This window comes from Hordeum vulgare, chromosome 3H, assembly GCF_904849725.1.
Source record: "Hordeum vulgare subsp. vulgare chromosome 3H, MorexV3_pseudomolecules_assembly, whole genome shotgun sequence".
NCBI classification, from domain to species: Eukaryota; Viridiplantae; Streptophyta; class Magnoliopsida; order Poales; family Poaceae; genus Hordeum; species Hordeum vulgare.
The window spans coordinates 118,650,998-118,723,086 of NC_058520.1; the positions used below are offsets into that span (position 1 = coordinate 118,650,998).

Sequence of the window (72,089 nt, forward strand, 5' to 3'; positions counted from 1 at the left end):
AATATGTTTATGTATTTTCAAAAAGTTCACAGAATTCGGAAAATAAATATTGATTTTCAAAAAAAGTTCATTAGTTTTTAAAAACAGTTTACTGATTTTGACAAAAGTTGAATAATTTTAAATTATGTTTTCCGAACTTTAAAAAAGTTCATCGGTTTCCAAAACAAATCATCGATTTTCAAAAAAATCGCCGATTTGGAAAAAGGTTCACGGGCTAAACCACAGATATAATCTCTAAATGGGCCGGCCCATGCGTAGCGCTGCAGGCGCCAATTAGCGAAATTTCCCTCTAACCAGCGCCTGTGGCGCTGAATAGGTTTTCCCCGACTAACCGCAAGCACTACGAGCGAGTTGCTTACAACCACCCCATTACTGAGTAGCTTTTTCTCTACAGTTTACATGCATGTTCTAACGTTTTTTTCTGGTTTCTGCGAGTAGGTGATCTTCTATTCGCCAGCATGGACCGCACAAATCATTGTTTCCTTTTGTTTCTCGGCTTATCTAAAAATATTATTTCTCACATTGTTACATATATCTTTCTTTTTTCCATTTCTGTTATGTTTTGTTTTTTTTATTGCTTACTATTATCTTTGTCCTTATTTTATTTTTATTTTTTACACTTTTTCATATTGTTTTTGCTTTTGAAGGAATTTTACTATCTAAGCATTTTTATGACATATAAATCTGATTACCATGCATAGTTTGTTTTATAAGTGGGTATTTTCAAAATAACCATCCATTTTTTAAAATAATGCCAGACATATTGAAATGCATTATAAGTTTTCACCAAATACAATAAACATTAAGGCACTATTAGTATCATTTAACTAAATGGGAAAAATGTTTTGATTTTATTCAAATAGAACTTTTGTATTCCATTTATACTTTTTAAATTAATGAGGAGCATTATTTCAAATGCATGGCGGATTTTCTAAAGACGTTACGAAGGTTTTTGGTATGCGTGATGAATTGTTTCCAAATATCAACTAAATTTATTTAATAGCTTTTAAACTAAAAATTCGGTTACATGGTAAATATTTTTCATAAGGGACTAAAAAATTATGGGTGGCAAAAATTAGATCATGTATGCGAAGAACAGATTTTAAATATGTATTGAATTTTTACCAATATGTGCGTATTTTTCTTCAATGTGTGTTCAACATATTTTCAAATACATACTTTTTTTAATTACATGATGAACATTTTAAATACTACCTCCGTCACGGATTACAAGATACAGTTAAATTTACGTGCATTTTCACAATAGACAAGGTTTAAGGCGCCTTGCATTTACTCTTAACAGCTAAAATGTTATACTACTTCTATATGCACGCGTAGTGTAAATGCTATTTTTCAACTCATTTCACAGCCAATCAATAACCACCTAGGTTCTAAATAATTTTCATGCACGCTTTCTAAACCGTGACGAAGGGAGTATGTAACAAATAGTTGACAAAAAAAACTAAAATAAAGTGATGAATTATATTCAATATCTCGGTGATACCCTGCTGTTGCTGCAGGAATTGTTAGTACTATTCACATGAGAATAGGTAAAATCAAAAACATTAGCTGTACAATAGATATTTGATATTAAGATAAACATCTGGCAACATACTGAGTAATGAGCATATATAGTTACAAAGAGTGTAAAATGTGAATTATGCGAGCCAACTTTTCTTACACTAAACATAGTCATGATTCAAAAAAATATACTGAATATAGTCATGTTACATACGTAATCTCATATCATTTACACAAATTTTAGTATATATAAACACCTAAAGTACTGGGATTCCGACATGAAAAATCATGTGATCAGTTATGAACAAATTGCCTTTTTGACACACTTATCATGTACTATGTGAGTTTCTTGTTGTAAGTCAAACTTCATATCTAGATACTCTACATACTAAGATCTCCAGGAAGAATGAAAATTGAACTCAAATATTCGCTACTTTAGTAACTACATTTGGGTGACCAAGCTCCAATATCAAAATAAGAACAGAAACAATTATGATCATGAGAGGAAAATAGTACCTGTCATTTTCTGTTCTTTCAGCGAGTGCTAAAACCTTCATCTCAACCGATGGGCTGAAAATAGCATGATGATTTATACATAGATAAGCACCAAGATCCAAATTCTCATGTCAGAGACGGAATTCATTTACAAAACAAAATAAACTATCCATTATGATTTATAAGATACATGAAGCAAATGAAAATAAAAATGTGAATTTTATGGTTTAAGATCTCAAACATGTTAAATTCTTTTTTGAGATAGTTGCAAAAGGGCCCATCCATTGCAAAGGAAGAAAAAAATTATAATCTTTAATGACCATGACCACATTTTGCTGCATCACCTAGATACACTATCGTTCTCAATTTCATGAAATTATCAACAATTTTCAAATCATAAAAAAATAAACTCTTGCACATATTTGAAATCATGAACATTTGTTAAATTCGTGAAAACTTGTACTTCCTCCGTTCCTAAATATAAGACTTTTTAGAGATTTCACCATCTACTACATACGAAGCAAAATGAATGAATATATACTTTCAAGTATATCTATATACATCCATATGTAGTCCATTACTGAAATCTCTAGAAATACTTATATTTAGGAATGGAGCGAGAACAAAATTTTGAACATCTTTTATTTCATCAACATTTTACACTATTTCCAAAGTTTTTCAAAATTGTGAACAATTTTTAAACAATTTTCTTGAATCGCCAAACATTTCTAGAATCGACGAACATTTTTTCAAAATTGGTGGAACAATTTTTAAAATTCATGAACATTTTTGTAATTGATTTAAAATTCTTTTAATTTAGCAAATATTGTTTTTAAATGTATGATCATTAATTTAAACAGAGAACAATTTATGAATGAATAAACTATTTTGTAAGTCCCAAACATTTTTTAAATTTTCAAGATATTTTTCAATTCATGAACATTTTTTAAATTAGCAGAACTGTTCAATTTCACTAACATTTTTGAATGCACAAACAGTTTAGGAAATCATGAACATTTTTTTCATTGCCTGAATATTTGTTTTCAATATTTCAAATATTTTTTGGATAAACAGACTTATTTTTATAAAATCGCCATAAAAATTTAATTCACAAATATGTTATCATTTATTAAACATTTTATTCCAAAATTCTCTTTTTCTAAATTTTGGAACTTTTTATGTCCAATTTATTTAAAGTAAAAAAAAATACAAGAATGGAAAGGAAAAAACAAAATTTACAAACAAGCCGTCGAACATGGGCCGGCCTAAACAGGTGTGTTGCGTCTTCTCCCACTACGCAGATCACAGCATAGGACGTCCCTACTACATGGCCCGGTCAGGCGAGAGATGCCATGTGTGAAACGTTTTTTATCGCTTATAGGTGGCATTGGTGAATAATATTTTGCAACTTTGGGGTAATTTTCATGACATAACGCCAGAAGCAATAATTCTTTTATTATTATTAGGTAAAAATATAGATTGGACAACACGCATTACCTAAACACAAATAGCATGAAGTTAGACAATTAGATACTACAAGGAAATTGCATGATTTGATCCGCTGCATCTATCTTTAGCAATGTCCTTATGATCCTTCAATTGGTATACCATGGAAGTTATCCCTACAATATACACTTGGGAAACATAATACTACTCCCTCCGTCCCAAAATAACTGTCTTAACTTTGTACTAACTTTAGTACAAAATTATACTAAGCTTGAGACACTTATTTTAGGACGAAGGGAGTATTTGATTAGGAAATGAGTCATCTCTATCATGATGTGGGAGCAAATATGTTTTCCTAAAATAACATCATGTCATTGGAAAGCTCATCAAATACATCTAGAGATAGTACCGACATTGAAGCAATGTGTTTAGTGAACCTCCCAATATTCTTGTGTGCTGATGCATGTGTTTCTTCATACAAAACATACCTCCTCCATGGTGAAAGTGGAATAATATGGGGACCATAATGTAAACTTTCCCATCCACTCATACACTATCAAGAATGAGATGAATATACTATATACTCTCTTAAATAAACTTCGTGATATTACCACTACAACACTAAAGCCAATAGAAAAGTTATATAAGCATTTACTTATGACCCAAGAGCAAGATGTAGAAGGGTGTATCCATCGTATTAAGATGTATGAAACAATACAATCATTATCAACTTATGATCAATAAATGCCAATAGTTTACACCTAGAAGATAACAACTTAGTAGTTCAACATACGCGAATTGTAGAACACTTGAGCACAAACACAATCAACATGGATTAATTTATTTGGATTCATAACCAAGATACATAAGCAAAGGAACACAAGTAGATATACGACCCAATACGGCTTATTGAAAGGAGATGAGTGGCAAGTACAAAATTATATAATAAAATGCTTGGAACTTAGAATGACTACATGCCATAGGTAACATATGTTGCTGATGATATATACTATATCTACTTTTCTCGAGAAATGAGCAAAATGATTTATCACGTCCTCAGTTCCTTGTTATTTTGTACTTTGTTTCAAGATGTGAAGAACCACTTCCAATATGTGTGTAAGGCACGACATAATAAAGATTGTATCCTAGCGAACATACAACTCTGCTCCCAGGCTCATCTGCTCCCGCTAACGAAAAAATTAAAAACAAATATGGTAGATATTTTGATGCATGAGATCCGCTTCAAATTTTAACTTATTTGAACATCTGAGAAGCTCTCGGTAAAAAGGACAAATCTGGTTAGAACAGCTCGTGAACAGTTAACTTTTTTTTACACATCCTGATTAATCTTTTTTACTGAAAGCTACTCAAATGTTCAAATAAGTTAAAATTTAGAACGGACCTCATGCATCAAATTATCTATCACAAAAAATGGATTCTTTTGAACTTTTCTAGTATTGTTTTTTATTTTTTTCATGAGCGCGGGTGCAGATAAGCTCGGATGCAGAAACGCCGCTTCTGTATGCTAGGGAATATTAAGTACGTGAAGTCCATCATAGGGATTTATATTCAACCTTCATTGGTCTTCTAGAAATAATCTTGTCATGATTATCGTCCTGGTGTTAGAATCCTTCTGAGCAAATTATCAACTTCCAATTCTACAACTAGATTTCATACTTATCTTATTAGTTCCTAGGATGAGCAAAAAATGACAATACATAGTCAACGCTGATGCATTTTCATATTTCACAAAGAAAAGAGACATTATGCGATAAAATAAACATAGCAGATCCACAACTCTCAAGAATATCAAGGAAAATTGCCATCTCATATCATTAAAAACCTAATAAAAAATAGAAGTATAGTCGTGTAGAGAAAGGATCCCTTTGCTTGCAGATGACCATATATTTGATCTTGGTCCGGTGATGCATAACTTGAATCTGAAACTTCTGATACATAGAAGTACCACAGAAGTGAGGAAACACTTCATAGTCACCGGTAGCTTCGTAAAATTTGGGCAGAGCATCCATCCATTCAGATAAGAAAGGCAATAGATGACCAGCATCCTGATGACCAAAGTCCAATGATGAGTCAAGATGTCGTGACCAATTTGATGTTGGGTGATTACTATCAAACACATCATACGCACTAATTACCACAGTCATCGATGAGGATAGGGTGCAAGGGTTCACTTCCATAATTTTGAAACCACACATGCAAAAAAGAACTAAATGATAATGTCCACACATGTGGCATGAGACAATATAGTCCACGCGTCTTCATAATCATCATCTTGTGACATCAAACATATGACATCTGGGCCCTCGCGGGCCTGAGGCGGGCGCTCCACGGTGGTAGCTCGGCCGACGGCCTGGTGGAGGAGGCTCGCCGCTGCCGGCGATTTGGCGTCCTCGAGACCTCTGTGCAGCGATTCTCCGACCTGGTACCCGTGCGATGCCGGCTGGTGCTTCGGATGTGGCGGGCTGCGATCTGGCGGCTCCGTCCAGCGTTTTGGGGGTGGGGTGGCACCCCCACCCCTTGCTCGGGGTCCTTCTGTGGTGACGCAACGGCGGTGGCTTGCCGGATTTGGCCGGTTTCGGCCGGGTCCGATCCGTTGGCGTTCTGTTCAACGACGAGGTTTGATGGCGGCTCCTACGTGGTCATGCTGTGATGGCTTGGTGGGAGGCGTGCGTGCTAGCGAAGGTGATGCGCGTGGGGTTGTGGTGTTGGGAGGTGCTTCGGGTGAAAGCTTGCCGGGCAAGAGCTTGTCGGCCGATGGTGTCGGCGTCTGTGGATGTCGTCTCACCTTCTTGGAGGCATCGTTGATGAGTTCTTTTCTTACACACGCTCGGATCCAGTTCTTCGGGTGAAAACCTTAGGCCCGGTTGGGTCGGACGACGGCGTCGGCATCGTTGTTTCCTCCTTGGGGACGTCGTCTTGAAGAGTTTTGGATCTCGTTTGCACTCTCCAGGGACTAGACGCTCGTGACATTGCGGTCGGCTGGGACCCGCCCGACAATGTGGATGATCTGCGCGGCTTCTTGTGTGGCAACAATGGCCCCTTCAAGCGGAGTAGGATTTGTTGTTGTGTTCTGGTAGTCGGTCTCATCCGACGTGTTCGAGGGGTCGTCGTGCCTCTCTTGTCTTCTGAAGTCGGAGCTGTTTGAGGAGGAACCTTGCGGCGACGACGACGTGAGACGGATGGTCAGTTCTGACGCTTGCTCGGCGCAGGTCCATCGCTTTTTATCCTTCAATGCTCATCGGGAGAGTCGAAGCTGCTTGGTCGCCGGCGCGTGTAGTGGACTGTTTGGCGTTGTCCGACGCAGGCCTCTACGCTCGTCTGCGGTGGAGGCTATATCGGTGGTCGTCGATGGTGAAGTCGAAGTCGCCCTCGTGGAGGCATGATGACGATGACGCCGGATTGCAACCTTGACGGAGCTCTTCCCATTGGCGGCGTGTGTGCGTTCTTGTGTAGGTTGATAGGTCGGCATGTGTGCCTTGTTCTAGCGGACGCATTGTGACGATTTTAGGCCGGTTTTCTGATTATTAACCGGGCAACTCTCTTCGACCTTTTTTAATGGGATCGGTACCTAAGGGACCACGTTTCAAAAAAAAGACGTCAGTGAAATCTTTTTTTTTGGACTTAAAAATATTTTATCTTTTAAATGAAAATCCAATTAAAAACCCGTTTTCATCATTAAATCCGTTAAGCCAGATCTTGAAAACTAGATTCCATATTGATATGTTTTGACGACTTTTTTGGGCCACAAGTTGTCATGATGTTACAAGTTGTCATGATGTTTACACTAAAGTTGTCATAGTGTTTACAATAAAGTTGCCACGACATGTTTTATTTAGTTTTTTTCTTCTAGATTTAAAGCGACCATTGTATTTCAATTACTTTTCAGGGCATTTTTTATTAATTGACCATGACAAAATTTAATAATTAACCACAACAAATTAATTCATGGATCATGGCAATTTTTAGTAGTTCATCATGGAAAATTGAGTTTATAGATCATGGTCATTTTAGTATTTTGACCATGGCAATTCTATTATTTCAAACATGGAAAATATTTTTGTATGAACCATGAAAAATTTAAGTAATTCACCATGGCAATTTTAGTTTATGTTTCATGGCAAATTTGAGCCATTGACCATGTATTTTTACGGTAAATGATGACATATTTATTTTTTACTTATGAACCATGTCAAAACTATTTCATGGATTATGGTAAATTTTAGTAATTCATCATAGCAAGTTTAGTTTCTTAATTTTTTTTACAACATGTTAAAATTTAATTATATGTATAAAAAAAGTAGTTGAAATATATCATGACAACTTCAGTGTAATCATGATAACAATTTATTTGCAGTAGACATGACAACTTTTATAAAAAAAACATCGAAACGTATCGATATGAGATCTAGTTTTGAAGATCTTATCATGGCGGATTTAGTGATAAAAACAGTTTTCAATCAAATTTTTTATTTAAAGGATAAAAATTTAATAAATTTAAAAGACGAATGATTTTTATTGACATCATGAGTTCATCCATTTGTGCATGCATACAGTGACATGTCTTAGTCTGTCGTCATGAAATATATGGTCGGATGTTGCTTTCATCACACGGTGATGGTTATCAACGTCAAAAACCCTTCAAATATGCAAATCCAACTTCTAGATAGAGGGTCCCCCCACTTTCCACATGTGCCATGGCGGGATGACATCGTAGACTTCTCCGCAACACAAAAGAACACGGGTAATCCTAGACCCCTTTTACTTCTCACTAGGTGTTGAGGCGCACCCGTGGTGCGCCTCTTAGGGGGAGCTGGACGGTGCCAGATAGATGTCCCCCATTTCAATTTCTTTTTCACATTCTGTTTGGCACATGGCTGGCCTCCAACGAAATAGATGAGCTTAACCACAATCAGTAGCAACTTATAATACGTTATCTCAAAGGGCCTGACATCAAACTTCCATAAAATACAAAGAATATTTTAGAGGATCAATTATAAGAAAACATGAATTTACATGGTCAATTTTCAAAAAAAGACAGTGCTGCTACTCTACATGGCTTCAGAGCGATTACACTACCCACATAATACACTCTCAGCGGGAAGAAAACAACAGGAACATGATTCAAAAGAAGACAAACCCTCAGCCAGGAGAAAACAACAGGAACATGATCCGAAAGAAGACAAGCAGCTTGCAACTCTCCCGGGTGTCTCATCAATGATAGCCCAAACTCCCCGTCGACAATATTCTATTCTGTCACAGATCCTGACATTGTGTTCTTTCCAAATAATTCAATGTATTAATATCACTATAATATCAATTTGCACTTATAGATGAGCTACACATATCTACCAAATAGAGTTAAAGTTCGGAAAATAAGAAACCGAAGTGACTACTGTCTATTTGGTCTTGTCCAGCTCAGTTGGAAAAATCTGAGCAAGATAATGCAAGATTTTTCTCTTGCTGTTGAATGTAATGATACCATAATACCTAATACAATGAATAATCTGACCGGTACAAAAATAATGTGAGGACCCATTCACCAGAATTAGCCTCGACCTCAACCAGCCATTTTTGCACATTTTGGGGATCACGAGGTAGTAAGCTACACATGCAAAAGACTGCCGCAATGTTAGGTCACATACCTACCAATCTCAATCAAGCTTAAATTATCAATTACAAGACCAAATTGCAAATGCGATAACCTACTGACATCACCATGGAAATTCTAGGGAAAATGCATAAAATTTTGAGTAAAGACTTTACAATGGCAACAAGAAAATGAATATTCAAGATAGTTAATTAGTGAATTATCTCATGAGAATAAATCACAAACTTCAAAGTAGCTCAACAGTGAAATATAGTACCCCCTTCGATCCATATTACTTGTCGCTCAAACGGATGTACCTAGACATATTTCAGTGCTAGATACATCTGTTTGAGCGACAAGTAATATGGATCGGAGGGAGTAGCATACCTTTTCTTTGTTTTATAAAAATCCTCCTAGCACAACACGCGGCCTGAGCTCATCACCCTCTTGAATAAGATAAAAAGTCCAACGACAAAACATAAATATTTTTGAAGCAAAACAACATGAAGTAGCAAAGTCGTATTTCAATTGCAGGATCCACAATGCCAACAGCAATGAAATTCCCGGACATACATACTACATGAGCTAGTAATGTCCAGAACAGAGAGAGAAATGCAGATTTAAAAATGGGAACTACTGTAATGACATATTCAGTGCCCAAACACTAAAGAGCACTGTACGAACATCAACTAAATTTAAGAATACAAATGTATTCAGTCCAATCAGGATCATGTTTCACATAAAGGTTTTCTCTTTTCGTTCTTGTTGGCAGAAGATTATCAAAATCAGACAAAAAGAACGACAGTGACATTCATGGCTAATGCGAAGAAAGAGTTTCTAACTTGAAACTTGCCTTTAGAGAATTGAATCCATCTTCGTTATGTGCACAAACAATCAGCATATGAGTAGGTTTGATGGTCATGTCTTCAATCACCTTGGTGTCCTCATCACCATCACCCTAAGGAAGACAAGGGGACTCATTCATCCCTAATGAGCAAACTGCATGGCCCATTTGCTTTCTTCATCAGTTCAGCCATACCAGAAAGAACACAGAAAAACAAAGGCAACGAGTAAATAGGCACACACTCTGGACCAGAGCGATCCATGCCGACACTCTGCTGTGCCATCGAGCAACAGATCGATCATGCACAACAACACGCACCTCAGCAGGATCGGTTGGTTGAATTTATGTCGCTCCGAAAGAATTACAAGGACACATACCAACAATGACAACGACTATGATTAACCCAGAGCAAAGTTAACAAGTAAAACTCTAAGGAACGGAAATCGGTTAGCCTATGCTATGCACCCGTGCTTCCGCATAGCATACGTTGCGGTGGTGACAACAATTGTCAGGATGCTCAGTGACTTCACCGTTTGGTTGCTGGCCATTCCCATCGACAAATACGTTGCACATAAGGTTGTGTTGTGGCTCTCATCCAGGTCCACCCTCGCATCTGTTGTAAGTATTTCCCCTCATTCATAAATTATTCAATGAGCATCTATCTAGTATTTCAAACAAACATTTCTTACTTAGTACTCCCTCCATCCTAAAATAACTGTCTCAACTTTATACTGGCGCTAGTACAAAATTGTACTAAGGTTAAGACATTTATTTTGGGACGGAGGGAGTATAAGAACTTCGTAGAAAAATAATATTTACTAAGTACGTACACCTATATTACACTGAGGGGTGATTCCATTTATGAGAACAACAGAACATACATGGCCTCAAAATTATCATCCATAGTAACTGTCAACCATTCAAGATAGTGAATTACCTTATGAAATACTTAAGCAATAGGTGTAAATCTCCTATATTCAACCAGAACGAATGATTTAGGATCAGTAAGCATACATATTTTAATGAACATAAAAGAAGCTCTCCCTAGAAAGTAGAAACACATTCTGATGTAGGTGCAGTCATCATGACCTTCCACATAATTAAGGACAGAAATATCTATCTAAATAAATGACAAGAATACAAAACAAAAGACAGATGAAATTAAATTGATTAGCTTGTAGAAGCAAGGATAGTGGTGAGCTCAGGCAGCTTTGAAATATGATTTTTTAGAAGAAATTAAGTTGTGTATAATTGTATATACCACCTGAAAAATGATGCCTTAATTTAATATAAACTATAGAAGCTAGATTTCATATGACATCGCTTCGGCCGAGTTTGGCATTGTATTTTTTTTCAAAATCACACTACTCTAAAATCACAGGATTATAATGATGATTTTAATCAACCATCAGATACACTTGTATCTGGGATGAAAATTTTCAGTCCACAATTATTTTTTATCTACAAAATCAGAACTTAAACTTTGTTGTTGTTTCAATAAAAACTTGCACATTCAGTTTTAATTTGCGAAAGATGGGTTTCATCTCTCAGTTCTATTTCTAAAAGTGAATGGCACAACTAATCACAAACCTCTTACAATCTGACCAGTATATGATTTTCATCAACCACCAAATGAGTCATACTAAACCATCATATGCGTATTCTAAATATACAGTAGCAGGTGAACAGATATTCAGTGTTAATTAGTGTGATATATCACATAAATTGCCGTTGCTTTGCTTGTCAAATGATTTGGACAAACATAAAGTAAAAATGAACAGTGTGCAAGTTTCTCCTACCGGCATTCACCCCATTGATACCCTCTGTGAGAATGAGATCAGGCGTGCATCAAAATCACTATGCCCAATTACTGATAACAAAATCTCCTCCTTCAGAAAAGCAATCAGGAGAAAAAGAACTTATGTTAACTAAGTAAATAAGCAATTCAGAGGACCTCGAAATATTCTTGTAAACTTAGTTCTTAGAACAAGATTCCATAAGGCTTACCAACGAAATGTCAGGGTTAGTAACGAGAGTGTCCTGAAATCAAGGATCGATTAAGATCAATAAACCACCACGATTGGCTCCAAGGAGTTTGAACCATCACATCACATAGTTTCTTGTGTAGCAGAACATGAAACTAACACAGAGTGGTAGTGAGTAGTGGGTAGTGGGTACTGACCCAACGCGTCGTTCCAAACGAGCCAATGGTGACGGCCAAGATGTGCGCGGAGGGCGAGGATCTTGCTCCAGGCGGGCATGCGGCGGGGGTCGATGGTGCCAGGGGGCAGCACAGCGAGGCGGTACCCGTGAGTGGCCGCATAGGTGCGCTTGTTCCGCGCGGTGGCCGCCAGCACGCCGCGGAAGTACCGGCCCCGCGTGCTTCGGCCGGCCAGGCCCTCGTCAGAGAGCGTGACGATTGGGAAGCTGAGCTGCTTCCCAGCGATGGGGCGGTGCTTGGCGGCGGGGGGCAGGCACCGGAGGCCCAGGGAGTTGGCGCAGAGGAGGAGGGCGGAGATTTGCGTTACGAGGAAGAAGAGCAGGAGCGGGAGGAGGTGTAGGAGAAGGTGGCAGTGGCGGAGGCGGAGGCGACGGCGGTGATGGGTAGCACGGCGCGCTCGTCCACCCATCCGAGGTCGCCGCCAGTGGCTGAGATGGGTGGTAGGGGCGAGGGAAAACGAGAGAGATTTCTGGGAGAGGAAAGGAGGTCGCGTGGAGAAGGGGGCTCACGCCGATTTTCTCCTGTTTCTTTAAGCAACTCGAATGACGGCGTGGGCCTAGCTAATTATTTGTCTGATAGCATTGCCTACGTGGATAGCGTGAGAGATCGTTCCTTCCGCGTAGGTTAATGTGTTTGATGTGGTGCTACAGTACCTTCTAATTAATCCATCAAGCAACTGCATGTTGTGAAACCGTGGAGGTATGCTTGGATGATTGGATTCGCTATTTACGTAGCATAGCTAGCTAGATTAAAACTGTTGACCTTCTCGAGCATGACGTAGAACATGTCCTTGAGCCTCGGCGCGTCGATGACTTGAATCTGTGACGTCGACGAGACCTTGTCGCCAGCCTCGTCGTGTTGTTGTGTATGCTAACGGATTGGCAAGCTTGGGGATGCGGTCGACCGGGGGGAGCATGACCCCGGTTGTCGGAGAAACCGAGATTGATGGGTTTGACTAAATTAGGCCTTGTTCGGTTTCATAAAATTTTAAGGGTTTGAAGGGGATAAAAAGGGATTAAATCCTCATCAAGTCAAAATCCATCTCAAACCCTTTCAATCCTCTTCAATCCTCTTATGGTGGGGATTAACCGAACAAGCCCTTAAGAGGGAGACATACCAGTCTCTCTTCCCCTGCTGCGGTCGGTCTCTCTCCCCCCGCTATAGTTCTCTAATGTTGGCCGGGCTGCGGCCAATCTCTCGTCCCCTGCTGGTAATGGATCGCTCACGTGGTTGTCCAGTCAAAAATGAAATGACGATGTTTTTTTTGCGAATGAATTTTGTCTTTACCTACTAATAAAGCAATTAGTGTTTCTGTCGTCCATCATTAACATCGTCTCTAAAGTTTATCTAAATTATCCACTATGCCATCCATAAGTAGAGAAAACGTTTCAGACCAAAGTCATCGTGTGCTTTGGTATTATAGAGCACTGATACGAACATAGAACATTTACACTCGTCAGCTATAGTGGCTACTGCATTGCGGTTTTACCAAGGTGACCAGGGTTTGAACCCCACTCTGTACAATTTTTCCTTTCATTTTTCTCACGCAGTGTTCTCCTTTCACGAGTTGTGCGGGGTTGGACTCTTCTATTTTTTATTTCGTTTTTTCTTTCTTCTGTTCTCATTCTGTTCTCATCCTTCTATAAATTAATTTGGCATTTCAAAAGTGGTGAATTGTAAAAACTCTTCAAAAAATTATAAAATGTATGTGAAATCAATTTTTTTAGGAAATCATAAAAGTTTTGTGGATTCAAACAATATTTGTGTATTTGTAAAATAATCATGATTTGAAAAAATAGTCAGGAAATGACCATGCTCATGATTTGGAAAAAATGATCGTGCGTTCAAAACATATTTGGGAATCTAAAATAAGTGTCCATCTAATTTAGAAAATGTACACAAAAAGAGAAAACACATTTTTAAAAATTTGTTCCCTGATTTTTAAAGGTTGAGTGATCTAAAAAAATGTTTGCTGAGTCAAAAAATGCTCATAAACTTGAGAAAAAATTATGCATTTCAGAAAATCTTCGTAAACAAAACTGATGTTCGTGATTTTTTTGTGAAAATCCAAAATTTCAAAAAATGAAGATTTAAAAGTTATTCCCTCCATTCCAGATTTTTTCCTTAGATTTGTCTAGAAATGATTGTATCAAAATACTAAAACATGACTAGATACATTCATATTTAGAAAAATGTAAGACGAGAATTTTGGGACGGAGGGAGTATTAACCAATTCAAAGTCTTTTATGTCTAGGATTTGATTAGATTTTCTAAAGTTTTTATATGTATAGAAGTGGGAGTAGTTCGTGGTCGATGAGATTTGTTTTTAAACTTTTAAATATTTGCTTACGCAACATAATGACAAGTGTGACGTGTAGTGGCAAGCTCCACTAGTGGAAAACGGGCCTTTGGCCGGGACCCTTTAGTCCCGGCCTGCCTCTGGGCCGGGACTAAAGGCCCGGCCACGTCGCCCCAATTCTCAATGCCTCCCTCGAGGCTTTAGTCCCGGCCCGTAAGGAGCCTTTAGTCCCTTTTTCGTGTCCCAAACCGGGACTAAAGGGCTACGCTGTGGGCAGCCCGCATGTGCGCCACCTTTAGTCCCGGTTTGTGTCTCAAACCGGGACTAAAGTCCTCTGCCTATATATAGCACAGCCCCCCTCTCCCCTCTTCCTTGCATTTTTCTTGGATGGAGGATTGTGGGTGTGTGCTAGCTCTCTACTTTTTTTGATGCACTAGAGGTGTTTGTTGAAATGTGTGTTAGAGCGATGCCGCTTTAGTTCACCGAACACAACTACGATATGAGATGCCTGAGCCACGCTTAAACCTCTTCCTCTTTATTTCTACTTATTCTAAAAGGTTAGCAACTATATTTCCTCGTTTAGACCGTGCGGTACTAATTTTTAGGATCGTGATTGTATTAGATATACTATCGTATAACACAGATGATCCATCCATGGATGTACGGTGATCGACGCACAACCGCTTACAGAGAAGGCGTGCATTCTTTTCAAGATGCAGCCGATGCGAACAAGCATGGTGGTGGCTATATGTTTTGTCCATGTGTTGAATGTCGGAATGAGAAGGATTACGCTTCCTCAAGAGTCATTCAGAGCCACCTGCTTCGGTCCGGTTTTATGTCGGGCTATAATATTTGGACCAAGCACGGAGAAAGAGGGGTTATGATGGAAGATGACGATGAAGAAGAAGAGAACGATGATGACAACTACCGATCTATGTTCCCTGAGTATGCTGATACCGCAATGGAAGACAATGAAGAAGAAGATCAGGATGAAGAACGGGAACCAGATGAGCCCGCTGATGATCTTGGCTGGGTCATTTCTGATGCACGGCGAGGTTGCGACACGGAAAAGGAGAGGTTGCAGTTCGAGCATATGCTACAGGACCACAACAAATTGTTGTACCCAACTTGTGAAGATGGCCAGAAGAAGCTGGGTAGCACACTGGAATTGTTGAAGTGGAAGGCAGAGACCGGTGTGACTGACTCGTCATTCGAAAAGTTGCTGGTACTGATGAAGAAGATGCTACCAAGAAAGAACGAATTGCCCGCCAGCACGTACGAAGCAAAGAAGCTTGTCTGCCCTCTAGGATTAGACGTGCAGAAGATACATGCATGCCCTAATGACTGCATCCTCTACCGCGGTGAGAAGTACAAGAATATGGATAAATGTCCGGTATGCACTGCATTGCGGTATAAGATCAGAAAAGATGACCCTGGTGATATTGAGGGCGAGCCACCCAGGAAGAGGGTTCCTGCCAAGGTGATGTGGTATGCTCCTATAATACCACGGTTGAAACGTCTGTTCAGAAATAAAGATCGTGCGAAGTTGTTGCGATGGCACATGGAAGATCGTATGAAAGACGATAAGTTGAGGCACACCGCTGATGGTCGGCAGTGGAGAAAAATCGAGAGAGAGTTCCCGAGATTTGCAGCTGACGCAAGGAACTTATGGTTAGGTCTGAGTACAGATGGCATGAATCCTTTTGGGGAGCAGAGTTGCAGTCACAACACCTGGCCCGTTACTCTATGTATCTACAACCTTCCTCCTTGGTTGTGCATGAAGCGGAAGTTCATTATGATGCCAGTGCTTATCCAAGGTCCAAAGCAACCCGGCAATGATATTTATGTGTACCTAAGGCCATTAGTTGATGAACTTTTACAAACGTGGGCCGAACCAGGTGTACGTGTGTGGGACGAGCACAAACAAGAGGAATTTGACCTTCGAGCGTTGCTTTTCGTAACCATCAATGATTGGCCTGCTCTTAGTAACATTTCAGGACAGTCAAACAACGGATACAATGCATGCACGCACTATTTGGATCAGACAAAAAGTATATATCTGGACAAATGTAGGAAGAATGTGTACCCGTACAATCGTTGTTTTCTTCCGCCCAAGCATCCCTTAAAGAAAAAAGGCAAGCATTTCAATGGAAAGGTAGAACCCCGGGGGAAGCCTGTCATCCGTACTGGTGCTGAAGTATTTGATATGGTCAAAATTTAAAAGTAATCTTTGGAAAGGGTCTTGGCAGCCAACCTATTCCTAACGGCCCTGATAAGCGCGTACCCATGTGGAAGAAGAAATCTATATTTTGGGAGCTACCCTACTGGGAAGTCCATGAGGTCCGCTCGGCAATCGACGTGATGCACCTGACAAAGAATCTCTGCGTGAATATTCTAAGCTTCCTGGGCTTGTATGGGAAGTCAAAAGATACACCGGAAGCACGGGAGGACCAGGAAAGTCATAAAGGAAGAGATGGCATGCATCCAGGGCAGTTTCAAGGGCGTGCCAGCTACGCTCTTACTAAGGAAGAGAAGGAAATCTTTTTTGAAGTCCTTTTCAGTATCAAGGTCCCGACTGGCTTCTCGTCGAATATAAAGGGAATCGTAAATATGAAAGACAAAAAATTCCAAAACCTAAAGTCTCATGACTGCCACGTGCTTATGACGCAATTGCTTCCGGTTCCATTGAGGGGAATTCTACCGGAAAATGTTCGCCTGGCAATTGTGAAGGTATGTGCATTCCTCAATGCAATTTCTCAGAAGGTAATCGATCGAGAAAGTCTATCAGGGTTACAGATTGATGTGGTCCAATGTCTGGTCAGCTTTGAGTTGTTGTTCCCGCCATCCTTCTTCAATATAATGACACACCTCCTAGTTCACCTAGTCGAATAGATTAGAATTCTCGGTCCTGTGTTTCTACACAATGTTTTCCCCTTCGAGAGGTTCATGGGAGTCTTAAAGAAATATGTTCGTAACCGTGCTAGGCGAGAAGGAAGCATCTCCAAGGGCTATGGAACAGAGGAGGTCATTGAGTTTTGTGTGGACTTTCTTCCTGACCTTAAGCCGATTGGTGTTCCTGAATCTCGGTATGAGGGTAGGCTGACAGGAAAAGGAACACTAGGAAGGAAAGCAAAATTATGTATGGACGGGCATTCTTTCTCTCAAGCACACTACACAGTTCTACACAATTCCACCGCGGTGGCTCCGTATATCGTGAGACACAAGAATATTCTACGCTCCGAAAACCCGGGGAAGGCTGACTCTTGGATTAAAGGGGAACACGAGAAGACTTTCGGCAGTTGGTTGCAGACACATCTCATGAATGACGACACCGTTGGAGATGAGCTGTACTGTTTGGCCAGGCCACCATCTTCGACTATATGTACTTTCCAAGGGTATGAGATAAATGAGAATACATTTTACACGGTTTCCCAAGTTAAAAAGAGCACCAACCAAAATAGTGGTGTCCGCTTTGATGCAACAGACGAGAATGGGCACTGTTTGGAAACATATTACGGGTACATAGAGGAGATATGGGAACTTGACTATGGACCTACTTTTAAGATCCCTTTGTTTCGGTGCAAATGGGTGAAGCTGACAGGAGTCGGGGTAGTTGTAGACCAAAAGTACGGCATGACAACAGTGGATCTCAACAATCTTGCGTACATGGACGAACCATTTGTCCTAGCCAATGATGTCGCTCAGGTTTTCTATGTGAAGGACATGTCTACAAAAACGAGAAAAAGAAATCAGCAAAAGAAGATATCGTTCGATGAGCCAAAACGCCACATAGTTCTTTCAGGGAAAAGAAACATCGTGGGATTAGATGACAAGACAAACATGTCAGAAGATTATAATAAGTTTCATGAAATTCCGCCCTTCAAAGTGAAAACTCACCCAAGGATCCTACTGAATGATGAAGATTCTCCATGGCTACGACCCAGAAGAAAACAGAAATAATAGATAGGAATATTAGTGCAATAATGTAATAATGTATTAAACCTTTGATGTAATGCATGTATGGAATGTACTAAATTTCAAACACTTTTCATTTTCATAGTATCCATGTAAGAGATGAGTTCTCGTTCGAAACCCTGATACTTCGAGAGAGATTGTCCGTTTTGTACACGAAGTGCATCCAGTTTTTGTCGTAGCCCTCTCAACTTTTTAACACATGCTATGTGGGTGAAATGATGATAGCATGCCAACTTTCAACATTTTCAGAGTTCATTTGTAGTGCTTTTCAATTTCAGGGTCAACTAGCTCAAAAAAAATAAGTAAATGCACGAAATATACCAAATGAAGTCAGAAATTGTTGAAATTTTGTGATGTGCCTTTGAATGGTGCATTTTGAACACACAAAAAGTATGGAGTTCAAAAAACCATATTATGAAATTAAATATTATCATTGGCGATTCATCTCTATTATGAAATTAAATATATCAAAAAACCATTGCAGAACATATGACCAAATTAATACAAGTTCATCATCACATTAAAGCCAAAGAACAGTAGTGATCAAATGTTATTATTGCAAAAAATAAATACATAAAGTTCTCTCATAAAACAACATACAACTATGTTAAACATTTAAATGCAACAACAAACGCGATCAAAATCGCAACTAAGGTAATAATTGACCCAACAACATAACGATACCAAGCCTCTTTATCAATGGCATATTTTCTAATATTCCTAATCTTCAAGCGCATTTCATCCATCTTCAAGCGCATTGCATCCATCTTCAACCGCATCGCATCGATCTTCATCTTGCGATCATCGATGACATCGGCGACATGCAACTCCAGTTCCATATTCTTATCCTCAATTATTTTCAATTTTTTCTTCAAGTATTTGTTTTCTTTTTCAACCAAATTTAACTTCTCGACAAGAATTTTTATGTGGGTTGGAATTTCCGGTTCACATACCTCCTAAATTAAAAAAATATATGTCACGTTGGTCGTCATAATTGTCATAAACACTAAATAAAACAAATAGTTATAAAAGATAATATATACCACATCCGAATCATAGACAGGACGAGGGCCGACGGAGGCGGATACCAAAACCATCGCACTATATAATAACAAAAAATAATGAAGTGAGTAATTTATACAAGTATGTATCTAAATCATACAAGTAATAATTTTTTCTTTTAAAAAGAAGATAAGAACAAGAGGCTCACCACGGTGGTGCTCGCGACGAGATCGGCACAGGGCGATCGACAATGGTGAGGACGGGCACGGGACGACACCCTACGCATGTGCAGACTCTAAGAAGTTATTTTGAGCATTTGAAATGACCTACACTAGCAGTGATAAATGAAAGGATGAAGTAGCTAACCTTTTAAAACACTTGTGCAGTTGGTGCACGGCCAAACCTAGACAAATATTAAGGAAAATGGAGCTTGGAGGTCAAGCTTGGAGAGGAGAAAGCTTAAGTAGAGTGGCTCGGGCATTTCATCGAACACGTCATGTGCATGAAGTAGAGTGGCAAGAGCATGGCATGGTCACACTTCAACAACCAAAAAACAGGGGATATGGTGGGCAGGGGCGAGGGTTTATATAGGCAACACTTTAGTCCCGGCTTTTGTCTAAAACCGGGACTAATAGCCTAACCTTTAGTCCCGGTTCTTGCCACGCCCCAGGACTAAAGGCCCCTGCTTCCCGCCTTCTGGTCTACCGAAAAAGGGCCTTTAGTCCCGGGTCGTGGCTCCACCCGGGACTAAAGGGGGTCTTTAGTCCCGGTTGGAGCCACGCACCAGGACTAAAGATCCACCTGTATAAGCGGGAGTTAGAAAATTTCCAAACCAAATCGTCCATTTCTCTTCTTCTTCCTCTCGTTCTCCTGCCCGGCGCGGCACAACGACGAACTCGACGACACCGTCAGGCTGCCCGTCGTCCTGCTCGCGGCCGCCTGCCGTCCTCCTCGCCGTCGCCGTCGTCCTGCTCGCCGCCGCCGTCCTCCTCGCCGCGCGCCGTCCTCCTCACCGCGTGCCGCCGTCCTCCTCGCCACGCGCTGTCGACACCTCCGGTCGGTAAGCCCCCCGCCCCCTCCTCCCCAACACTCCGGCCAGTAGAAGAAAAGAAGAAAAAGGAGAAGAAAATAAGAAAAAGGAGAAGAAAATAAGAAAAAGGAGAAGAAAGGAAGAAAAAGGAGAAGAAAAGAAGAAAAAGGAGAAGAAAGGAAGAAAAAGGAGAAGAAAGGAAGAAAAAGGGAAGGAGAAGAAAAGAAGAAAAATGAGAAGAAAAGAAGAAAAAGGGAAGAAAGGAAGAAAAAGGAGAAGAAAGGAAGAAAAAGGAGAAGAAAGGAAGAAAAAGGGAAGAAAAGAAGAAAAATATTTTTTTATCATTTAATTCCTATTGTTATTAGGTTTGTGCTAGATTATTAGGGTTAGTAATATGTAGAATTAGGAAAAAGGAAAATAAGAAGAGGAGGAGAAGAAAATAAGAAAAAGGAGAATAAGAAGAGGAGGAGAGGAGAAGAAGAGGAAAAATAGAAGAAGAGGAGAAGTAGAAGAAGAGAAAAAATTAGAAGAGGAGGAGAGGAGAAGTAGAAGAAGAGAAGAGGAGAAGTAGTAGAAGAAGAGGAGAAGTAGAAGTAGAAGAAGTAGAAGAAGAGGAGAAATAGAAGAAGAGGAAAAATTAGTTTAGGGTTACAAGAAGAAGAAATATATTTTTTGTCATTTAATTTTGCTATTGTATAGTGTATATGCTTAAGTGTTAATAGTGTTTCTTAGATTATTGCTTAATTTAGCTATTGTATATGCTTAAGTGTTAATAGTTTAATTTTGCTATTGTATATGCTTAAGTGTTAATAGTTTATTTTTAGCAAGAAAATTAATAGAACTAGTTTAATTTTGCTATTGTATATGCTTAAGTGTCCGGGACTGGGCTCCGCCCGGCTTAATTTTGCTATTGTATATGCTTAAGTGTCCAGCGAACCCAAGCTTCCTAAGAATGCTGCTCACACATTCAAGAAGCAATGCGGAGTTCTCGTTAGGGATCACGTCCCGATCAGCGTTCGGGAGTGGAACAAGCGCAGAGGAGCAGCCGATAGTGACTATGTCGCCGAAAGGTACAAAGATAATCTTTGGAATGATCTCATGTCACATTTCAACCTGCCAGAATGTGAGAATGAAGACGCCGCAGACAAACTGAGGGCCAAAGTCAAGCAGTGGACTCTAAAGAAGATGGCCGAACTGTTCCGTAGCTGGAAGAAGAAGCTATGGAAAAACTATCTGAAGACAAAGAAAGTGCCAGTATTCGAGGGGTATCTAGCCAAGCAGGCGAATCACTGGAAGGCATTTCAAGAGTACAAGGAGTCAGAAGATGCCCAGGCATTATCAGAAAAGAACAAGATAAATGCCGACAAGAAGAAATATCACCACAAGCTGGGGCCAGGGGCTATGAGACTGCCATCCCAAAGTGGGATAAGAAAGAGCAAGATCTGCTAGATAAAGGCATCGTACCTGAACCACTCCGTGATGAGTGGGAATTGAGAGCAAGAAATTGGTTCCTTGCGCATGGTGGTTCGTACGACGAAAAAACAGGGGACCTCATCTGAAGTGACAATCTTAGGATACCCAGGGAGAATTGGAAAAGGATAGTGAAAGAAATTAAGGAGGGAAAACGAAAGTTCACTGCAGATAGAGAGAACGATTTGCTCACACTGGTCCTCGGCAATGACGAACATGGAGGACGAACGTGAGGCTTCGGTCCTTCTTACCCGTGGTGGCTTGGGTTTGCCAGAGACCAAGACACTTACAGAAGCCGAGAGAGAGCAAAGAAGCGGCAGCGGGATGAGGAGAATGACAAGTTCAACCAGTTGCTTGCCAGGATTAACGAGCAACAGAAGCAGATTGATGAGATTAGAGGAGTAGCGCGCCAGGAAGATCCTGCACTTGATATTACCGGCGCCCCATCTAAGCGGAAAAGCAGCGTGGCTGAATCTGAGGCCTCGCCCGACGATGCACGAAGAATGATAGAGGGCGGTCCCGGCTACCCCGTGGATGGAATCAAGGAGTCAACATCATGTGAACTCCATCAGAAATTCAAGAACATATCCATGAAGGTGGCCGTCGGACAAGCTTTACCTTCTGGCCCTGATGCACGCTGGCATGGCCGTGAGATTCCAGCTGGCTTTGCTAAAGTCGGGGTGGATGAAATCCTGACGGGGTTTCATGATATGGAGCTCGACATAGCTGGACCCGAAGATGAGAGGACACTCGGAGAAGTACTGGGTGGAGTCATCCTATGGGACAAGAACTACATCAAGCTTTGAGGCTCGGCCCCAAGGACAACACCGCCTCCGAGTCATCGCAGGTCACCTACACCTTCATTACCTCCAAGCCCTCCACATGACGTCGGCCAGCACAACACGAGTCCATCTCGATCACCGCCGCAGGACTTGGGTCGTCCGTCTCCGCCGCTGCCCGCTCCGGATACTAAGTGGGAGCGTGCCACCAAGAATGCTCCGTCGACGATTCCTAAGCGACAGAGCCCCCCAAAGCGCAAACGGTCGCCCCTCCCAAAGGTACGTCATGCTAATCTTCCTATCAGACCTTATGATCGTACCCCCGAGGAAAACGCAAGGATAGCAAAGGAACATCATGATGCGCACATGAAAAAGAAGGAACCCGAGCCCCGCCCGGAATACACCGAGAAGCAAATAGCATTTGCAAAATACTTCACGACCCTTCCATCACAGTATGACTTACACCATAAGCCTGATGACTATACACGCACATTGCAGAAGGAAGTGAAAAAGAGCAGATCACCTCCAAGCCCTCCACATGACGTCGGCCAACACAACACGATTCCATCTCGATCACCGCCGCCGGACTTGGGTCGTCCGTCTCCGCTGCCGCCCGCTCCGGATACTAAGCGGGAGCGTGCCACCAAGAACGCTCCGCCGATGATTCCTAAGCGACGGAGCCCCCCAAAGCGCAAACGGTCGCCCCTCCCAAAGGTACGTCATGCTAATCTTCCTATCAGACCTTATGATCATACCCCCGAGGAAAACGCCAGGATAGCAAAGGAACATCATGATGCGCAGATGAAAAAGAAGGAACTCGAGCCCCGCCCGGAATACACCGAGAAGCAAATAGCATGGGCAAAAGACTTCATGACCCTTCCATCACAGTATGACTTACACCATAAGCCTGATGACTATACACGCACATTGCAGAAGGAAGTGAAAAAGAGCAGATCACGTGCAAGTGCAAGTGGGAGCAAATCAAGTTCAACTACAAAGAAGAAAAAATCAGACGTTCCTCAGCTTGGACAACAGGCCAAACAGTCGATCCCACCCCTCAAGGTGTTAACCGAGAATGTTCCCCCTCCGGTGCAGGGGCTAGCTTTTGAAATAGCAAAGGAGTTGGCGGCTGAATGTGGTGTCTCGGTTGAAGATTTGCTGGCTTCCCAAGACGACGAGATACCCAAGGCTGTGGTAGCCCCTAAGCCACAGTTTGTCATGGGAGAGCCTTTGGTGAGCAAAGATGATCTCCCAACAAATATGCGTTACTTGCATCGATGGTACTTAAGTGAATCAAAGAATGGGAGAACGATGATCGTGCTGAGTGTCCCACGGGAGTACTACGGCCGCCCCGAAACAAATCCATATCGACTTTGATGAACTCTTCCAGATGTACAAAGGCGACGCCCTCGACAAATCGCTTATGAGTTGCTATTGTCTGTAAGTTTTTCAATTCGTTGTCTACATATAACTTGTTTAGTTATTTCAATTCATTGTCTATATATAACTTGTACTCTATTATGCAGAATGAAGATTCTGGATTGTAAAAGTAAGAACATCCTAAATATTGGGTTTATTGACCCAGATAAAATACATATAGTGACGCTAACTGATAAACCCAAGGAGACGGAGGAAAACCTTCTAAGGTTTCTAACAGATCAAAATTTCTGTGACCACATACTGTTTCCATACAACTTCAGGTGAGGGTCTTTACTCTGTTGTGTCCATTCACTTATAAGTGTAATTGATAAGTTACTGACACACACACACACACACATATATATATATACATGTGCAGCTTCCATTGGATTCTGTTGGTCATTCAAATTGATAAGGGAAGAGTTGATGCCTTCGACCCATTATCGAGACCCTTGGAACAGTTCCAAAGCCTGTAGGACATGCTCCAAGGGTAATTTCAATCATTCTTGCGCTCTATCGGTCTCTTTCGATGATTTTCTGGTATATTAATTAATGAAAAACTTAGCAAATTATTATCCTTGTCGGGCAGGGTTTGGAAGCGGTTCAAGTGCGTGACTCCCGGTAACTTTCCTAAGAAGCTGACCTTTAGAGCGGCTCAGGTAAGTAGTAGTATGATATACTTCTATTTTCAATACATTTATGATGCTAGATTATTATTTTGATTACATATATTCTATTCTCGTAAAGTGCGACCAGCAGCCACGGGGAACACATCTATGCGGATACTATGTTTGCGAGACCATTCGCACGTTTACCTCTGAGCACAAGGATCACAGATTCGACGTAAGCAATGAACATTCACACCTCTATTTTTACCCGTCATTCTTTGTTATCATGATTGATATTCATATTCATCTCCTCTTCTTATATAGTACACGACCATGACGACGAAGGTCCTACCAGAGCAACGCGCGATTGCTGTTGCAGAGGAGCTTGCGACCTTTCTGAGGACGGAAGCTATAGATGACAAAGGACGATTTAGTGTAGCTAGGGGCCATTACTGATGTTCGTCCATGTAATCGAATAGACGGGCTCTAGTCCCGATAATTCAGATCTCCATATAATTGTATATATATGCTCGCTTGTAAGATAAGTTAATCTTATATATATATGCATAATTATTTCTATTTAAATTATACGAAAACTAATTCCCGAACACCAAACGAGGCATCACGTTAATCTCCTGAACACCTAAACCCTAAAACCCTAAAACCCAAAAATAATTTCATTCAAAAAAAACCCAAAAATAAGCAAAATCTGAAACTCTTTAGTCCCGGCCCGTGGAACGAACCGGGACTAAAGGTCCTGCCCCTAGGACGTTACGAGGCGCCCACGTAGAGCACCTTTAGCCCCGGCTTGTAACAGGGCCGGGACTAAAGGTTAGGCCTTTAGTCCCGGTTGGTGAACCGGGACTAAAGCCCCTTACGGGCCGGGGCTAAAGGCCCCGTCCCCACTAGTGCTCATTACCTTAGAATTTAGCATGTTGGATGTATTGTGATCACGTGAACATCGTGACCATCATCAATGAGGGTGGGAGAGAAAGTTAAGTGACAACATGATGAGCCACCATGTTAAAAGAGCGGATGTTCATATATGGGGATATTGAATCAATCCTAAAAAACGCTTATATAGCTATAGCACATAATATTTTTTGTCTCCGTTGCAACGCACGGGCATATTTGCTAGTATTACTTAAATGGTACAACCACAGTCAATAATGAAACGATGATGTTGATAGGCTGTATATTAAGATAATTAGTTAGTGATGATGAACTTTTTAGGTATATAGAATGTGACGAACACATTTTTTTTCAAATACGGTATTTTTTTAACATATGCCATGAACATTTCTGAAAAAAGCGATGAACAATTTTGTAATATAAGATGAATCTTTAATAAAGTATGATGAACATTTCCAAATATGAAGTCAGTGATTTTTCATATACGCAGTCATTTTTTTAAATACTCGTAACACCTTAAATACTTGATGATCATGTTAACAGAAATGCATTTGAGAAAATACATGAACAAATTTGTAAAATACTTTGAGACTTTTTTAAAAAGTACATGAGTATGTTTAATAAAATTTGATAAAATTACTTGTATATTTTAGCAAAACAAAGTAAGATTATTTTAAAAAAAGAAACAAGAAAATTAAAACATTTTTTGATAATCCTGGAAAGCCTTATTAACCATTGTTTAAGAATTCGTCCGATTAATAGGCCAGTTAATCGCTACTCGTTGGATGACTGGATCGAATAACATCTGTTCATCGTGTTAACTTGTGAGACCGATTAATCGGTTGTTAGGCCAATCAATTGGTGTCGGTTCATTAACTTGTTGGCAAACAAAGCCAATTTCCCCCCATAACCCCTCCCATCCCACTCTTGCTCCTCAATAACTCAAGTTCGACCAAACAGTAGCACATTCTGATATAGTACATAACTGTGAGCATGAGAGTATGATATAATACATAAAAATTAGATATATGTTGGCAAATTTCTATTAAATCTACCGACTAATGGTCGACCAGTTAATTCAATTAATAAGCCGATTCATCGATTAATCGCTACTCCCAAGCCGGACGAGCAACTACCTGTTACCAATTTGTTAAACAATGTTATTAACCCGTCACAATGTTTATGAAGACAAATGAAGTATATTCCGAATGGCGTAACCAAACATGACCATCCGAAAGAGAGAGAGAGAGAGCATACTTTGCTAAATCGTGAGCTATAAAGTTTGAACTCTTAAATTTATGAACTATCTTAAAAAAGGAAAACTTAATGAACAATCTACAATCTCTCGAATCACCGTACATAACATGTAGTGTTCTCCTTCTTTATGTCATCTACCACCGTCTTGCAATCTGCTGCAAGCTGAATGCGGTGCACATATAAGTCATCCCAAAGTGATAAAGCTCCCTTTATAGCCAGCACTTCAAAGGTCCGGTATCCATAATGTGCTTGAGAAAAGTAAAACAAATGCACGAAAAGATGACCCCCCTGCTATTTTGGGCCCGGCCCAGGTAGGGCGCGCTGCAGGCGACGTAACGTTAGCACTTGCAACGAGCTTGGGACTTTTTTTACTCAAGAGGGTGTCATAAAAGTTTCTAAAAAAAGAGGGTGTCAATAAAAGAAATTAATGCTTGGGCGACTTCTTTTAATTATTGTAGTTTTACTCATGAACTTAGAAGTTCGAATTTTGAAGCAGATAAATTGGGTAGGTATGATGCGAAATCACTATTTAAGAAGTACACTTTTTAAAGATCATTATCATCCTTCAGGTTGTCACAAGTGACGCATTGCATGCGTTTTCCTTTTTTTTCATAGATTCGTATTTTAATAATATTTTATCTCCGTGCGTCCAAATCTTGAACCGTTTTCACCGTTAGGTTTCTTCAAAACTAGATTCCATATTGATAGATTTTAACGATTTTTTTCACAAAAACCAGACAAAAAAACCATGCTTCTCGCGATAGGAAAAAAACAGAAAACGTGTTTTTTCGTGTTTTTTCGAGAGGTACGGACATGCCTCTCACCAAGACAAAACTGTGTCTCTCGCAAAAAAAACAGAAAGCCATTTTTTTGTCCTTTCCGAGAGGCACGGCCATGCCTCTCGCGAAGACAAAACCGTGGCTCTCGCCGAAGCCAAACCGTGCCTCTCGCAAAACAAAAACAGAAGACACATTTTTTTTGTTTCCGAAAGGCATGCCCGTGTCTCTCGTGAGGACAAAATTGTGCTTCTCGCGAAAGCAAAACCATGTCTCTCATAAAAAAACAAAAAATGTGTTTTCTCGTGAAAAAAATGAATTTTGTTTCGTCAAAAAGCTAAGAAAGACCGATGAAAAATTGAAACACAAAAAAAAACAGAAAAAAACTACTCTAAAAACTAAAAACGCGTGCAGAAAAAAATAATCGAAAGAAGCGCTCAGATCACGACACATGGGGGCGGCTGAGAACGCGCTAAATCGCGGCGCGTAGGAGTGTTCGCTAGGAGGCTACCAAACGAGCGCTCGCTAACTAGTTGCTCTCGGTATGGTGTGTTATTAAATACGGAACGAGTGTGCTAAAAATCAGTAGACCCAGACAAGTCTTAGTCAATACTATAATCCGTTGATTTTGCATTGAGATTCGTGTAAATATTTTTTCTTATTTTTTTTCCTTCTTGTATATTATGAATCATTACCTAATAATAAAGATGATATTGCTTCCGTCGGAAGACCCGCTGCTGCCATTTTTTTAAAAAGCCCATGTCTTTTAGGTAATTGAACCCGCAGTCCACCCACCCCGTGAAAACGATTCATTAGGGTATTCCTCCCCCAACCTCCCCTCTGCGCCGCCACACGCGAGAGATGTCCCGGCCCGACCACCAAAAACCGGCCGCCGCTGCCGACGGCCACACCGGCAAGCCCCCTCGGCCCGCCTTCCTCCACTTTCCACTATGTTTCCCTCCTTTTCTCTCTGTCTTCAGCACATCAGCGACGACCCAAGATCGCTCCAATCCATGGCCCTCTCCTTCCGCCCAGCTTGGGTCCTTCGCTGGTCACTGCCACCCAGATGTGCCCCCGCCACGCTACTTCTGAGCCATCCTTGTACGCATCTTCCCACCACCCGGCCAGCCGCGCACCTCTGCTTTTACTAGGCGCGAACCACGAGCATCACCTGTTTGGTGTTGTGCCTATGAGCGTGTTGGAGAAAACCCTGTACAAAGGGTGGAGAAGATTGATGGGAGAGGAATACGATGGCTACATCGAGCGTGTGTACTCCAGCTGTTGGATTTATCACATATGCCCCACCAATTTGGCTTGTTCTGCAATGTTAGATTTAAGAAAAAAGTGATTTCTATGTTCTACTACAGATCACCAGACTCTGCGTTGTAGGGAACGGAACAGAACCAACTGGTGTGCATCTCCTTCAATGGCACCCTGCAGCAAGCTTGCTTTCTCTACATCTACCAATCAACTACCATGCAGCAAGTTCAGTTTGATGTTAAGAGGAGCGGAACATAACCAACTGGTGTGCATCTCCTTCAATGGCACCCTGCAGCAAGCTTGCTTTCTCTGCATCTACCAATCAACTACCATGCAACAAGTTCAGTTTGATGTTAAGAGGAGGCGTTACAAATATTTTTAATGGCACCCCATGTTAGCCAATGGATTTTGTTTATGTTTCTGGTGAAGATGATTCGGATGAAGTAATGTTTGTTTCTTATGAATAAACGAAACTATGAATTTCAAATTACTTGCATGGTATATCTAATTGTAATGTGAGAATAGTTAAAGAGGGAAAGACTTGATGACACATATGCCCTTTGTATGGCTGGTAATTCCCGGACATACGCAGTTTGATTCCATATGGAGTCAATGACGTTTCATGGTATATCTAATTGTAATTGTCATTGATAGCCATACAATTCCCGGACATACGCAGTTTGATTCCATATGGAGTCAATGACGTTTGCTTGGTGAAGTTGTATTTAACAAAGAAGATACTCCCTCCGATACAAAGGTTATACTAAATCAGCAATAATTAAGATACCCCATGTCGTGAGCTCAAGTTACGATCCACAAACGATTCATCTTTTCTCCCAAGAGCGACCATTATCCCACGACACAGTTTCTCCACTCGACCAACCATGATTCATAGGGAGTGGTGTTCGCGACCCAGAGGCTTTTAACCAAGCGTTGCTTGCGAAGCAAGCTTGGAGGCTACTTTAGGTACCCTCTTCTTTATGCGCAAGGGTACTTAAAGCAAGGTACTTCCCTGAGAGCTCAATTCTGAATGCTACTTGCCCTGGAGGAGGATCATTCACCTTCAGGAGTATAATACATGGCCGTAATCTGTTGTTGGATGGACTAATATGGAGGATAGGAGATGGAAGTAAAATCAGAATCCACCATGATAACTGGATCCCAAGGAAAGGGAGTTTGACGCCACTAGGCCAGACTTACATCCCAAGGGATTAACAGGGTATGTGATTTATTGAACTCTCATGGATCTGCATGGGATTCACGCAAGATTCATGAAATGTTTCCGCCGGATGAAGCACATGAAATCATGCAGATTCAAATTGGGGGGCCGGCTGTGGAAGATTACCAAGCTTGGAATTATGCAAAAAATGGCATCTTTTCGGTGAGGTCGGCATATCATTTAAGGATGTCACGAAAAAGACTTAAATCTGGGCAGGCGGAGTCCTCATCAACGTTGGCAAGGCATAAGGCATGGCTCGGTTTATGGGAAGCGGTCGCTCCTGGTAAGGTAAAAACTCACATGTGGAGACTAATCAGGAATGGGTTAGCGGTTGGTTCAGAGCTTCATAGGAGGAGAATTAAGGCTGGGGTTTTCTGCATTGTATGTGGTCGAGAAGAGTCTAACTATCATAGGTTCTGGGGCTGCTGTCATTCAGCTATTTTTTGGAAGATTTTGCACTCGGAAGTGGGAGTTCTGGTGGCGATCCCGCCGGTTACCGCTAGCTCTCAGAGTGATATTTCCAAATGGATGCTATCATGGTTGGAGGATGCTTCAGAAGATGAGAAGGCGATTATGATGCAGGGGGTCTATGGTTTGTGGCTGGCTAGAAATAATGCAAGAGATGGAAGAAGAATTGATGAAACTGAATGCATTGTACGTGCGGTGATGAAACAGGTGGAAGACTGGCAAGTCACGCATGGACGCGAAAGTAGGGATGCAAGAGTCCCTCCTGTGCAACGCTGGGAGGCACCCGACTCTCGTTGGATTAAGGCTAATGTTGATGGTGCAACTTCAAAATTAGGAGAGAAGGGTGGAGCTGGGGTTGTGTTCAGAAATCATGAGGGGGGTGTTCTGGGAGGAGCGTGCCACTATTTTCCTCAGGGTAAAGATGCATCAACAATGGAATTACAAGCATGTCGACGGGCAGCGCAGCTCGCAGCTGAGGTGAATGCTAGTAAACTTCATATTGAGATGGATATCAAAGATATTGTAAGTAAACTCCCAAGCAAAGACAAAGACTTCTCGGTGCTGGGACCTCTAATTCAGGAAGTGAAAATGCTATTGGAGACGCGACAGCAATGGAAGGTGAGCTGGGTGCGAAGATCGGCAAATAATGCAACACATTTGCTAGCTGAGGAAGGTGTTTTGTCTAGTTTATGTAAGGTGTGGTTGTATGAACCTCCAGAATGTATTGTGCATACTCTTTCGACAGAGATCCCTGCCTTTTATGAATAAATAGGAAATAGGAGTTGGTTCCAAAAAAAAAACTAATCGATTATTGTGGAAAAGCAGTTGCAACGAGCGAAATATGGGGGGGGGGGGGATCAGTCTAACGAGCGAAATATAGATGTGCCCGTTTGTGTGGCAAAATCACGCAATCAGGGTCAATTTAGATTTGTCGCACCAAAGCTATATGTCTCGCCTACAGGGCGATATTATTGGGCGGCCCTAAAACTGTAGATGACCTCGTATTTTCCTTTTATTTTTGTATTACTTTTTGAAACTATTCCCTTTATTTTTATTGACTTTTCACTGTTATAATAGGGCCTTCTTTAGTTTTTCTAATTATTTCTTCGAGAATTTATTTTTGGTTTCCTTTGTTCCTATATTTGGTTTTTCAAAAAAATATCTATACATGTCTAAGTTTGTCATAAATATTGTATATTTTCAGTATACATTAAGAATATGTTTTTATAAAAAAATAACATTACTAATTTCTTTTTCCACATATATTATATATTTTTCATATGCATATTGAACATTTATTGTATACGTTTTAAAATCCCAAATAAATAATGATCATTTTTTATTTCGTATTTTTTTTTGAATACGTGTTAACATTTAGCAGTACATTTTAATTTTATTGTATGATACGAAACATGTTTCTAAACTATGCGAACATTTTTTATATTGGATAATTGTTTTTCCGAAATGTGTAACAAAAAGATATACTTTTTGCGGATTTGCGGGATTTTTGAATATCTTGTAAATGTAACGTACTTTTATTTGAATAGTTCGAAATATATATTTGGAATATTTTGTACTTACATTGTATAACCTTTCCTAAAAATATCACATACTTTTTTTTGAAATGCGTGAACATTTTCAAAATGCCGTATATTCATTTTTCGATGGTACACATGTTTCTAAAAGTTAAGCGATCCTTTTTTCATACTAAATGAACATTTTTTTAAATGTGTGATGAATACGACTATCCAATTCTGAGCCTGGTCTCGGATGCACCTGGTGAACTGTTAATTCATGAAAATACAAGAAAATCTTAGTTTGTTTTGCATGGAAGTTGTTTTGACTACTCGAGGTGCGTGCTAAATTTTAGAGTATTTAGACATCTGAGTAGCTCTCAGGTGCACAAAACAATAAACTTTTCCATAGACCCCACATCCAAAGTATCTTAAATTTGGCATGGACATCTCGCACTCAAGCATCTTTGTCCACGAAATGGAGTTTTTATTTATTTATTATATTTAACGAATTGTTTGTTCAGTCTTGGACTCATCTAAGCGAGAGAGCAAAAATGCCACTACCCAACAAACACTTTTAAAAAATGAAACTTTTTTCCATTAATATGTGTATTTAGTACTTTTCAAAATATAAACTGAAGTAAAAAAAGAACATACACAATATAAGTGCAATGAAATACTTGGTTACTATGTCGGTCCACTTAGAGGTTCTGCTCGTGGTGTGTTCCCGTGTCTCACATAAAACGAGATATAGACTCGCCTGCACCAAAGGCTCGTTTCATAAGAGTGAGAAATTGTTTGACGCCTCAAGGACGATTTGATTAATGTGGCATAGGCGTAGGCCTTGTGGGCATCAAGGCCCTTTCGGCCACGAGGTAGAGGCCAGAAACGAATGCGCCCAATTGGCCGGTCATGCAAGCATGAACGGTGTGTTTGTTGTTCCTCCCTACCAGTTTGTTGATGGTTTGCCTAAAAAACTAGCTTATTGATGGCATGCATTGCCTCGCCGATCTATTTTTACGATAGAGTATGACTTCTACTAATAAAGTGTTGAAAGATGGACATAAAATTTTTGTTAATATTTAGATGATGCAAATAGTTGAAAAGTATTGCGCTACTCATGCTATGTAATAAATCTGGACAAATTATTAGGAACCAATGAAACAATATCTGAAATATTATAACCTTGCGTACAGCCAAATAAAAGCCTAATCAATCACATGGATTGAAAAAAGTCATGGGAACAACGACCCATTAGGACTAGCGGGCCAGGGTCGTCAAACAGAGACATGACAGATATAAATGATCTAAATATGAAACCGGACGACTGAAATCACGGAGGGCATCAAAGAGATTGGTTTAGATGCAGTTTTACTTTCCTAAAAATGACTTCACGAGGTGAGGTGAGTCAAGGGACTATCTTAGGCAACGATTTGGTGTCAAATGGTTGAGGAGCATTGGCTAATAGCATGCACCTTTTGTTCTAGTTACCGAGTCGAGGACCGTCTATCCGATGAGTCTTCGTCATTAATCCTTTTCTAAGATACCATTATTTGGTCATAATCAAAATCCGATGACCGATATTGATTATATGTTTCTTCGCACCTTGCAAACTACGTCGATCAGGGATTATGTCGGCACTTTATCCGATAGTATCGTCGTGTCATAGTTTATGTATGAATATTTTCCATATCCTATGGACTCTACTATGTGTTTCATCGATGGTTTGAAGCTTGCAGTACGCTTGTTAGTTGTGAATCGAAAGCCTAGAGATCTTGACTGCACCTATGAGCTCACACTGTTATAGGAATAAAGATGGGAAGGTTCCCATGTTTCTAGTGCCAATAGGGGTGCACATGCTCTCCCTATGCCATTTTCACTGTGTCCTAAAGATATTGTGATAAGACCCCCATTCAAGTTTATCCATCATTTCCAGTCGAGGACAAATGAATAACACAATGTAACTATAATAAGGCCTAGGGATTATGCTTCATTTGCGGTAAAGTGTGGTTCCCTCGGCACCAATGTAAGCAGTTTGTCAATTGCTTCTGGTGGAAGTACTCATCTACACTGAAGTCCGTAATCTCTGAGACATTCACTCTTAAATCCCAAGGATGGTCGGAGGCTCCTAATTAACTTCAGTCCTTCGGTCATAATAGAACCACAACTTTAGAATTTCCAAGTGAAAAATGTACTGAATCTTCGAGCGTTGCATGCTCAAAACATCACTTAGGGACTTTTATGAAAAACCTTTTGAAAATCCTCGGATTCTCATGATCTAGTCTATTCATCCTTACATATCTCTTCACTAGATCATGCCTCTTTTTTTTCTTGTTCGTGATGCCTAGTCTGTTAGATTAGATAGACCTCCTACTTTTCTCAAGTATCATGATGCCACAGGGGGAGGACAGGCTTAGCATTGTGGTGAAGTACCCCTACTTATGCCAAGAGGTTTTTGGTTCGACGCGCCTCTCTGCATTGCACATTTTGGGGGCAAGGCTTGCCTCATATAATTCTTCCACATACCCCACCTTGTGTGGGAGCTTTTAGCACTAGGTTTGTCCTTTTTTCATCTTGGTGCCAAAGAGGGATAAGGAATTCTAGATCTATATTACCTTCATGAGAGCTCTAGTTTAGGGGGGGCGGGAGCTAGTTCTTTAGAGAGAGTGAGGGGGAATTGTAACCCTTGGGGATTATAACCATGGTTATGATAATTGCAAGACTTGCTCTTTTGAAGATCAATTGTGGTCATCTTAATGTCTAGCAGATTCCATTTTTCTCTTTATATTGTGCTTATATCTCACGTGACTCATGATTATCCTCATCTATCTGTTGCATGTGCATTGATATTCATGCATATGTCTTTCACATGATGCCTTAAAAGGAGAGAATAGTTCTTGTTATTTAATCCTTCTGCAGGTACATATCCCTACATAAGTGATCCGTGTGTGTGTGTTCCCTTAGGGTAATGCCCCTTGTAGTTTATACATGTTTCAGCTGGCAATTACTTTATGTTTCATTGATGGACATCCACTAGGATTCCTGTCATATAGAAGTGTTTGTCATATATTAAAATGATTGTGCATTGTATTCCAAAAGAAAAATTTTAATAATGCACAAATTTAGAACAACTCTTTTATATCATATCATATGTTCCTCAAAGCATCGCGGTCTTCATGATTATACTTTATGTAAAGCTTTGTTTTCATCAATTACCAAAAGGGGGAGATGTGGAAGTGCATCCTAGTTCCCTAGGTGAATTTTAGTAATTAATATAACATATCTCAAAGGACTAATGCTTATAAAGTCTATTTCAGATTGAGTCCCAAAATATACAACAAGGGAAATGAATAATGACCCCAATTATTTCATCGACAAGTGTTGTCTAAGCTCGGGAGTTCGTTCTTAGTTTTAGTGTCCATTGAGTACATAGGTATGTATATACTATAAGAGGATTGAGTTGCTAAGCTTAGTTTCTTTTTGTGTGCTTTTAAAGATCAAACTCCAAAGCTCTAAAAAGATTCCTTCATTTTTCCACTATCTCTTTGCATTTAGTATATTTGGAGCCTCCAACCATTTTCCCTTCGGATACTCTGAAGCACTTCCATAGATATCCCTACAGATCAAGTTTCTCATTCCTCTTGTACTGCTCGAACATTCTGAAGCTTCTTCGATCGGAATTTTGAAACGACTTCTAGAAGTGAGCACGTAGGTGAGTCGTTGGTTGGTTGATGCCTTAGAAGTACTTCTGGTTGGATTCTCCGAGCAATTTGAAAGTTGCCACCTTTAGCTTTGTTTGATCATTATTTACTAAACCTGAAGAACTTCTGAGATTTTCTGAAAAGTGTGTAATGATATGACTTTTTTGTCCACCCTCTATATATCCCCATCCGTGCCATTAATTCACTCAAAGCAACAACAAACATTCAAATCATATTTTGTGAGAAAGAACTTCACCTTCTTGTGCTGAGTTTAAAGGGCTTTCTTCACCAACACCCAACCTAGATTCAAGCTCTAATCTCCATCCTTGCTTTCCACTCGTACCTCTTCAATCAACAACCATATCTTAAGAGGTGTTGAGAGTGGAGGAGATTATATTTGAAACCCCAAGAGCAAAATATTCATCACTAAACAATCACAATGTAGTGAATTATTTTTTGTTCTTCACCACTAAATAAGTGCAGAGGAGATTGTGGTTCTTCACCATGCTTTATATCCTGCAGCATATTTTTTTTGACCGGTCATCAGGGGGGGATCCCCACCTGAATATTTTGCACAAAAAGTTGTCAAAGCCAAAAGTTTATAAGTGAAACCAGATCGAAAACCTACACAAGTTGACCCCGTTTATGAGGGAAACCAGGCCAAAAACCATGCAAGTAAGAAGGTTATAGAAGATGAGAAAAAATGCCATCCATGAGAAGTCATGACCTAGCTAGCAGGTAGAAATACCAACACCACCAGAGACACATATAGATGTGGGGTTCTGTCGAGGGACCACAATACCAAGACTCTGCAAACAACCTAGCGCACCAAACCGGCATGCGTACCGAGCTCCTCGGCACAACAAATGATCAACCATAATCAACAAGTGCCAAACCTGAACACAAACCTTGACTAGGAGATCTGCCACGCGCGATCGAAATGATTACCAGGTTGGGAGGCATGATTGCGCGAGACAACACCAAAAGCCCGAAGCTCGTTGCAGCACAACGGCAACCATGGGAGGGTCTTGAGCATGTCCAACAAAGGACGGATATCACACGAAGGACATGCGAAGAGAAGCACATGAAGAAGAAAATGCACCACTGTCTTCCCCAAGCTGGCCGCACCACCACCACCAAACACACCACACTGAACCATTCGCACCAATGGGAGCAGTCATTTGGGCCACCAAGATGACCCCTTCAAGGAGGTAGTGTTGTCGAAGACACAACACCATCATCCGATCCGGCAAGCCCGATCTTAGGTTTTCACCCGGTGGCCACAAAACAAAGTACCGTCGGTGCTGGAGGTCCACAACTACACCTCCTGCGAAGAAGACGGCGTCCATAGACGTTGTTGCCATCAACATCAACATAATCGATGCAAGGTTCCCACTTGGAGTTTGAGCACATCCCTACAGCAAGACGGCTTGTACCACGCAAAAGCAGATCCATGGGGAACAACTCGAAGACCACACCTCCAAGAAGGTATACGACACCCAAGAGTGATGTCGTTGTGGTTGTCTCACACGATAGTTGAGCAAGTATTTCTCCCAGAGCACCGCCGCAAGGAACCGATTCAAACCACCACATGCCAGATCCGGCCGGATCCGACCCACACACGCCGAGCCTACCAGATCCAAGCAATTTAGGGAAACACCACACCGCAACCCCTCCCACACTCCTACAAACGCTGAGGCAGAGCGTCCACCATAGGTAGCAGCACCGTGCGAAGATCACCGGTGGCCAACCCTGACCCCATCCAGCCGCAACCTTCTCACGGATAGAGGTTGGCCCTAGCCAACCACAACCGCACCAAGGGGGAGATGTCGTACCTTCAGATATGATGAATGAGAAGGCCTCCCGTCGCGGCTAGCAACCACGTGGGCCTCGTCGCATGAGCGGCCAAGGGTCCTGGCCACCAGCACCAGTGACGACATCCTCCCATCAAAGATGTCGTCGTCTTGCCACCCGGGGTCACCGCCCCGATGACCGCTGCCCTCCGCGTGAGAAACGGAGCGGCAAGATCCCCGTCGCCACCGTCACCGGTGGCCACGCGGGCTTGCCCCTCGACCTCCTCGAGTGGTGGCAAGGTAGAGAGTGGGCGGAATAGGTGGCGGTCGCCCGAGCGGACGACGTGGGGCCTGCTATCCCAGCCTCGCCTAGTTTTAGATGTTGATCCTATCCTGCGACATATAAGAGCAACTCCAACGTGTTGACCCATTTCGTCTGCGCATGTCCGTTTGGGTAGCGGCGGACAGAAAAGTCGGTCCAACACGCCGACCCAAACGGACGTGCATCCGCTTTTCGTCTGCATGCCAACCCATTCCCGTCCCATTTTTAGCCCAACTTGGGTCGACGCGAACATGAGACGGACGCATGTGGCGCATGCTGTTGGAAATATGCCCTAGAGGCAATAATAAATTAGTTATTATTATATTTCCTTGTTCGTGATAATCATTTATTGTCATGCTAGAATTGTATTGGTTGGAAACTCAAATGCATGTGTGAATACATAGACAACACACTGTCCCTAGTAAGTCTCTAATGGACTAGCTCGTTGATCAAAGATGGTCAAGGTTTCCTGGAAATAGAAAAGAATTGTCATTTGATAACGGGATCACATCATTAGGAGAATGATGTGATGGACAAGATCCTAACTATGAACGTAGCATGTGATCGTGTCAGTTTATTGCTACTTTTTTCTGCATGTCAAGTATCAGTTTCTATAACCATGAGATCATGCAGCTCCTGGGCACCGGAGGAATGCCTTGTGTATATCAAACGTCACAATGTAAATGGGTGACTGTAAAGGTGCTCTAGAGGTATCTCTGAAGGTGTCTGTTGGGTTGGCATGAATCGAGACTGGGATTTGTCACTCTCTATGACAAAAAGGTATCTCTGGGCCCACTCGGTAATACAACATCACAAGAAGCTTGCAAGCAATGTGAGTAAAGAGTTAGTCGTATGATCTTCTATTATAGAACGAGTAAAGAGACTTGCCGATAAAGAGATTCGACTAGGTATGGAGATACCGACGATCGAATCTCGGGCAAGTAACATACCAATGGACAAAGGGAATACAATACGGGATTAATGGAATCCTTCACATCGAGGTTCGACCGGTAAAGATCTTCATAGAATATGTAGGAACCAATATGGGCATTCAGGTCCAGCTATTGGTTATTGACCGGAGAGTGTCTCGATCATGTCTGCAGAGTTCTCGAACCCGCAGGGTCTGCACACTTAAGGTGCGGTAATGATGTAAGTATTGTTGAGTTTTTATGTTGGTGACAGAAGTTTTTTTGGAGTTCCTGATGAGATCACGGACATGACGAGGAGCTCCGAAATAGTCCAGAGGTAAAGATTGATATATGGGATAATAGTGTTTGGTCTCTGGAAGGGTTTCGGAATTCACCGGAAGGGGTTTCAGTTGTTTCCCGAAATGTTCGGGTACGAGAACACTTTATTTGGGCCAAGTGGGAAATCCCATGAGGCTTTAGGAAGGTGCAAAAGGATTTTTACGAAGGCTAGGGGCCAGATGCCATGGACCCTTGCATCTGGGGCTAGAAGCCAAGGACCCTGCCATCTGGTCCTGGAGTCCGAGGAGGACTCTTGCCTTGCGTGCCAAACAGACTTTGAGGAGGCTCTTTCTTCAAGAAACGACCCGACGGATCAACATATAAATAGAGGGGCAGGGATGACACCCGCGACACATCAATATTTACCCAAGCCGTGTGCGAGCAACCCCTCCCCTCTAGTTCATCCTCCATCATAGTTTTCATTGTGCTTCGCGAAGCCCTACGGAGATTGTTCTTCACCACCACCATCACCACGGCCTCGTGCTGCCGGAACTCATCTACTACTTCGCTCTCTTGTTGGATCAAGAAGGCGAGGACGTCATCGAGCCATACGTGTGCTGAATGCGGAGGTGTCGTCCGTTCGGCGCTAGATCGGGATGGATCGTGATGGGATCACAGGACGGATTTCGATTTGGATTGCGAAGACGTTCGGCTACATCAACCGCGTTATCTATGCTTTCGCTTAGAGATCTACAAGGGTATGTAGATGCTCTCCCCCTCTCGTAGATGTTAGTCTCCATAGATTGATCTTGGTGAGCATAGGAATTTTTTGGTTTCCCATGCGACCTTCCCCAACACTGGCATCATGAGCTAGGTCTATGCGTAGATAACATCCACGAGTAGAACACAAAAGAGTTTGTGGGTGTTGATGTTCAAATTGCTTACTTCCTTAGTCTTATTTTGATTCAACGGTATTGTGGGATGAAGCAGCCCGAACCAACATTACTCGTCCATGTACAAGATACCGGTTCCATCGACTGACATGCAACTTGTTGCATAAAGATGGCTGGCGGGTGTCTGTCTCTCCCACTTTACTTGAATTGGATCCGATAGAGGCGGTCCTTATAGAAGGTTAAATAGCAACTTGCATATCACCGTTGTGGTTTTGCGTAGGTAAGAAGCGTTCTTGCTAGATACCCATAGCAGCCACGTAAAAATGCAACAACAAATTAGAGGACATCTAACTTTTTTTTGCAGGGTATGTTGTGATATGATATGGCCAAAGACATGATGATATATATTTGTTGTATGAGATGATCATGTTGTAATAGTTAATATCGACTTGTATGTCAATGCTACGGCAACCGGCAGGAGCCATAGGGTTGTCTTTAATTATTGTATGACCTGCGTGTCAATGATTAAGCGCTATGTAATGCTTTACTTTATCGCTAAATGGTAGAAATAGTAGTACAAGCATGGTTGATGGAAACACGGTGTTGGATATCATGATGTTGGAGATCATGGTGTAGTGCCGGTGACGATGGAGATCATGCCGGTGCTTTGAATATGGAGATCAAAAAGCACAAGTTCATGGCCATATCATGTCACTTATGATTTGCATGTGATATTAATCCTATTTATGCACCTTGTTTATCTTAGGATGACGGTAGCATTATAAGGTGACCCCTCACTAAAATTTCAAGATAAAATTGTGTTCTCCCCGAGTGTGCACCGTTGCGACAGTTCGTCGTTTCGAGATACCACGTGATGACCGGGTGTGATAGACTCTACGTTCACATACAATGGGTGCAAGACAGTTTTGCACACGTGGAACGCTCGGGTTAAACTTGACGAGCCTAGCATGTACAGACATGGCCTCGGAACACATGAGACCGAAAGGTCGAACATGAGTCATATAGTAGATATGATCAACATAGAGATGTTCACCATTGAAGCCACCTCGTCTCACGTGATGATCGGACATGGGTTGGTGAATTTGGACCATGTACCACTTGAATGACCAGAGGGATGTCAATTTGAGTGGGAGTTCTTAAGTAATATGATTAATTAAACTCATTATCATGAACATAGTCAAAAATGTCTTTGCAAATTATGTTGTAGATGATTAGCTTGTGCTATAGCTCCCTTGTTTTTGATGTGTTCCTATAGAAAACTAAGTTGAAAGATGATGGTAGAAATTATGCGGACTCGGTCCGTAAATTGAGGATTGTCCTCATTGCTGCGCAAAAGGCATATGTCCTTAATGCACCGCTCAGTGAGCTACACTAAGCGTCGTTTGTAGATGTTGCGAACATCTGACATACACGTTTTGATGACTACATGATAGTTCAGTGCGTCTTGCTTTACGACTTAGAATTGAGGCGCCTAAGACGTTTTTGAACATCATGAAACATATAAGATGTTCCAAGAGCTGAAACTAGGATTTCAAGATCATGCCCGTGTTGAGAGGTATAAGACCTTCAACAAGATTCTTTGCCAACAAAGTAAAGGAGAAAAGCTCAATCGTTGAGCACGTGCTCGTATTGTCTGGGTGCTACAATCACTTGAATCGAGTGTGAGTTGTTCTTCCAGATGAGATAGTTATTGACATAGTTTTCCAAAGTCACTACCACCAAGCTACTGAGCTTCATGATGAACTATAGTATTCCAGGGATGGAGAATATGATACCTGAGCTATTCACGATGTTTGACACCGTGAAGGTAGAAATCAAGAAGGAGCATCAAGTGTTGATGGTTAGTAAAACCACTAGTTTCAAGACGGGCAAAGGGGATGAAGGGAAACTTTGAGAATGACAAGTCAGTTGTCACTCCAATGAAGAAACCCAAGGTTGAACCCAAACCTGAGACTAAGTGCTTCTATGATGAGGGGAATGATCACTGAGGCAGAACTGCCCTAGACACTTGGTAGATAAGAACGCTGGCAATGTCAACATAAGTATATTAGATATACATGTTATTGATGTGTACTTCACTAGTACTCCTAGCAGCACATGGGTATTAGATATCAGTTCAGTTGCTAAATGTTAGTAACTCGAAATAAAAGCTACGGAATAAACTGAGACTAGTTAAAGGCGAGGTGACGATGTGTGTTGGAAGTGTTCCCAAGGTTGATGTGATCACCATCGCACGCTCCCTTTACCTTCGGGTTAGTGTTGAACCTAAATGTTGTTTGGTGTTTGCGTTGAGCATGAACATGATTGGATCGTGTTTATTGCAATACGATTATTCATTTAAAAAGAGAATAATGGTTACTCTGTTTACTTGAATAATACCTTCAATGGCCATGTGATAACCCACAAGTATAGGGGATGGCAATAGTTTTGGAGGGTAGAGTATTCAAGCCAAATTTATTGATTCGACACAAGGGGAGCCAAACAATATTCTCGAGTATTAGCAGCTGAGTTGTCAATTCAACCACACCTGAAAGACTTAATATCTGTAGCAAAGGATTTAGTATCAAAGTAGTAAGGAAGTAACGGTAACGGCAGGGGCGGAGCGAGAAAATTTGGTCAATGGGTTCACTCATTAGCTCATTGTCAGGATTTGGTATGAAATAATATGTAAAATCTAATTTTTAACTATATTAGGACAAGAGTCTTTTCGAGAAAATCTTACAACAAGGGTACAACACTCAAAGGCAGTGCAACAAACAAAATATGATGTCGATTATCATATATATTGATTAAATTTAAAGCTGAAGAGTGCAAGACATACCAATTGGATGAAATTATTAACATTGTAGTACCAAAATAACTTCATAGCTTCATGTGCCGCTTTTCATCTTGCTGAAAACATTGCAAAAAATGACGAGTGAGTTTGACAAATTCAGAGTAAGTACCATTAAGCGAAAGAAGCATATAAAATCACTCACATTTTAGTGTGTACCCTTTCGATATTTCATTGTCAGGAGAAGATCAAACACATCATATGTCAGATCATTTAAAGTAATTTATCGCTCAGTTGAAAGCTTTGGGAGATTATTTGCAGCAGTGGCATTCGATGTACTGCTTACATCTAACAGATGGCCTAGAAGTGCCAGCATCGTTATCAGAATGAGGTGATTGATTTATTTTTGAGAGATACTATTGCATATCATAGTATAAACCAATCAACATACATGGGAAATTAATCAAAAAACTAGGGTACAGGATAATACCACACAAAAGGATGACTCGTGATCTGATTACGTTTAGATTGGACTTCAATTGACAGCGACTGTCGACGACTGACTCACTGTTCTCGGCTTGCTGCCCGAAGCTGCCGATCTGGAGCCACGATGGGGGAACATGGAGATGAGACACCGATGGGTTCGAGTGTGCATTTGTATTGGGTTCATGCAAGTGAATATGTGTATACATGTATGTGACGTGCAAAGATCGGTGGGTTCATGTGAACCCAACGCCTATACGCTGGCTTTGCCACTTGGTAATGGTGATAAATGTAACAATAGCAGTTTTGTAGTGATCGTAACAATAGCAATGGAAAAGTAACTGAGCAAAGACCAATATGTGGAAAGCTCGTAGGCCATGGATCAGTGATGGATAATTATGTCGGATGGCATTCATCATGCAACAGCCATAACATAGGGTGATACAGAACTAGCTCCAATTCATCAATGTAATGTAGGCATGTATTCCATATATAGTCATACATGCTTATGGAAAATAACTTGCATGACATATTTTGTCCTACCCTCCCATGGCAGCAGGTTCCTAATGGAAACTAAGGGACATTAAGGCCTGATGTCTACGCATGCTTCTATTCTTGTAGACTATGTTGGGCCTCCAAGCGCAGAGGTTTGTAGGACAGCAACAATTTCTCTCAAGTGGATGACCAAAGGTTTATCAAATTCAGGGAAGTAGAGGTTGAAGATGGTCTCTCTCAGGAAACCCTGCAATTAAGAAACAGGAAGTCTCTTGTGTCCCCAACACACCTAATGCAATGGTAAATTGTATAGGTGCACTAGTTCAGCGAGGAGATGGTAAAATATGGGTGATAGGTGTGGCAAAGCAAGGTAATAAAAATTTGTAATAAAAATTAAAGCAAGGTAGCAAGTGACAAAAGTGAGCATAAACGGTGTAACAATGGTGAGAAACAAGGCCTAGGCTTCATACTTTCACTAGTGGCAACTCCCAACAACATTAACAAAGCCTAATCACATGATATTTTCACTAAAACATGCAATGGTGACGTACTCGGAGGTCATTCCTTTGTGATCAAGAGAGGACGAGAATTATGTAGGGCTACAAAAGCACACCTCAGAGTTCGTAGTTCTCATCTATGGATTTCCCAATGTCACCGCGGCCATCCAAAGAGAGTACCACAATCACCACAACGTATCTCAAGGATAGTCAAAGACAAGCACCAAGAGACTATCAATCTTCAATCAATTCACAAAAGAGGAAATCACTCATGAAAATATTCTTCTAATCCATGTCCAATAGACAACTGTCACCATGGTATCGGGGATTATACTAGATAAGATCAAGTGAGTACATCAATTCAATACATAGAAGAAGGGGAAACATCATGGGATCACCCTAGATTAACATAGTCTATGATCACAATCAAGATCACATCATGGGAGAGAGAGTTAACCACATAGCTACTGTAGAAGACCTCAGCCCCGAGGAGGAACTACTCCCTCTTCATGGAGGGAGGAAGCAACGTCGATGGAGATGAATCCGGGGTCACTTCCCCGTCCCGGCAGGGTTCCGACACAAGAATTATGGTCCCCCGAAACTTGTTGGTGATGGCGGCGGAGATCGGAATTGCTTGTGGAGAAAACGGTTCCCGAATCAGGGTTTCCTCCATGGTGTAAAAATAGGAGCGAAGGTAGGGCACTAGAGGGGGTGTGCCCCACCCAGACGACCTCACCGCGCGGCCAGGAGGCAGACCGCGCCACCAGGGCGCCTGGAGGCCCGGTGGCCCCCCTCTGGCCCTCCTTAGGCCGTCTGGAGTCTTCTGAAATGCTGATTTTTATATATTTTTTGTGAAATTTTTCGGGCACTGTAAATATGGGTATAAACCTACAATTCACAGACATCAGCAGACAGAAACTGGCACTGGGTGCATTGATTTAGTAGGTTAGTCCAAATATGTTGAAAAAGGTATGAAAGTGTACAAAACACATAGCAATATCACCCAAAACTTGCATGGAGCAAGCAGAAATTATAGATACCTTTGGGACGTATCAACATCCCCAAGCTTAATTCCTGCTCGTCCTCAAGTAGGTAAATGATAATACAAATAATTTCTGTGGTGACATGCTAACACACATATAAGAAATTCAAAGTAAAGCAAGTACGATATGTAATTAAAGTCAAGACAATAACAAGCAAGAGTCTATATCTAGTATTGAAACTAGCAAAGTAAGAACATAAAGGTGCAAGAGCTCTCGCTGTCCGTGACTCGAATTTCTCCAAACGGTGTTTGCGTGCAAGAAGTGGGAGATGGGTTTAGAGCATAAAAAATAATATATAGTTTAATTGAGAACTCAATCTACTAAAACTTTACACTTGGTCTCCTTCAGAATATTATTTTGACTCATCCCCAGACCACTAGTCAGGCACAAGTCAAAATGATCCTCTCCCTTTCGAATTTGAGCACTCATGCAATGGATGAGCGCAAGCAAGATATGTTGGCACTTAGGATGGCAAAGAGAATAATGATGGGGAAGGAAGACAAAAAAGGTGTGAAAGGCTCACATCAATGAGGACAACCATAGGCGAGAGAAAGCCAAATGATAGATATGATGTGAGGAGTAGGGATTGCCATGCAACGGATGCACATATGAGCTAAGGTAAGCTCTCCAATGGAACTAGTGGGGGTGCATCCAACTTGCTTGCTCATCAAGAGATAGAGCTCATTTGAGGAGGCTCATCATTGGAATATACAAGCCAAGTTCTATAGTGTAAAGGTCCCCACATAGTTATGCATGAATGATAATCTCTATAGAGTACAAATATAACAATGGAGTACGAGTGTGGATCTTTCAAAAGGAATAGTAGTGTTGCCCCCTTCTCCCTTTTTATTTTTTATTTTATTTTTGTGGCCTCCTTGGCTCTTTCTATTTGTCTCTCATTTGTCCTCTTTGAGATCTTTTCATGTGTCCTCTTTTGGGATCTTTTAATTTGTACTCTTTGAGATCTTTTCCTCACTTAAGGGCAACACTCTATATTTTACAAGAATTAAAAGAAGATCTTCACACTTTATAAGAAGTACTCAACATAAAGACAAATGAAAACTATCATGATGTATGCAAATGTATGCCTCTGCTAGTGTAACAGGATATGCAATGAAACTAGTGTATAATGTAGCAATAATAAGGGCAAGGCCCAACTAGCATGCGGCTCCTCGATCAAGCAAAATCATGTATGACATGAATATCAAGTCATGAGATGGTGGATGTTGCATGGAAATGTATCTCGGAAAGTCTATGGAAACGCCTTAATAGGTAGGTTTGGTGGCTGTTTTGAGGAAGGATATAACGAGGCTTATGATGACAGAGCGTATCATGCCAAAGGTTTGGATGCACTCGCGAAGTTGGCACAAACTCTCAAGATGATAAAGGGCAATGCATGGTACCGAATAGGCTAGCAAAATATGGATGGTGGAAGTTCCAACAATCGAATACACGCATTAGTCCGAAGAACTCATGCACTTATTATCGGTAACTCTCTATCTAGTCAGGAGATTCACAAAGAGACAAGTACGTCGAGGAGGAGTGTTTGGGAGTTTGGTTATCCTTGCGCATCCTCAATCCATGATAACGTGAGGGTACTCTATATATTCCAACCCCTCCAGAGGTTAGCGATCCATCTAGTAGCTAGAGTTCTCAACTATTTTTTTTGTTTTTGAAAATATACACGGATTTCCAAAAATACGACACCTATCACTAATAGGTTCAAGCTCTTGACACCAAAAGTCCAAACATTACTCAAATTAATACCTCAAAATTATTGCAAGTTACTACTATACTTAAATAGTAACCTCAATTACCTACTCATGCAAGACACACAACTCAGTGCAACAAGCCAACTCTCTAAACAAGATAAGCATGATAACTCAAGAGAGTTCCTAAAGCATCTAAATAAAAGCTCTTAAAAAGATAAAGCATGAAAACTAAGAGCTAAGCATGACAACAGCTATGAAAAGACAAAAAACATACAAAAAGATAAGCAAGAAAACCTATGTTGTGTTCTATGGTGGAGTGGATCATGTTCCTCCCCCAAACAAAGAAGTCTAGGGTCCAACTTGTTATGAACAGCAAGCAAAACTAAAACAAACTCAAACGTAAAGAGCGGGACGCTCCAAGCATAGCACATAACATATGAAGTGATAAAAATATAGCATGGAGAAGGACGAACTGATGATTGTTGATGGAGAAGGGGATGCAGGGGGCACCCCCAAGCTTAGACGCTTGAGTATCCTTGAATATTTCTTGGGGGTGCATGGGGGAATCCCCAAGCTTGAGCGCTTGACACTCCTGGATCTTCTTTCATCATCTTCCATCGCATACTTGAAAACTCCCTTCATGCGAAACTCATCATAAGATGATTACAGTGGTTAGTACCCATAATAAAATAATTTTTCTCCACTAGAAATAAAGATTTTCATGAAGAGCTACTATTTCTCAAGATTGCCAAAAAAAAATTGCAAATAAAAAGCAAGCTTAAGATTTGCAAAACGATGAAAACGCAAAACGTGGCAGAATCTGTGAAAAACAAACCAGCAGGTAGTAAATAATTTTTCAGGGCGCTTCCGCAACTCAAATAAAAAAATCAGAATAGATGCCAGACATCCAATTGTATAGAGCATACCGTCAAAAGAATTCAGATAAAAAAGATGATCTGGTGATTTTTGGTGAATTTTCCGTCAAGCAGACAAAATCTGTTTCTCGACAGCATGTTAGAACTTTTGAACTTTCTTGCAATCGGAGGCTAAAACTTGGCACAAAGCTTAACAATAAAGATATAATGATGTTTGTACAGTAGTGCACACATAAAGACCACTAAAAACTAAAAGTAAATACTCAAAGTAAAGATAACAAGGGTTGTCTCCCTAGAGCTCTTTCTTTATAGCCATAAAGATAGGCTTACGACTTTAATGATGCTCTCGTAGGAATAAGAGTTGTAGAACAAAAGAGAGCGTCAAGAAGCAAATACCAAACGCATTTAAGTCTAACATGCTTCATATGCATAGGAATAATGCAATAGAATAATTCATTGAAGCACAAAGCAATAAACATAGGAAGCCAAAACAAGTGCAGCTTCAAAACCTTCGACATAAAGAGAGGGAACTTGATATTTGTTAGATATTTAGAACCATGTCTCCCCCTCTCATTATAAATTTCAGTGGAATCATGGATGAACTCAACAATATAACTATCACATAAGGCATTATTTCCATGATCCAAAAGCATAAAAGTATCATTACTCTTATTATAAGCAAAATCTTTTTTATTAGGAATAGTGAGAGTAAAGCAATCATTATCATCACGGTAATCATCATATTTAGGAAGCATAGTATCATCAAAGAAAATTTTCTCCTCAAAAGTTGGGGGACTAAAAATATCATGTTCATCAAACCCATCATCTCCAAGCTTAGAGCTTTCCATGTCATTAACAATATTGATATTCAAAGGAAGCATACTAAGAACATTGCCACCATTATAATTGTTATGCAAACAATAAAGTTCCATAGGTTTTTTAATTTTCTCCTCAAACACTTCATGTCCTAGTTCAAGATAAAGTTTATAAAGCTCTCTCATATTTTTGTTGTTTTCCATTAAGCCTAACTAGTGAAATAAAAACAAGAAACAAAAAGATTTAATTGCAACATCTAATGATATACCTTCAAGCACTCACCTCCCCCGCAAAGGCGCGAGAAATAGCTTGATGTCTACGCACGCTTCTATTCTTGTAGACTATGTTGGGCCTCCAAGCGTAGAGGTTTGTAGGACAGCAGCAATTTGCCTCAAGTGGATGACCTAAGGTTTATCGAACTCAGGGAAGTAGAGGTTGAAGATGGTCTCTCTCACGCAACCCTGCAATTAAGAAACAAGAAGTCTCTTGTGTTCCCAACACACCTAATGCAATGGTAAATTGTATAGGTGCACTAGTTCGGTGAAGAGATGGTAAAATATGGGTGATAGGTGCGGCAAATCAAGGTAATATAAATCTGTAATAAAAATTACAGCAAGGTAGCAAGTGACAAAAGTGAGCATAAACAGTGTAACAATGGTGAGAAACAAGGCCTAGGCTTCATACTTTCACTAGTGGCAACTCCCAACAACATTAACATAGTCTAATCACATGATATTTCCACTAAAACATGCAATGGTGACGTACTCGAAGGTCATTCCTTTGTGATCAAGAGATGACGAGAATTATGTAGGGCTACAAAAGCACACCTCAGAGCTCGTAGTTCTCATCTATAGATTTTCCAATGTCACCGCAGCCATCCGAAGAGAGGACCACAATCACGACAACGTATCTCAAGGATAGTCAAAGACAAGTACCAAGAGACTATCAATCTTCAATCAATTCACAAAAGAGGAAATCACTTACGAAAATATTCTTCTAATCCATGTCCAATAGACCGCTATCACCATGGTCTCGGGGATTATACTAGATAAGATCAAGTGAGTACATCAATCCAATACATAGAGGAAGGGGAAACATCATGGGATCACCCTAGATTAACATAGCCTATGATCACAATCAAGATCACATCATGCGAGAGAGAGTTAACCACATAGCTTATTTAGAAGACCTGAGCCCCGAGGAGGAACTACTCCCGCTTCATGGAGGGAGGAAGCAACATCGATGGAGATGAATCTGGGGGCACTTCCCCGTCCTGGCAGGGTGCAGGCACACGAATTCTGGTCCCCCGAAACTTGTTGTCGATGGCGGAGGAGATCGGAATTGCTTCTGGAGAAAAGGGTTCCGGAATCAAGGTTTCCTCCATGGGGGTAAAAATAGGAGCCAAGGTAGGGCACCAGAGGGGGTGGGCCCCCACCCAGGTGACCTCCCCACGCGACCAAGGGGCAGGCCACGCCACCAGGGCGACTGGAGGCCTGGTAGCCCCCCTGTGGCCCTCCTTTGGCCATCTGGAGTCTCCTGGAACGTTGATTTTTTATATATCTTTTGTGGAATTTTTCGGGCACTATAAATACGGGTATAAACCCGCAATTCACATACATCAGCACACATAAACTAGCACCGGGTGCACTAAGTTCGTAGGTTAGTCCAAATATTTTTTTAAAGGTATGAAAGTGTACAAAACACATGGCAATATCACCCAAAACTTGTATGGAGCAAGCAGAAATTATAGATACTTTGGGACGTATCAAGGCCTCCTTTTAATAGAGAGCCGAACCAAAGCCTTAGCATTTAGTGAATACATGAACTCGTCTAACTACGGTAATCACCCGAAAGAATCCCAATTATTGTCACCCTGGGTGATGCGGATCATAACTCGTAATAGGTGTCTATAACTTGCAAGATAGGATCAAAAACACATATATATATTCATAAAAACATAATAGGTTCACATCTTAAATCATGGCACTCGGGCCCTAGTGACAAGCATTAAGCATAGCAAAGTCATAGCAACATCAATCTCAGAACATAATGGATACTAGGGATCAAACCCTAACAAAACTAACTCGATTACATGATAGATCCCATCCAACCCATCACCGTCCAGCAAGCCTACAATGGAATTACTCATGAACGATGGAGAGCATCATGAATTGGTGATGAAGGATGGTTGGTGATGACGACGGCGTCAATTTCTCCTCTCCAAAGCCCAAATCAGACTCCAAATCTGCCTCCCGAGGAAGAACATGAGGTGGCGGCGGCTCTGTGTCGTAAAACGCGATGAACTCTTCTCTCTGATTTGTTTCTCCTCGGATAGGAATATATAGGAGTGGAAACGAGGTCGATTTAGTAACAGGGCCCCACAAGCCACGGGGGCGCGACCTAGGGGGGGCCGCGCCCTACAAGCTTGTGGCCTGGGGGTGGCCCATCTCCGGTAGATTCTTTCGCCAGTATTTTTTTATTAATTCCAGAAATATTCTGTGTAATTTTCAGGTAAATCCGAGAACTTTTATTTCTGCACAAAAATAATACCAAGGCAATTCTGCTGAAAACAACGTCAGTCCATGTTAGTCCCATTCAAATCATGCAAATTAGAGTCCAAAACAAGGGCAAAAGAGTTTGGAAAAGGAGATACGTTGGAGACCTATCAACTCCCCCAAGCTTAAACCTTTGCTTGTCCTCAAGTAATTTAGTTGATAAACTGAAAGTGATAAAGAAAAACTTTTAAAAACTCTGTTTGATCTTGTTGTTGTAAATATGTCTAACTTATGTTCAGATTTTCAACTCAGATTATAGACTAACCACATTCACAATAATATTTAGGTATCATATTTACTTATAACAATGGCATAATCAACTAGCGAGCAATAATAATAAGTCTCGGATGTCAACAATTTTATCAAAACAATCATAATACCATATGATTACCTGGTATCTCGCTAGCCCTTTCTAAGACCGCAAAACATAAATGCAGAGCACCTCTAAAGAACAAGGACTGACTAGACATTGCAATTCATGGAAAAAGAGATCGAGTCATACTCATAGTCAATATAAATTAATAACAAAGGATACAAATGACGGGGGTGCTCTCTAACTTGTGCCTTTTTATAAGAATAGGATGACTCAATAGTAAAGTAAAATAGATAGGCCCTTCGCAGAGGGAAATATTGATTTGGAGAGGTGACAGAGCTCGAGCTTTTAAAACAGGGATGAATCAAAATTTTGGGTGGTATGATTTCATTGTCAACATAACAACTAAGAGTTCTCAATATCTTCCATGATAAATACATTATTGGTGGTTCCAAACAGAATAGTAAAGTTTTTACCCCCCCTCCACCAATCAATCACATTCCACGGCGGGCCGAATCCACGGGTATCATCCATACAAAAATCAATCATGGGGGGGTGTTTCATTATATTTGATTTAACTTTTGAGCATGGAACTGGGCATCCCGATTACCAGCCACTTTCTCGTGAATGATAGTGAATCAACACATATGTTGAGAATAACCGACCTAGCATGGAAGATACTGATAGCCCCTAGTCACCACATGAGCGATTCGGGCATACAAAACAGAATTTTTATTTGAAGTTTTAGAGTATGGCACATGCAAATTTACTTGGGACGGCAGGTGAATACCGCAAATAGGTAGGTATGGTGGACTCATATGGAACAACTTTGGGTTTATGGAAGTGGATGCACAAGCAGTATTCCCGCTTAGTAGAAGTGGAGGCTAGCAAGAGATTGGGAAGCGACCAACTAGAGAGCGACAACAATCATAAACATGCTTTGAGATTAACCAACATTAAGTGCAAGCATGAGTATGATATAAATCACGATGAATATAAACATCGTGGTGGCTATGTTGGTTTTGTTCCAACTACATGTGTGAACATGTGCCAAGTCAAGCCACTCGAACCATTCGGAGGAGGATACCATTATATCATACTACATCACAACCATTTTAATATGCATGTTGGCACTCTAGACAAACCATTATTCGCTCCTAGCTAATTAAGCATGGAATAAGTAACTATAATCTCTAATTGTCATTGCAAACATGTTCAATTCATAATGAGATGAATCCAGAACGATGAGCTAATCATATTTACAAAAACAAAATAGATCGAGTTCATACCATCTTTTATCCATCTCCGTCACTTCATCATATGTCGTCATTATTGCCTTTCACTTGCATGATCGAACGGTGTGAAAAATAATAATAAGAGTGCATGTGCATTGGACTAAGCTGGAATCCGCAAGCAATAAATCAAAGGAGAAGACAAGGTAGTATGGACTCTCTGATAGATAAACGATAATGAATATGAGAGCCACTCGACATGTCATCGTGGTCTTCTCCTTATGACCCAAAGAAGAAAGACAAAACTATTTACACGGGGAAGCCCCCAACAAGCAAAAGAAGAACGAAAAATCTTTTTGGGTTTTCTTTTAATTCTACAACTAAACAAACTAGAAGGTAAAGCTAGAACTTTTTTTTGGATTTTCTCAAGCTTAATGAAACACATAAGAAGAAAACAAAAAGAAGAAATAAACTACCATGGATGATACAATGAAAAAGTATGAACACCGACAACTGGAATGTGTGTGTGAACATTAATGTAATGTCGGTGAGAAATACGTACTCCCCCAAGCTTAGGCTTTTGGCCTAAGTTGGTCTAAGGCTATGGCTGGAAATACCCCTCTCCTGGATACTCTAGGGGATATTGAGGGTTCCACTGGTTTGCCAGCTCCTGCAACTCCCACTGAAAATTGGAATCTGATACGGATCGAGGGCTAGTGCAGGCTCAAGTGCTGGGGATTACGATAAGCCCCAATATTTGTAAATATCCTTGGGCATAATAGTGTACCTGCCTGAATGTATATCGAACAAAGAAGAAGCAGGCAAGGTACACTATGGAATCCAGAAATTTGCCGTTAGCCAGTTCTTTACCGTCTGCTGGCTGACGGCAAAGAACCTCTTTGCCATCAGTTGACACAATACAGACGGCAAAGAACTGACACATGGCAAAAATACTATTTGCCATGTGTGGGTCCTTTGCCGTCTGCCAGCAGACGGCAAAGAGCCCCAGGGCAGACGGCAAAGGGGACGCGTGCGCCCCATGCCTGCCGTGTCCGAAATCCGGGGCCTTTGCCGTCCGCGGGCCTTTGCCGTCAGCCGTACGGCCCTTTGCCGTCTGCCTTACGTCCCTTTGCCGTCGGGGGGCGGACGGCAAAGGGGCCTCCCTATAACGGCCGTTACCCCCCACCTCGCTCACTGTCTCTCTCTCTCTCTCTCTCACCCCGACCACTCTCACCCCTGCCGGCGAGATCCCCTCCCCGCGGCGAGCCTACCCCCCCGGCGAGCCCACCCCCCCTGCGACCCCCTTCCCGCGGCGACCCACCCCCGCCCCCTGCCGCCGCCGCCCCCTGCCGCGCGCCGCCCCCTGCCGCCGCCCCCTGCCGCCCCCTGCCGCCGCCCCCTGCCGTGCGCCGCCCCCTGCCGCCGCCGCCCCCTGCCGCCGCCCCCTGCCGCGCGCCGCCCCCTGCCGCCGCCCCCTGCCGCCGACGCCCCCTGCGGCGAGCCCCCAGCCGCGCGCCCCCGTGCCGCCGGCGCCCCCTGCCGCCGCCCCCTGCCGGTGAGTTTTTTTGTTTTTCTTTTTAAAAAAGTTAATTACTTTAGTTAGTTTATTAGGTTAGTTTTTTTATTATATATAGGGTAATTTAGTTAGTTTATTTGGTTAGATTATTAGGCTAATTAGGTTAGTTAGTTAGGTTAGAAGAAAAAAAGCAGAAGGAAAAAAAGCAGGAGAAGAAGAAGAAGAAGAAGAAGAAGAAGAAGAGGAGGAGGAGGAGGAGAAAAAAGAAGAAGAAGAAGAAGAAGAAGAAGAAGAAGAGGAGAGGAGGAGGAGGAGAAAGAGGAGGAGAAAGAAGAAGAAGAAGAAAAAGAAGAAGAAGAAGAAGAAGAATAAGAATAGAAGGAGAAAAAGAGGAGGGGGAGTAGGAGGAGAAAAAAGAAGAAGAAGAAGAAGAAGAAGAAGAAGAAAAAGAGGAGAGAGGAGAAGAAGAACGAAGAGGAAAAGGGAACCCCGGCACCCCGAAACTGACCCTCGACCCCCGACCCCTGACGCCCGACGCCACTGACCCCCGACCATCGACCTCCGACGCCACTGACCCCCGACCCCCGACCCCCGACGCCACTGACCCCCGACGCCACTAACCCTCGACCCCCGACGCCACTGCCCCCGACCCAGCCCCTCGGCCCACGACTCCCGACCCCCGACGCTCGACGCCACCAACCCCCGACCCCCGACGCCACTGACACCCGACGTCACTGACCCTGGACCCCCGACGCCACTAACCCTGGACCCCCGACGCCACTGACCCCCCACAACCGACGCCACTAACCCCCCGACCACCGATGCCACCGACCCTCGACGGCACTGACTCCCGACGCCACTAAGCCCCGACCCCCGACACCTCTTCTAACTTCTTTTAAACGAGAAGGTGCTTTTCGGCCTTCCAGAGGCCCACGGGGTCATAGTTTTGAAAATTATGAGTTAGGTCACATATTTTCCGATCATGTTAATTATAAAAACATCGTATTTGTGTTGATCGGGTGAATTTCAATGTGCAGTTGTTCGACGACCTCCACGTGCGTTGGACGTTTGTTGGTGAGCACAAATGACTTCTCCTCCTACCCCCTTAATTTGCTCTGTCCCGGTCTTCGTGCCGATGAAACTTGCTAGCTATAGGTTTCTTCAATCATGAGTATGCGTGACCAGTATGCGTCTCCCGTTCGAAAGGGCGACATCTATAAATATGCATTTCTTTGCATATTTATAACCGCCATCCTTTCGAATTGTCCAACATTATCCATGGACAGCCCGAGTATGTGTAGATTGGGTTTGTTTTCCCGTATGCTGTGCTCCGGATCCGATGCGGAATTTCGTCAGTGCCTCCCCTGTTGTTCTCCGGGTACACATCCTCTCTGCTTATTGCCGAGACGTGTATCAGGAGAACAGCGGGGAGGTGCTGCCGAAATTGTGCGTCGCATCTGGAGCAGAGCATGGGAAAACGAACCCAGTCTACACATACTCGGGTGGGATTAGGACCTATCTTTACCTATTAGCGTGTAGGTTGCATGGACGTAATAAAACTGACAAACTTGATTAGCGTATGAATATAGATGATGAATTATGTATTTATTTCTTGTGCTCCCATAGGTAGCTAGGCAACATGAGTGATCGTGCTTGGATGTACACTGGTCACCCTAGTCAGAAAGACATGACCCATGAATGGTTAACAAAAACCAGGGGGTTTGTGAGAGCCGCATTTGCAAATGGCCAGCAAAAAACATGGTGCCCCTGTCCCAATTGCGACAACTGGAAAAAGCAGACATAGTTTGAAATGGGTAAACACTTGCAGAAGTGGGGTTTTACGCCTAATTATACGGTGTGGACTTTTCATGGTGAGTCTGACCAACGTGCCAGAGCTGAGGTGATTCGTCGTCGCACCGACGAGCATGGTACCGGGATTGAAGACATGGTGCAAGACTTTGATGATGCTCGGGATTCGGACGATGAGATGGAGGAATCTGCAAAGGCCTTCTATGAAATGCTGGAGTCTTCAAAACGTCCTCTCCACGAGCAGACTGAGCTTTGTCAGCTGGATGCCATCGCGCAAGTAATGGCTCTGAAGGCTCAATTCAACCTAGGCAGAGAATGCTACGACGCGATGATGACGATATTTGGACGCTTTCTACCCAAAGGCCATGTACTGCCTGCAAACCTGTACCAGTCAAAGAAAATCCTCCGTGTACTAAAGATGCCCTATGAGAAGATACATGCCTGTGAGAATGGATGTGCCTTATTTAGGCTTGAGTATGCGGCCTTGAACTATTGCCCCATTTGCAATTCTTCCAGGTATATTGTGGTAGACAACGGCATGGGTGAGAAGAATCAGACCAAAATCCCCATTAGTGTTCTTCTATATCTGCCAATCGTACCAAGACTTCAACGTCTTTTCATGGTCGAAGAGACGGCCAGACAGATGACATGGCACAAATTGGGCAAAAGAACCGAACTAGATGCGGATGGGAACAAGATGCTGGTACACACTTCAGATGGTTTTGCGTGGAGGCACTTCGATGCATTACATAAGGATAAATCGGAAGATCCAAGGCAACCTAGAGTTGCCATCAGCACGGATGGGTTCAATGTGTATGGTATGACGGCAGCACAATACAGTTGTTGGCCTGTATTTGTCATTCCACTAAATTTGCCACCCGGAGAGATTATGAAAAGAAAGAACATTTTCCTGACGTTGATAATTCCAGGGCCCAACTATCCGGGGAAGAATATGAATGTGTACATGCAGCCGCTTAAGGATGAGTTGCAAGAAGCCTGGGATAATGGGATCAAGACCTACGACGCGGCTACCAAAACAAATTTCAAAATGCATGTGTGGTACATGTACTCGACGCATGATTATCCGGCGTTTGCGCTATTCGCTGGCTGGTGTGTGCATGGAAGGTTCCGGTGCACCACATGCAAGGCAGCTCTTCAGTTCCGTTGGCTGCAGGCTGGTCGCAAGTATTCTTGCTTCGACATGCATAGACAATTCCTGGATCCTGACCATAAGTTCAGAAAAGACAAGAAGAATTTCATCAAAGGTAGAGTTGTCAAAAACACTGCACCAGCTGCGTTGACAGGCCAACAGACCCTTGATCAGTTAAACGCTCTCGAGCCCGATCCTTTGCGTCCAGGATACTTCAAAGGGTATAATACGGAACACACCTGGACTCACAAGTCATGCTTATGGGATCTCCCTTACTTCAAAGACCTCCTTTGCCCACACAACATTGACGTGATGCACACTGAAAAGAATATTGCGGAGGCCATTTTTGGTACATTGTTCGGCATAGAGGGGAAGTCAAAAGATAATCCTAAGGCTAGAATCGACCTGGAGGCTCTATGTGATAGACCGTTGCAAAACTTGCGACAACGGAAAGGAAAGCAAAGCATAGCGAAGCCAAAGGCATGGTTCAATCTTGAAAGGCCAGCTATGAGGGAAATGCTATTGTGGGTGAAAATGCGGTTGATGTTCCCCGATGGGTATGCTGCGAATCTAAAGAGGGGAGCGAGTCTTGAGAAATTGAAAATATTTGGGCTCAAGAGTCATGATTGGCACATATGGATTGAGCGGGTAATGCCGGTGATGTTGCGTGGCTTTATCCCTGAGGATGAATGGCTAGTACTGGCAGAGCTGAGCTATTTCTTCCGTTCTCTTTGTGCGAAAGAACTATCGCCTGGCGTGCTAGATGAAATGGAAGAGTTGGCGCCGGAGTTGGTCTGCAAATTAGAAAAGATCTTTCCACCGGGCTTCTTTAATCCAATGCAACATTTGATTTTGCATCTCCCGACCGAGGCAAGAATGGGGGGGCCCGTTCAAAATCGATGGTGCTACTCAACTAAGAGGATGCAGAAGACGCTTCGAGCTAAGTGTAAAAATAAACGTAGAATTGAAGCATCGATGGCCGAGGCATTCATTACTGAGGAGGCGGCAAACTTCGTGACAGCACACTACGAAGCCAAAAATTATCATTTGCATAACCCGAAGCCTCGGTACAATGATGGCGATCGAGAAAAAGTTCGATCCAACCTCAGCCTATTCAAAGGTAAGCTCGCACCATCCGGTGCTTCGAAAGGGAAATCGTTGGATGTCGAAGAATGGCGGACCATTTCATTGTATATCTTCACCAACCTAACAGAAGTGCGGCCGTACATCGAGTAAGTTCTCGGTAATTTATTGTTCCGCAACTTCTAATTGCTTTGAACCACTCTTATTCCCGGATATTTGATATAGTCGATACGTCGCCGAATTCTCGGATGGAGCGGTCATCGAAAAGGATTCCGTCGAAGAGTATGAGATTCTCGCAAAGCATGGAGGCGACTATCCTGGTTTCATCTCTTGGTTCAAACAAAGGGTAATTAATTACCATTAAGGGCCCATTTGACTTATTGGTCTAATTTGCGGCTAATGCATCCATTCTTTCGTATTAAACTTGTAGGCTGATGCAGAGTCTATGGACGCCGAGTTGAGACAAGTCGCTAATGGTTTTGACTATAAGGTCCGTTCATTTGACAAATACAACATCAACGGGTATCACTTTCGTACCTTTGGCAAAGAGCTATCTATGCCCGACCTAAAGACTACAAATTGTTCTGTCTCTGCTATCGGCGAAGGAGACACCGAGTATTATGGAAGGGTTGAAGCAATTTATGAACTTCTATTCTATTGTGAAAACCCACCGACCGTCGTAGTATTCAAATGTTATTGGTTTGAGCCGAGGGAGATTAGAAGGACTCATGAACATATAGGACTAGTCGAAATCAACCAAAACACCCACTTAGATGTTCCCGATGTCTATATTACGGCTCAACAGGCGACACAAGTTTTCTATCTACCGTGGGCCTGCCAAACTGATCCAAATCTCAAAGGTTGGGATGTCGTTTATGAAGTGCCACCACATTTTAGACCACCTACCCTCAATGAAGAGGATTACGAACCTCACATTAACCCAGACACATATGAAGGAGAATTCTTCCAAGAAACAGGTATGTCCAAGAAACGTTTCAAGAACCGCTCTACTTCACCCCAGAACATTGAAGTAGACAGCGACAGTGAATCCGTCTTAACCCCTGAGCCCGAACAGGAAGAGCTGGAAGAAGAAGAGGTTACTGCTGCGGATGACCTGTCACTTCTTGACCGATTACATAATGGTGGCCTTCCACATGTTCTTCTAGATAGTGATGATGATGATGCATTTATTGATGATAGTGATGATCATGATGCATTTATTGACCCCGAAGCATATATAGACGAGGACGATTGTTATTAGTTCATGTCAGGTATTCAACTATTATACTATATATAAATTTTGAGTTCATGTTAGGTATTCAATTTTTATTAGTCATGTTGGTATTTATGTTGTACTAATTTCATTTACTCTTTGTCATGACAGGTGTTGAAAGATGGTGGGAAAGGGTCGAAAGCATGCCGCGGCTGCTTCTTCGTCGGCGGGTGATGGGATGGGTACTTCCATTCCTGCCTCGCCTCTTCGGAGAGTGTTGCTCTCTACTATGCAAGGAGCGGCCCCCGTGAGAGGAGGTCGACCACCCGCGAAGCCGAGAGGCACTAAAGGTACACGTTGTATTCATGTTGGTATTTATGTTGTACTCATGTTGTATGCATATTGGTATTTTATTACTCATGTTGGTATTTATGTTGTACTAAAGGTACACGTGGCCGCGGGAGAGGTAGGGCTACACGGTCTCCGCCACCACCCCAAGCTGATTCACCTGAGCACAGGAGGACTTCTAGGGTGGATTCGTCTGAGGTGGAGGCTACACGGTCTCCGGTTCACGAGCCTCGGGTCGACGAGCCTCAGGTCGACGAGCCTTTGACCCACGAGACTCGTGTCCCAGAGGCTTCCTTCCACACGACTGCGGAGCACAGCAGGGATGAGGGTACGTCCCAAGAGACCCAGTGGGATACCTGGCCTGAGCCAACTGGCCATGCTGGTAGCGACGAGGAGCTGGGTGAGGGGGATACCCAGTGGGATACCGTCTACCAGCGTGGTAGTTCGGGGCTCCCACTCGTGCCAGCGACCCCCGACCAGAGGTGGTCGATTAGGCCAAATGGGGACCAGTAAGTTAATTTACTCTTATTTAACCTTTTGCCTTGGCGTTTTCTCAAATATCTAATGTTTTGGCTTCAATTTGTCATACTGTAGGGGTTGGATTGTTGCCAAGGGTGTCCGCAAGCCCAACAGCGTCCTCGGTGTTCTTTGCCGTCAAAACTTCCCAGGGTTTGTTACGTTGCCCGGTCGGGAGCGAGAGGTAGGGATGACCTGGGAGCACTACTTGGGTGCCCCGGCCCCGCCGGAGGTGGAGATCGACGCTGTTTTGTGTGACACGAGGGCGGACATGGTGATCCGAAAGTTTTGGGTAATTTCTCTTTCACACAATTATAAATTAACCATAGCTATTTATTGTACTAATCGGTGTTGTCTCGTTTGCAGACCTTCTACAGGTGTGAGGAGGGATACGAGGACGACGCGGCAAAGGTTATCGAAACCGAATGTCGCCGCCTACTTCAAAACTTTCGGCACGAGGCTCGGGTGCAGGCTGTTCGAGACTACTATGCCACGCGGCGTATTAGGATTGATAAGGCGAAGTGCCGTGATGCTAAGATGGAGAAGGAGCATTACATGAAGGTAATTACATATTATTAAGGCTTTGTAGTTAGTTTCCTTGATTTGGTTCTTACGCACTCAATTTTCTCTTTATTAACTTAGGTGCCCCCGAGATGGTGTGTGGATAAGATGGATTGTTGGGAGGCCTTGGTGGACCGGTGGTGCTCCGAAACATGGGAGACCAGCCACAACAACGCCAAGGAGAGGCGTGGCAAAATGGTTGGCGTGCCACACCATCAAGGGAGCGTCAACTTAATCCAATTTGGCGAGAACTGGGTATGTGGTTTGCTTCATGCCTCATGCAATTCATTCTTAATGCTATCTTGAGCCCTTTACCAATACAATTTTCTGCTCTCTCTCTTTTAGGCGCGTCACAATAAGACGGAGGCGCCACAGATGTACGACCTGTATGCGATGGCCCATACTGCCTCGTACAAGAAGGTCAAGGCATTCTCTCAGTCTGACCTCGAGCATCCAGAAAACTTCACCAACATCTCCTCCCACGACAAGCTCGTGAAGTACAGAGATCACGGGAAGGCGAGGAAAGGGGAGGACTTTAACCCGAGCGAGGGGCCTATTGATCCAGAGCTGGTGATGATAGCTGGCAACGGGAGGCCCCATGGCTCGCTCGCCATTGGATACGGCCTTATACGTTGTCCTAGCACTCTCCGGCAGATAAAGGCACGCCAAACAAGCTCTTGTCCGGAGATAACACGTCGTCCACGGCCAGTCGAGCTCGCCATCGAGGTTAGTTTAATGGACTCAACTATCTTTCCGCATTATGTTGTGCGTTGGAACCAATATGATTACATTGCTAACAATGAGTTGTGTTGCAGGCTGCTATTCAGAAAGAGAGAGCGGCAATGCAGGCGGCTATGGCGGAGAAGGATAAGGAAATTAGGGAGCTGGAGGAGAGGACGACTGCATTGGTGGAGGCGGAGAGGGCACGGAATGAAGCGTCTACCAGGGCCATATACGAGCTCTTCGTGGTAAGTTTCTTCTTCATGTTATTTCAAATCTTGCATTTGAATGTCCGTTTCATTAATAAATAAAAAGTTTGACTTGTCGAAACCAAATGTACAGTCTATGTGCGAGAAGAACGGCCAAGTCCCTCCGCCGATGCCAGTCATTAACGTGGCGGGGACGGTGAGTTTCATTTCAGTGGAGTGATCTTAAGAGTGTCCTCATGCTAACTACACATTGCAAACGATGTTTGGTGCAGAATATGTCCCGAAACGCATCGCACGACCCTTCTACAGTCGAGCCTTCTCCAGGGCGGCCTTCTCCAGGGCGGCCTTCTCCAGGTGAAACAAGCCAGAGCCACCGTGCTTCACCCTAACTTAGGTATGTTATTTCTAGTGTTTTAATAAAAAATAGCTAGAGTTCCATCTAATGACATAATTAGCTTAGTTAGCTGCAAAATAGCTAGACTCCTTCTCCTTCTCCTTCTCCTTCTTCTTCTCCTTCTTCTCCTTCTTCTCCTTCTCCTCTTCCTTCTCCTTCTCCTCCTCCTCCTTCTCCTCCTTTTTCTTCTTCTTCTCCTCTTCCTCCTCCTCCTCCTTCTTTTACTTCTTCTTCTCTTTCTCTTCTCCTATAGTTAGCTAGGGTTCCACCTAAATGACATAATTAGCTTAGTTAGCTCCAAAATGGCCTATTTAATAAAAAATGACCTATACTTAGCTAATTATCCTCGAAATGACATAATTAGCTCCAAAAAGGCATTCTTAGCCAATTTAGCCCGAAGAAGGGCACAAGAACAGAAAAAGAGGAAAATGAAAGCAAGGAAGAGGAAAAAGGAAAAGAAGAAGGAGGAGAGGGAGGAGGAGAAGAAGAAGGGGACAAAAGGATAAGAAGAAGGAGAAGAAGGAGAAGAAGAAGGAGAAGAAGAAGGAGAAGGAGCTCCCGCTCCTTCTCCTTCTTCTTCTCCTCCTTCTTCTCCTTCTTCTCCTTCTCCTCTTCCTTCTCCTTCTCCTCCTCCTCCTTCTCCTCCTTTTTCTTCTTCTTCTCCTCTTCCTCCTCCTCCTCCTTCATTTACTTCTTCTACTCTTTCTCTTCTCCTATAGTTAGCTAGGGTTCCACCTAAATGACATAATTACCTTAGTTAGCTCCTAAATGGCCTATTTAATAAAAAATGACCTATACTTAGCTAATTATCCTCGAAATGACATAATTAGCTCCAAAAAGGCATTCTTAGCCAATTTAGCCCGAAGAAGGGGACAAGAATAGAAAAAGAGGAAAATGAAAGCAAGGAAGAGGAAAAAGGAAAAGAAGAAGGAGGAGAGGGAGGAGGAGAAGAAGAAGGGAACAAAAGGATAAGAAGAAGAAGGAGAAGAAGGAGAAGAAGAAGGAGAATAAGAAGGAGAAGGAGCTCCCGCTCCTTCTCCTTCTCCTTCTCCTTCTTCTTCTCCTTCTTCTCCTTCTTCTCCTTCTCCTCTTCCTTCTCCTTCTCCTCCTCCTCCTTCTCCTCCTTTTTCTTCTTCTTCTCCTCTTCCTCCTCCTCCTCCTTCTTTTACTTCTTCTTCTCTTTCTCTTCTCCTATAGTTAGCTAGGGTTCCACCTAAATGACATAATTAGCTTAGTTAGCTCCAAAATGGCCTATTTAATAAAAAATGACCTATACTTAGCTAATTATCCTCGAAATGACATAATTAGCTCCAAAAAGGCATTCTTAGCCAATTTAGCCCGAAGAAGGGGACAAGAATAGAAAAAGAGGAAAATGAAAGCAAGGAAGAGGAAAAAGGAAAAGAAGAAGGAGGAGAGCGAGGAGGAGAAGAAGAAGGGGACAAAAGGATAAGAAGAAGGAGAAGAAGGAGAAGAAGAAGGAGAAGAAGAAGGAGAAGGAGCTCCCGCTCCTTCTCCTTCTTCTTCTCCTTCTTCTTCTCCTTCTTCTCCTTCTTCTCCTTCTCCTCTTCCTTCTCCTTCTCCTCCTCCTCCTTCTCCTCCTTTTTCTTCTTCTTCTCCTCTTCCTCCTCCTCCTCCTTCTTTTACTTCTTCTTCTCTTTCTCTTCTCCTATAGGAGAAGGAGAAGAAGGAGAAGAAAAAGGAAAAGAAGAAGGAGGAGAGGGAGGAGGAGAAGAAGAAGGGGACAAAAGGATAAGAAGAAGAAGGAGAAGAAGGAGAAGAAGGAGAAGGAGAAGGAGAAGGAGCTCCCGCTCCTTCTCCTTCTTCTTCTCCTTCTTCTCCTTCCCCTCTTCCTTCTCCTTCTCCTCCTCCTCCTCCTCCTCCTTTTTCTTCTTCTTCTCCTCTTCCTCCTCCTCCTCCTTCTTTTACTTCTTCTTCTCTTTCTCTTCTCCTATAGTTAGCTAGGGTTCAACCTAAATGACATAATTAGCTTAGTTAGCTCCTAAATGGTCTATACTTAGCTAATTTCTCTCCGAAATAACCTATATATACACTACTTCATCTAGTATTATTTTTCTAACTTTCTTATTTGTCATTTTGCAGATTACCTTCACTTCACGGGAAGCTTGGTTGATGGAATGCTTGAAGATGATTTCTTGTACCATGTGTTGTATTGAAACTATTGTAGTATATGAATATATGAAACTTTGTATGCACGTGGATGAAACTAGTGTAATATATGGTTTGGTACGGATGTAACTTCCATAATATGTATGCACTATGGATGAGAGTTATTTTAATATGGTTATGAGTACGGAAAGATATTTATTTATGTCAAATATATATATATCCTGATTATTGTTAAAAATGCTGGATATAACAAAAAACAAATAAAAAAGGGGCTGGTTCCCCTCTTTTTCTATTCTTGTTCCCTTCTTCTTCTCCTTCTTCTCCTTCTTCTCCTTCTCCTCTTCCTTCTCCTTCTCCTCCTCCTCCTTCTCCTCCTTTTTCTTCTTCTTCTCCTCTTCCTCCTCCTCCTCCTTCTTTTACTTCTTCTTCTCTTTCTCTTCTCCTATAGTTAGCTAGGGTTCCACCTAAATGACATAAAGTTAGCTCCTAAATGGCCTATTTAATAAAAAATGACCTATACTTAGCTAATTATCCTCGAAATGACATAATTAGCTCCAAAAAGGCATTCTTAGCCAATTTAGCCCGAAGAAGGGGACAAGAATAGAAAAAGAGGAAAATGAAAGCAAGGAAGAGGAAAAAGGAAAAGAAGAAGGAGGAGAGGGAGGAGGAGAAGAAGAAGGGAACAAAAGGATAAGAAGAAGAAGGAGAAGAAGGAGAAGAAGAAGGAGAAGGAGAAGGAGATGGAGCTCCCGCTCCTTCTCCTTCTCCTTCTCCTTCTTCTTCTCCTTCTTCTCCTTCTTCTCCTTCTCCTCTTCCTTCTCCTTCTCCTCCTCCTCCTTCCCCTCCTTTTTCTTCTTCTTCTCCTCTTCCTCCTCCTCCTCCTTCTTTTACTTCTTCTTCTCTTTCTCTTCTCCTATAGTTAGCTAGGGTTCCACCTAAATGACATAATTAGCTTAGTTAGCTCCAAAATGGCCTATTTAATAAAAAATGACCTATACTTAGCTAATTATCCTCGAAATGACATAATTAGCTCCAAAAAGGCATTCTTAGCCAATTTAGCCCGAAGAAGGGGACAAGAATAGAAAAAGAGGAAAATGAAAGCAAGGAAGAGGAAAAAGGAAAAGAAGAAGGAGGAGAGCGAGGAGGAGAAGAAGAAGGGGACAAAAGGATAAGAAGAAGGAGAAGAAGGAGAAGAAGAAGGAGAAGAAGAAGGAGAAGGAGCTCCCGCTCCTTCTCCTTCTTCTTCTCCTTCTTCTTCTCCTTCTTCTCCTTCTCCTCTTCCTTCTCCTTCTCCTCCTCCTCCTTCTCCTCCTTTTTCTTCTTCTTCTCCTCTTCCTCCTCCTCCTCCTTCTTTTACTTCTTCTTCTCTTTCTCTTCTCCTATAGTTAGCTAGGGTTCCACCTAAATGACATAATTAGCTTAGTTAGCTCCTAAATGGCCTATTTAATAAAAAATGACCTATACTTAGCTAATTATCCTCGAAATGACATAATTAGCTCCAAAAAGGCATTATTAGCCAATTTAGCCCGAAGAAGGGGACAAGAATAGAAAAAGAGGAAAATGAAAGCAAGGAAGAGGAAAAAGGAAAAGAAGAAGGAGGAGAGGGAGGAGGAGAAGAAGAAGGGGACAAAAGGATAAGAAGAAGAAGGAGAAGAAGGAGAAGGAGAAGGAGAAGGAGCTCCCGCTCCTTATCCTTCTGCTTCTCCTTCTTCTTCTCCTTCTTCTCCTTCTTCTCCTTCCCCTCTTCCTTCTCCTTCTCCTCCTCCTCCTCCTCCTCCTTTTTCTTCTTCTTCTCCTCTTCCTCCTCCTCCTCCTTCTTTTACTTCTTCTTCTCTTTCTCTTCTCCTATAGTTAGCTAGGGTTCAACCTAAATGACATAATTAGCTTAGTTAGCTCCTAAATGGTCTATACTTAGCTAATTTCTCTCCGAAATAACCTATATATACACTACTTCATCTAGTATTATTTTTCTAACTTTCTTATTTGTCATTTTGCAGATTACCTTCACTTCACGGGAAGCTTGGTTGATGGAATGCTTGAAGATGATTTATTGTACCATGTGTTGTATTGAAACTATTGTAGTATATGAATATATGAAACTTTGTATGCACGTGGATGAAACTAGTGTAATATATGGTTTGGTACGGATGTAACTTCCATAATATGTATGCACTATGGATGAGAGTTATTTTAATATGGTTATGAGTACGGAAAGATATTTATTTATGTCAAATATATATATATCCTGATTATTGTTAAAAATGCTGGATATAACAAAAAACAAATAAAAAAGGGGCTGGTTCCCCTCTTTGCCGTCTGCCCCCGCATGGCAAAGGGCGGGAGGCAGACGGCAAAGGGGGGAATCTGCCCCCCCCCTCTCTCCCCTCTTTGCCGTCTGCCACCACATGGCAAAGTGGGGAGGCAGACGGCAAAGGGGGGAATCTGCCCCCCCTCTCTCCCCTCTTTGCCGTCTGCCACCACATGGCAAAGGGGGGGAGGCAGACGGCAAAGGGGGGAATCTGCCCCCCCTCTCTCCCCTCTTTGCCGTCTGCCACCACATGGCAAAGGGGGGGAGGCAGACGGCAAAGGGGGGAATCTGCCCCCCCTCTCTCCCCTCTTTGCCGTCTGCCACCACATGGCAAAGGGGGGGAGGCAGACGGCAAAGGGGGGAATCTGCCCCCCCTCTCTCCCCTCTTTGCCGTCTGCCACCACATGGCAAAGGGGGGAGGCAGACGGCAAAGGGGGGAATCTGCCCCCCCCCTCTCTCCCCTCTTTGCCGTCTGCCACCACATGGCAAAGGGGGGAAGGCAGACGGCAAAGGGGGGAGGCCTCCGTTAACACTTAACGGGGACGTTGCAATATATGCCGTCCCACTTATTTTGCCGTCCGCCCCTTCATGGCAAAGATTCTTTGCCGTCCGCTTTGTGAAAGCAGACGGCAAAGAGCCTCTTCACTGGATTTTTTTTTTACCGTCTACTTTGCCGTCTGCTGACCGACGGCAAATCCTTTGCCGTCCGTGGTAGCCCCCTTTGCCGTCCGCCTTGGCAGACGGCAAATTTCTGAATTTCAGTAGTGGTAATAATCTCACAAGTACCCGGACTAAATACTAAGTTATAAAGCATCCTCTTATTATTGTCTTTCTTAATAAAATCATCTGCTACCATCCTGTCATAATCTAAATGTCTTATAGGAAGTAGCATTTCCTCTTCCTCGTCAAGCCTAATAGGTATCTCAGTGTTTAGCTAAACGGGATGCATAGATACCTCTGAATATAGGGCCCTTCGAATGATTTAACTTCAACCGTTGAGCCACTATAGCGCCCAGACTAAAAGTTCTATTAGCAAATAAAGCATGGCGCGGAATAGAGAGGTCGGGAGCACTGAGACTTCCAATCTCGCCGCGACCAACTAAACATCTCCCTGCAAATAGTGAACACTAATGTAGCATAGGAAAATGTACGCTGGCCGCTCTTGCCTTTGACACCCCTCTCTCGCCCCCTACGGTGATTGAGGAAATAAAATACTCCATGTCTCTAGGACGTGGTTCATTGATGCTGCCCTCAAAAGGTATTTTGCAAACATTGCAAAACTCGTAAAGTGACATTTCCTTAGGCACATCACATAAATGAAATTCTACCATGGGAGGATTCTTCCTAGGATAAAAGTGAAAAATTTTCACGAAAGTATTAGTAAGTAGGACATACTGGTCACACTTATCGTTAAGGAAGTCGGTGATGCCTCCATTTTCTGCTAGATAGTAAAAATCTTCATAAATTATGGCCGCCCTCAAGAATGCCTCACTTGGCCATTCACATGGTCGAATTTCCGCGATGCAAGGAATATTGTATCTAGGCTTCTCATTTTCATTTTTATTAAAACCTTGATACGTCTCCAACGTATCAATAATTTTTGATGGTTTCATGCTATTATCTTGTCAAACTTTGGATGTTTTGCATACCTTTTATATATTTTTGGGGACTAACTTATTAACTCAGTGCCAAGTGCCAGTTCCTGATTTTTCCATGTATTTGACCCCTTTCGGACGAGATTCTGAAACAGAGTCCAAACGGAATAAAATCCCCGAAAAGAATTTTTCCGTAACGGAAGAAGATCAGGAGACTTGAGAGCCAAGGCAGGGGGCCCTAGGGGCCCCACAAGCCCTCACCCCGCGGCCAGGGGGAGGCCGCGGCCCACAGGCTTGTGGGCCCCCTAGATGCACTCTGCCCTAGGGGTTGCGCCTATATATTCCCTAAAAATCCCAAAAAAATCAGGAGATCATCGAAAGTACTTTTCCGCCGCCGCAAGCTTCTGTCTCCGCAAGATCCCATCCGGGGCACGTTCTGGTGCCCTGTCGGAGGGAGGATTCGGACACGGAGGGCTTCTTCATCAACACCATGACCTCTCCGATGATGCGTGAGTAGTTCACCATAGACCTACGGGTCCATAGCTAGTGACTAGATGGCTTCTTCTCTATCTTGGATCTTCAATACAAAGTTCTCTATGATCTTCATGGAGATCTATCCGATGTAATTTTCTTTTGCGGTGTGTTTGTCGAGATCCGATGAATTGTGGATTTATGATCAGATTATCTATGAATCTTATTTGAGTTTCTTCTTATCTCTCTTATGCAAGATTTCATATCCTTGTAATTCTCTTCGAGTTGTGGGTTTTGTGTGGCCAACTAGATCTATGATTCTTGCAATGGGAGAAGTGCTTGGTTTTGGGTCCATACCGTGCGGTGACCTCACCCAGTGACAGAAGGGATAGCGAGGCACGCATCATGTTGTTGCCATCAAGGGTAAAAAGATGGGGCTTTCATCATTGGTTTGAGATTATCCCTCTACATCATGTCATCTTGCTTAAGGCGTTATTCTATTCGTCATGAACTCAATACACTAGATGTATGCTGGATAGCGGTCGATGTGTGGAGTAATAGTAGTAGATGCAGAAAGTATCGGTCTACTTGTCTCGGACGTGATGCCTATGTGTATGATCATTGCCTTAGATATCGCCATGACTTTGCGCGGTTCTATCAATTGCTCGACAGTAATTTGTTCACCCACCATGATATTTTCTATTTTGAGAGAAGCCTCTAGTGAACACTATGGCCCCCGGGTCTACTCCACACCATATTTTCAGCCTTACACTTTTTACTTCGTTGCACTTTCCGCCTTCAGATCTCACTTTGCAAACAATCTTGAAGGGATTGACAACCCCTTTGAAGCATTGGGTGCAAGCTTGTTTGTGTTTGCGCAGGTACTCTGGACTTGACAAGGCCCTCCTTCTGGATTGATACCTTGGTTCTCAAACTGAGGGAAATACTTACTGCTCCTGTGCTGCATCACCCTTTCCTCTTCAAGGGAAAAACCAACGCAAGCCCAGTCTCCGTCAACGTGTTAATTTCTGGCGCTGTTGTCTGTTGTCGTAGCAAACCCCGGCTTGAAGAGCCTCTTACCAATCTCCTCATTTTTTCTTCTGAAAAGTAAATCTGAATTTTTTAGTGACTCCACATAAAAATGAACAAAGTCAATCAAAACTTATAGCAACTACTCCCACAAGTGCCTAGAAGCTATATCATGCATCAAAACTACTTTGGACCCTACAAATTTCACATATAAGCTCAAGAACAAGGTCACCACAACAACAAGATTTTGCAATATATAAAGCACTAGAAAAAAATAATTGGACCATTGGAGGAGTCACATACTGATGAACAATCCCCTAAAATAGTTTTGCAAATGGAGCTTTGAGCAAGGAGATAAAAAATGGCAGCAAGATGAGATAAAACGCGGGTTTGAGCAATGGTGGGATTTTTTCTGGAGGAAGAAGGAGTGGATGGGTACTCGGATAAGTGAAGGGGCCCCACGTGGGACCCACAAGCCAGGGGCGCGCCTAGGGGCTGGCCGCACCCTGCAGGCTTGTGGCCCACTCGTGTAGTCCCCTGATGTATTCTTAGTGCCAAAAATTCTTAAATATTCCAGAAAAAATCATACTAAATTTTCACAGAGTTCTAAGAACTTTTATTTTTCAGCTAATTTTTCTATTGCACGGATAAAATGGAAAACAGAGAAATAATGACATTTTTACTAAATTGAAACTAAGGAATAGAAAATAAAAGTTGGGTACATAAGGTTGCGCTTTCTAAATTCATCCATCTCATGCCCGTCGAAAAGAATCCATCAATAAGGTTGATCATGTCTTATTGACAAACTTTTGTCGAATGACATGGAACCAAAGAACTTCTGAATAACACTAGGTTAACTCAATGGGGATATGCATGTCCCCAACAATAAGTATATCATATTTCTTCTTGGCAGTAGGAAGAGGGAATTCAAAGTCTCCAATAATGAACGTTGGAATTTTTTCAATGGTGTTGATGCTATGAACTTGAGATTGTTTCTTCGGAAAGTGTACCGTATGTTGATTACCATTAACATGAAAAGTGACATTGCCATTGTTGCAATTAATAACAGCCCCTGCAGTATTCAGAAAGGGTCTACCAAGGATGATCGACAAAATGTCGTCCTCGGGAATATCAAGAATAACAAAGTCTGTTAGGATAGCAACGTTTGCAACCACAACAGGCACATCCTCACAAATACCGATAGGTAGAACAATTGATTTATCAGCCATTTGCAGAGAGATTTCAATAGGTGTCAACTTATTCCAGTCAAGTCTACGATATAAATAGAACGACATAATACTAACACCAGCTCCAAGGTCACATAAATCAGTTTTAACATAATTTCCTTTAATAGAGCATGGTATAGTGGGTACTCTGGGATCTTCTAATTTCTTTGGTATTCCACCCTTAAAATTATAATTAGCAAGCATCGTGGAAATCTCAACTTCAGTTATATTTCTTTTATTAGTAACAATATCTTTCATGTACTTAGTATAAGGAGACATTTTCAGAATATTAGTTAAGCGCATACGTAAGAAAACAGGTCTCGGCATTTCAGCAAAGCGCTCAAAATCCTCATCATCTTTTTTCTTGGATGGTTTAGGAGGAAAGGGCATGGGTTTCTGAACCCATGGTTCTCTTTCTCTACCATGCTTCCTAGAAACAAAATCTCTTTTATCGTATCTCTTATTCTTAGGTTGTGGGTCATCAAGATCAACAACAGGTTCAATCTCCACATCATTGTCATTACTAGGTCGAGCACTCACATGAAGATCATCATTAATATTATCACTAGATTCATCTTCATTACCAGATTGTGTCTCAGCATCATAAATAGAGATATCATTTGGGTTTTCATGTGGCTCTATATCAGGTTCACTAGGAGCATGCAAAGCCCTATCATCATTCTTTTTCTTTTTATTAGACGGACCAGGTACGTCAATATTAACTCTGTTAGAATCTTGCTCAATTCTCTTAGGATGGCCCTCAACATACAAAGGTTCCCGAGTCATTCTACCACCCCTAGTCACAACTCTAATAGAATGATCATTGTTCTTACTAATCATCACATTGAGCAAATCACTTTGTGCCTTAAGTACCTGTTCTACTTGAGTAGTTACCATGGAAGCATGTTTACTAATAAGCCTAAGATCATTGGCAGTTCTACTAATATAATCACCCAAGCGATCAAGCATGTAAGCATTAT

The 72,089-nt window shown here is 42.2% G+C and overlaps 1 pseudogene; it reads right to left on the bottom strand.

Annotated features, from left to right (window-relative positions):
• Window positions 1-5,689: 5,689 nt before the first annotated feature.
• Window positions 5,690-37,764, bottom strand: LOC123441554 (annotated as a pseudogene).
• Window positions 37,765-72,089: the final 34,325 nt, after the last annotated feature.